The sequence below is a fragment of the Homalodisca vitripennis genome, chromosome 1, assembly GCF_021130785.1.
Source record: "Homalodisca vitripennis isolate AUS2020 chromosome 1, UT_GWSS_2.1, whole genome shotgun sequence".
In the NCBI taxonomy this organism is placed as follows: Eukaryota; Metazoa; Arthropoda; class Insecta; order Hemiptera; family Cicadellidae; genus Homalodisca; species Homalodisca vitripennis.
This window is the reverse complement of record NC_060207.1, coordinates 94,648,122-94,720,210: the sequence shown is the minus strand read 5'-3', so window position 1 is coordinate 94,720,210 and position 72,089 is coordinate 94,648,122. Positions and strand designations below refer to the sequence as shown.

The window sequence follows — 72,089 nt, the reverse complement described above, 5'->3', positions numbered from 1 at the left end:
AACAGAATATGAAGACCCTGAAGGAAGTGATGATGACGATGAACTGTATCTTGGGCTGGACCCCCTGGAAAACCTTGGAAAACATTAAGGAAGATGCGAAACTGGTTTAAGCTGCCACAGATTGTAAAGATGGTAGAGAAAAGCTATGCCTCCAAGTTTGAGGAGTACATGGATGAAGTCCAGGGGCAGATTGTATTGGCGAGGGAAGAAAGAGCAGTCTTAGGGGCTAGGGTGGAGGAAGAAGGTGGTAGGATGGTGCAGATCCTGAGGACAGCAGTCAGGGAAGAATTGAGAGTGGGGCAAGAAGGGAACGAAGCAAGGAATCAGGCTACCTTTGCACAGGCCCTGGGAAGAAAGGAAGTGCCTAAGATCACGGGGGTGAAGGGCCCAGTGCTGCCAGTGCCAAGGTTGGTTGTAGTAAAGCAGGAAAATAAGGAAAGCGAGGAGATAAAAAGGAAGTTGAAGGAGCTTGTGAAGCCTTCAGAAATAGGGCTTAAGGTTAGAAGAAGAGAATGATCAGAAACGGAGTCATAATAGAGTCAGAATCTGAGGAAGGGGAGGAAAACCTCCTGAAAAATGATGCGCTGAAAAGTGCAGGTATGACAGTAGAAAAGTTGACAAAGAAAAATCCCATGGTAATGGTGTACGATATTAATCCGGCTTTAAGTAATGAGGCAGTTAAGGCAGAGATCTATAAGCGGAATATGCAGGGAAGTGAGATTGAGGAAGAGGACTTCAACACAGAATTCACTGTGAAGTACAAATACCAGGAAAAAGCTGAAAGGAGGAACGAAGTTAAAAGGAACTATATGGTAGCCGAATGCTCAGTGAGGGTGAGGAACTGGCTGAGGAGGAAGGGTAGGGTATACGTTGAGTGGGAAAGCTGCAGGATTAAAGATTATGTGGATTTAGCACGGTGCTACAAGTATCAAAGGTTTGGGCATGTGGCAAAGTTTTGCACAAATGACAAGCCATGTTGTTCGCACTGCGCGAAGGAGCATGTCTTCAAAGACTGTAAGAATACAAAAACGGAGGGAGCCAGGTGTGCAAATTGCAGCAGAGAAGACAGGCTAGATGCGAGACACCCTGCAAGCTGGAGAGGGTGCCCAGCGTATGAGAAAGCAGTAAAGAGGTACAATGGACAGATCGACTATGGAATATAAACTGGGACAGATTAATGTGGGAAGAGGAAGAATAACTATGGAGGAAATGGTGAGAGTTAGCCGGCAGGAGAGTGTTGCTCGTAGAGGAGCCTTATGTGAAAGATGGACAGATTAGTGGATGCGGAGGGAGGTGGTTTTTTGAAAGGAGATCAGGAGTTGAGGTTGGAAGTGCTATTGTGGTATTGGAAGATTCGATCGATGCCATGCTAGTCGCCCGAGAATCTGATAATACTTGCTTGAGTGTGATGCTGGAAAGAGGAGGGAAGTCACTGAAGATTGTCAGCTTATACTGTTGGCCGTCAGAGGGGATTGACGGTCATCTGAGAAAAATAGTGGAGATTATCCGGAAGAGTAGGGGAAAAGGAGTCATCGGTGGGGACTTAAACGCAAGATCTAGGTTGTGGTGGAGTGATAGGACGGATAGGAGAGGGGAGAAGGTAGAGGAAATGGTGGAAGCCTGTGAGTTTGAGATAGGAAACCGGTGGAGCCGTTGGACAACATTCGAGAACACCTAAGGAGGATCTTCAAACATCGATGTTACTCTAGGAACGAGGGACGTAACGAGGAAAATTGTCAGCTGGGAAGTTGTTGAAGAATCACTGAGCGACCATCGACTTATAATGTTTGAAGTGAAGGAAAGGGAGGTAGGAAGAACTTACAGAAATGAGATGGCTGAAGGATCGTGGAACCTAAGAGAGGTTGACTGGGTGAGATTTGACGGAGTTCTGGTTGAGGAGGTTGAGGGGCTGCAGTGGGAAGGAAAAGAAGCAGAAATATGTGCTCAGGAGCTTCAAGATGTGATCAAAAGGGTGATGGAAAGGACGGTGCCCAAGTCGAGGAAAGGCCAAAAGAAGGTACATTGGTGGACAGAAACAATAAGTGAGGTGAGGCTAAGGATGAGAAGATATGGTAAAAGATGGAGAAGGACACGGACTCAGGAAGACAGAAGAGCTTATGTCACAGTGAGGACAGCTTATGTATGGGAAATCAGGAAGGAAAAGAGGAATGTGTGGCAGAAGCTTCTGGATGAAGACGGTGAAAAGGACCCTTGGGGGAAGGCCTACAGGATCATTATGGAGAGATCAAAGAAGGAAACAACATTGGTCAGTATGAAGAAGGAGGATGGAAGTTTCACGACGACGATAGAGGAGACGCTGAGAGTAATACTGCAAGGTCTGTTGCCAGATGACAATCAGGACGAGGGTACTAATGATCAAAGAACTGTAAGAGCACAAATGGAACTAGTTAGCGGGGGGTTGGAGGAACCAGAATTTTCAGAAGAGGAGTTGGATGCGGCAGTAAAGCAAATGAAGAACGGAAAGGCTCCTGAGCACGATGGTGTGAAGATAGAGGTAGTAAAGAGGATGTACGGAAGGATAAAAGGGCATCTGCTCATCCTAGACAATAGGATGTTGGCAGAAGGAAGATTCCCATCAGTGTGGAAAAAAGGAGTGGTAAAAATATTCTTAAATAATAAGGACAAGAATCCCAGTGAGGTGAAATCGTACAGACCAGTGACACTGCTTTCAGTCTTGGGAAAGTTAGGCGAAAAGTTGATTGTAACAAGAATGAAAAGATGGCTCAGCGAAGAAGACTTATTAAGTGATAGGCAGTTTGGATTTAGGGAGGGAAGAGGAACAGTGGATGCTTTGATGAAAGTAATGAGGCATGTGGAGGAGACCGTAGAGAAATACGTGCTGGCCGTCTCCCTGGACATAGCGGGTGCATTCGACTCGGGATGGTGGTCAGAAATCTTAAGGGTACTAAGGATGTGGAGGATGTGGAGTGTTCGAGGAGCTTGTATTGCCTAATTAGAGATTACTTCCAAGGTAGAGATGTGTTACTCAGGGTAGGAAATGGAGAAGCAGGGAAGAGGATGACTCGAGGGTGCCCACAGGGATAAGTTGTTGGACCACTCCTGTGGAATGTGATGTTCGACAGCCTACTGAGATTGGATCTAAGGAAAGGAGTAACAATCACTGCATATGCTGACGAAGCACTGCTGATAGTCAGAGGACAGAGTACACAACAGTTGGCTGATAGAGGTAGTAGGACCTTAGAAAAGGTAATAGAATGGGGACAACAAAGGAAGCTGAAGTTTTCAAAAGCAAAGACAGTGATAGTGATGTTGAAAGGAAAGTTGGTAAGACCACCTAGGCTGTTAGTGGAAGGAGAATATATACGTTGCAAAAAGGAAATGAAGTACTTAGGAGTGGTAGTAGGACAGAGGATGAGTTTTGAGAAACATGTGGAGGAGGTGTGCGAGAAAATGAAAGGGGTCTACGCCAAACTGGCAGGACAGGCAAGAGCCAATAGGGGTATGACAGGGAGGCACCTTATGACGATATACAAAGGTTGCGTGGAGCCGGCGATGTTGTACAGTTGTGAGTTCTGGGGGAAAATGCCCGAAAGATTGCACTGAAGAGGAAATTGCTGAGCATGCAAAGAAGAGTTCTACTGAAGGTAGCAAAGGCATACAACACGGTCTCGCATGACGCAATCAGAGTGCTGGCAGGAGTGACACCGATTGACCTGCAAATAGAAGAGAAGGTGAAGAGGTGGGAGGATAAGGAAGAAGGAAGGGACGCCGCTGAGAGTAATGCAGCGAGACGGGAAGAGACTCTGGAAGAATGGTAGAGGCGTTGGCAGAATACCGAAAAAGGCAGGGAGACCTTCGAATACATGCCGGACATCAGAAGGAGACTGCAGCAGAAGTGGGAGATGGACCATTACCTGACACAGTTCGTCACTGGTCACGGAAATTTCAAGGCGAACCTCAAGAGATTTAACCTGGTGGAGGAGGAGAGGTGTGGGTGTGGAGAGCTGGAGACCGCAAACCATGTGCTCATGGAGTGTAAACTGTTTGAGGAGGAAAGAAGAGACCTCAGGCAGGTGATGACATCGAAGCATCTACAATGGAGAAGAGGCAATTTTGACTTCGATGAAGAGACTATTAAAGAGCTCAGAACTACAACAAGAAGGATTGGAAATAAAAAGAGAGGGAAACAGAGTTTAATACCTTGGAAGAGAGATATTAGTATCCCGATGATTCTCATCCGAAAGGGGCGGTGAGATGAGGGGAGACGTGCTGTTAGGCTAGACACAAGCAAGAGTGTCGAGAAGAGAATTAAGTGGCCGAAGCCCGAAGAGAAGAAAGAAGAGGAGAAGGCAAGAGGCCTGGCAAATAAGTCACAGACTTGTGTCAGGGGTGGAAGTGGGAACGAGGGGCTTTGGCCCCAGCACGTCTCTGTCTAAAGTCTCAGTTCCCACTAGTTTGCTATAAGACTTATCACAACCTTGCCTGACATGTCTAAGATAGTGGAAAATATTGCAATCAAACAAATCGTGGGATACATTGAAGCGAGAAGATTATTTCCATAACTACAATCAGGATTTAGAAAAAAATCATAGCACCTGTACAGCCCTCAAAAATTTATTTGTGATATCATTGAAGTAGAAGATAATGGCAAATGTTGTATTTTGGTGATGCTTGATTATTCCTAACCATTCGACTCAATCAATCATGATATGCTGCTAGCGAAAATATACATTCATTGTTTTTGGTGAGGAGGCAGTAATGTGGATCAGATCTTATCTAGGCGATAGAAAACAGATCACCAAGCTTGGCAATGATACTTTCCGGTGACTCCCTAAACTGCTTGGTGTCCTGCAAAGTAGTTGTCTTGGCCCAATTTTATATAATTTATACACATCTGATTTTCCAAACTGCACAAAGTTGTGCTGCACATAGGTATGCAGATGACTGTCAATTTGGCGTTTGAGCCTGCAACATTGGAGTCAGCCATTGGAAAGTAAATTCTGACATAAAAACATTTCCACTTGGTCAGTTAAAATGGTCTGAAACTCAACGCGATCTGATGCGGACCCTTGACGAGAGTGGGATTGCGGTTGTGCTCGATGGCGAGGGCTTGACTTTTGTGATAAAGTGAAGACTCTCTGTGTCGTGCTTGAGCGTGATCTTGACCATGTCGCCCACGTTTCCCAACATGCCCTTGGCAGGTAAATGGTCTATAGAAATTCAGAACGCTGCTGCTTGAGACTGAAAAGCTTCAGCTCATGCATTTCTTATTCATGTCTGTTATTTGCTATTGCTGTCCTACATATACAGCATCTCAAGGGAGGATATAAATAGACTTCAAAGACTTCAAAACTTAGTAATAAGGTTCATTTTCAATTTAAAACGCTTTGACCATGTATCCTCCTTTCGAGAGACTGCCAAAATGCTATCAATGGAAGTGGTGTGCAGAATGCTGATATGCTGCATGATTCACAAAGCTTTTATTCTTAAGGAGCCACAGTACTTAAGCGAGAATCTCTTTTACCCGGAGGAGGTCTCTGAACGCCTAACCCGACATAACTGTTATTTCCATTTTCCCAAAGTAAAGCTTGAGATCGGGAGAAGAAGCTTTCGTACTTCGGCCCCAAATTGTTCAATGATCTCCCCTTGCAAGTCAAAAGTTTAGTTTCTTGTGAAAACTTAAAACGTAAGTTGAGAGATGCACTCGCAAGTAATTACACTCCATAAGTAAAAATAATTTGTAATTAGTGTTTTCACTTTATAATACCACAAGAATTTATCTTTTAGGTTAAGTTCGGATTTATTTATGTGTATTTATTTCTAATTTACTGGACAACAGTTGTTTTCAAGAGCAATTGTAAGTTGAAATACGCTGACTAAATAAAGGTATTTTTATTTATTTAAACTTCTCTGATCTGTGTTATATTTTCTTGATCGGGAAACAAAACATACAAAGAACGAAATTACAATGGCGATAATTATAAACCTTTTGATGTATTTTCTTGATCGTGGCAACAAACATTGGCGTCGTAAACATAATTCACTCGAACCAGTAGTAGTCATAAACATGGAACACCTACTATTGTGTGCAATTTAGTATCTGGTAACTGCTAGCAGTGCAGATATGAGACAATGTAGTCTAACTTTTACTATATATTTCAAGACTGTTATAAATCCTATCTAAGTTGTCTTTTTTTAAAGTAGGCTTCTCAGAGCGGTGTATGTATAAATATTATCTTGATCGAGAAGAAAGCAAAATCTTTCAATGCTTCGTTTGTAACCGATTTGGTCATCCAGGTTTGGGGCGGTTTTTAACAGTGCCTGTTTCCTGGAAACGTTGTATTGTTTTTTAACTTTTGATTTAGATAGAGGGTTTCGAATGGGATCTGTCATTAAATAAATTCCTTACTATTCATCATAAGGTCTCATCTGTCTTCATAGTCTCACATCATCAGGATCATAATAAGCTATTATTCACTTACAAAATCCATTTCAACGTAAATTATCACAGAAACACGTTTTAACTTTGTTAATTCCAACCAGAAACTGAACATGATACTGGACTTCTTAAAAACTGATAAGATAAAGGAGGCCTGCCCTGCAGCAGGTAATAACTGTAAAACAGGTTTGAGTTTGTAAGGTAAGCATAAGTGTTGTAAGTCTATTGAAGTTATTTACCTTCTGAATATGGATATTCATTTTTAATTAATTTCAATGAACTGCCATTTTGTACTGGGTTGAGATAGAAAGCTCTAGTTGACTCTGTTCTTCTTATTTGATCAGACCTGTCACTTAATGGGTCTTTACATTTAAAAATGTTGAGCCCTCCCCAAATCCCATTTTGGGGAAATGGGCAAAGTTGTAACAGTGACTAAAAAGTTCACTTCTATTTCCTAAACAGGTGTCCCGATTTGCATCCTTCAATCTTTATCCATAAAAACCTAAACTGTATCCATACTTAACTCACACTGTATATATTAAAAAAATATTTATAGTTTGTAGTAGCATCAACGATGTCGATGTCGTATAGTGGTCAGTGATGTATGTCTCCACCACCACTGCTCCTGTCCTTACAGGACATCCTCAATTAGACATGATCAATACATGAACATGTCCTCTCTGTTATTCTTATTGGTTAGTTTATTCAAGATTCAAATCCAAACTTAGCTGTCATTAATTTATATTCGTCAACATCATATATATATACATCATATATATATCATAAATTTTCAAAGGATTCACATTAATATCGGCCATTATAATTACATTCTTTAAGGTTTTTATTATTTATTAAGTACTGCTTAAATTCATTGATAAACACCTGAATGGTACAAAAATCCAATCTATGTATAGCAAAAATAATAAAATTATTTTCAAAAATATTTACATACAATCTAGAACAATCTGTTGATTCAAAATTTAACTGTTTTGGTAAGTCGTGGAGAAGATATTATCAGCTTTTGTTGCTACACCTCCAGCACAAAATCTTTCATTTGTATATGCAATTAATTTAAAATTAGGTGGCTGATGAAACATAAGTTATTATATAGCGTACTATTCCCACAACAATGGAATCACTCAATTGCTTCTACTGGGAGTGAAATTGCATGTTCTGTGGAATCCTGCAGCAGTTCGTCAGTTGTCCTTTTTAAATCTAGTTTATCTAGATTCTTAAAATGGATTATTAATTGTATTTATAATTTTTGTTGTTGTTTGCTATGTTTTTATTGTCATTTTATCATATTGTATTTAACAAAAAATTGTTTATTGTAAGCGTCTCATCTTGTTGTAAGATTATGTATTGATTTTTCCTTGTTATTATAGTAATTATACAATGGTTTAACTGTTGGAATGGTAATAAATAAATAACAAGGCTCGGACGTAATCAACTCTATTCTTTCTTGGACTGTGTCAGTGACTGAGAGCCGCAGGGATAGTTTCAAGTCCATCCATGTGAAATATCTTGTCATGCTTCATCATGATCCAATTCTGTGATCAATGACGTGATTGTGAGTTTGTAATGGAAATAAAATTATATTATGAAAAGAATTTCTACAATTATATTTTATATGTTTGTAAGTTACGTAAAAGTAGATTATGTATATAATGGACAGGAGTACAGAAAGGATTTCAGGAATTGACATGATCTCTTTCTAGATGTGTAGACAAAGAATCCATATTGCAGAGTGTATAAATATTTCTTGTTTCTGAATACTTGCTTACTTATACCAAATAAAATATGGTTTCCTATAAAATCAAATAGTTATCTCTGATTTAATTAAACTTATGTCCCATAAACTGAAATATATATATATATATATATATATATATATATATATATATATATATATATATATATATATATAGTATTAGATTAACAAATATTTTCTGTAAATGTAAATATGTTGCATTCAACATGTTTATAGATATTCATTTGTAACATCTCTAGTAAAAACCTTAATTTAATTTTAAAACAACATAATTATTTCATAACATTATATTTTTTGTTGAACACAAAACATTTCTGCTGAACCATGTTATTTATTTTCTAGCCAATAGCAGATATAATATTGGTTGATTTGTTTCTCTACATCTTCACTCTTTTTATCCCAAACATAGCCCAAAAATTACAGGGATTCAACTTGAACAATCCTAAAGTTTACTGGTTTTGGATCAGTCAAGAAGTGTAAACTAGAATCACTATAATCACCATCTCTAGAATTACTGTATAGCATCTTTAATGACTTCAGTTCTCTTCACTTAGTTTTAAATAAGTATAGATTCTGTTAAGATGATTTTGTTTAGTTATGTGTGTTCTGTAATTTTTATAGTTGATTTTTGTATTCCAAGAATAATCAGACAATCATCCGTTTAGACTCAGATGAAAGAGAGCAATATGAACATTGTAGTGTCGCTCTATACTTGTAGATTTTAATAATCAACTTTCTTATCATTTAATTTATACAAGTTATATTTAGAATGACTGCTTTATTGTAAATAATATTTATAGTTTTAATGTGTTTTAATGCTTTACCTCCACCGTTACAAGTAATTTCTAAATAAAACTATATACTGATTGAGGTTCATAATGATTCCAGTGATTTTGTTGGAAGCAAGTCAAATATATGCCATTAGTTAAGTTATCCATTCTTAAGGTTTTAGACACCCAAAATATTTTATAAATGACTTTAATAAGTAATAAGGAGAGCTCAAGAATTACATGTGATAATCATGTTGCATATTCCTCATCACTCCATTTCTGCATACCCCAAATCATTCGTAGTAACCCCTTAACATTCTTGGAACTCCCTTCCACCAACAAAAACACCAGAGGAAAGCCAATTATGGTTCCTTTGGCATTAAAAAAACATCTGCTGGAGTGAACTACATGGGGCACTGGTTTGTGAGTGAGCTTTTCTGTATATAGGGAGGTTGTAAGACTATAAGGGAGGTTATGTATGCAGGGAGGTTATGAATGATTATAAAAAAGTTTATTTTGATATAATTTTTAATGATAATAATAAAATACTATAGAAATATGTAGTACTTGACCATTAATTTATCCATATAGCCTATATATCCAAAATATTATGTTTTTTTAGTTTTAGATGGTTTAAAAACAATCAAATGTTACTCATAATGTTCATACAATTAGCATAAATTACTTTGTTATGTTTTTTTCATTCCAGTGATACAAATTACATTGATGAAATTTGTAAGGAAAAGACATTGTTGCTAATTATAGATATGTATAAATCTGAATGGGTGTACTCTATCAGAAACCAAAAGGAGAAGAGAGGTCAGTAAAATCAAATTATATGCACCAAAACCACCTAATTTCCACAATCATTGTAAAACATTAAAACATATCAGTTATTTAGTTTATACAGATTAATTTAATAGTTTATAGTTACTATTTTCCTTCTAGAGTGTTTTGTGATATTCTATGAAACATTAAAACAAAAAATCTCTAATAAAATAAAATATAAAAAGCTTGACCTTAACCTCATTACTAACACAAATAATTGAAGTTGTTGATTGGTCTAGGAACCTACATATAGGAAGGACTTCTTCTGTAGGTTAGAAGAAATGGGCATATTTAGTTAGAAAATGGATTCACTCTATTCCTTTTCTCTAAAAACACAACGTTTAATTACTAACAGTACTAAAGGAATATTACATTAAAGACTGCCTCTAGATGTCACTTGTTCAGAATTGGTTTTTAACTGATCCTTTAAACCTAGTTAGATACATTTAGTATTTTACGAAAATATATTAGTCAGTTTAACCCTTGACTATTTAACACAGCTTTGATTCAGTTCTGTAGACTATTATATGTGTGTCTTCTGTCTGGAACAGCTAGTACGCATTAAAAATAGAAAACTTTAATTTTTGAGATGAAAAGAATTGTGTTTTTCCTTATTTGTAATATCTTAAAACATTGTGTGGAATTTCCCTAAACAATTTTAAGACTATTTTTGTGTATACATTTATTATGATGAATACTTAGAATTAATACATGTACATAAAAAACATATCAATAAACATCTTTTACGACTCAATAAAAGCTAGATATTGCCGCACCATATGCGAAATACGAGAGTTGAAAACATCTCCATGAAGAACTTTAAGAATATCAGAGTTTGGTTTTCCAGCAACAAAGTCTTCTGCTGTGAACCCAAAAAAATTTGGTTCATCCTTTGTTTCAGCAGCACAAATGAGTGCTACTCCGAATACGGAGACACCAATAAACCAAGGAGTCACTGTTTTCATGTCTTCTTTGAACTGTTCAGGCGTCAACCGCTCAGGACAGTCAAGCTGCTCTAGGGTACTGTTCAGCACCTCCAGGTAGTGGCTGTAGAGTTCCTTCTGCCGGTGTTCCCTCACTTCATGTTGGGCACTGCTGTACACAAAGTACACTAAGTCCGTAGCAGGAAGAGAGTATCGAGACACTTGATAGTCTATAAACTTAACTTCCACCACACTTTCTTTATTGTATTTGAAAAATAAATTATTCACCCACAAGTCTCCGTGATTGAGAACATTCAAGCGACCTGCTTTTGGTTTCAAACAATCCACCAATTCATCCCAAATAGTGTCAACTCTACTAAGGAAAAAGTCTGCGTACCGCTCAAAACCTCCCATTTTCTGTAAGGCTTCACCCATTGTTCTCACCCCTAACTCCACCCATCCTCTCAGGGGTCCACCTTCAGGAAAGAATCCTTCTCTCCCCACAAACTCAATGAGGTCTCTGTTCTCATTGTACAACGCTACAGTACTTGCGTGATACTTAGCCATCGTAGCAACGACCAATTTGCAATGATCAAAGTCCAATTGTTCATGCTTATTAGCAATACGGTAGTCTGATCCTAAGTCTTCCATTACTATTACTTTATCTACTGTGCTATGATATGAAAGAGGAGCAAAGCTGAAATTTACTTTTTTCATCATTTTTGGCAGCAAAACATTATAGTACAGTACTTCCTTTTCCAATATGATTGGACCCACAACATTATAGATTAAGCCAGATACATCAGGCACTTTGATTACAAGGGACTTTGAGTGTTCTTGAGTAGAATTTTGTAGCTTGTAGCTTACTTTGACCCTGAAAATATCGCTTGAGAAACCTTCAAAACTGGTGGATGACGCTATCTTAAAACTGAGAATTGACACCTTCGGCTGTTGGTCTATTCCTCCCTGAAAAGCGGCTGCCAGGAAATCTTCATTCAACCACGAGGGAATTTTACTTTCCATAATTCTGAAACAACATAACACTTATGAAATCATATGTACATAATCGTTGTTACTGGTGTAATTCTTTGTTTAAATTTCATTATTTTGGTTGGTTAATATGAAAGGGTAACTAAATTATGGATTGTAAATGACTGTGCATGGTAAATGACCATATTTCTAGTACACCCTTAGAACCTAACCAATATGCTCATATTAGAATTATGATATTTTAGCCAATACAGTCTATTTATTCTATACTTTGTTATCAAGAAAAGTCAAGAATCACCATGACCAAAGTCCAAAAGTACACAGATTAAAATATCTTAAAACTTACAAAGAATAATCTGTACATGTAATACATTACCATATTTTGGTGCATATCACCATATAGACTCATACAGGTTATCCATTATTAATCTGTAGTGCAGGTGCCACGGGGAGCAGCCCCGCTGATATCTTTTAGAATCTGTAGACTGGACTCTGATAAGAAACCTGTTTTATTTTGTTGTTCACTGACTACACTAATTGCAAAAGTGATCAGTCAATTCAGAGTTATTATAATTTTGTATTGATGTACATTTGATGTTGGAATAAATTCATTATTCATTATTCATATTTGTCTTAAAATTTAATCTTGATATTTTTTTACCACAGACAAATGAATCTAGTCACACTTTTATCTAATAGCACGAACTAAGATATTTATATAAATACAATATTTTAAAAGAAACATTTTGTAAGAAGTGTTTATTAGCAAGCTGAAAATGTTTATTATACAGTATAACCTATACTTAGTAGAAAATAGTTTCATAACATATAATACGTGTTTTCAAAGGTCTTTATGCAAAATATAATGAATAATCAATTTTACCGTAGGTTAAAATGAGTGAAAATAGTTACTCTTAATTAGATTTAAAGAGATTTTCAAATATCCATAATTTTAATGTAATTCCCCGCATCCTTTCTCTTGGTTTTGTTGTAATGGTTATCAACCTTCATGGATTACAAGTTGTCCCCAATACACATTATGTCAGTGATGATTGTTGAGCAAACCCCTAACTCGATCCTAATTGAATAAATTCTTGCTGTGGATTTTCCGGTACTTTTGCCTTAGTGGTCCGATGTTCCTAGACATATAAGAGGACAGTAATAAATGTTGGGGAAATTTCCCATATCCTTCCCATCATGCTGCAACTTAATTGTGATTCGTCTCCAAGTTACCTGAAGTCAGTGACAGACAATTGAGCTTCTCTACAGCTCTATTTTATTGGGCTAGAAACGCATGGACTCCAACAGAAAGTGTATTATCAAGAATCTTTACCCAGATAGTGGTTGCTTGAACTTACACCACTAAGGAGTAAATGATTAATGCTTCTTAGGAGAGATTTCAATTTTATCTCAATGAATCAACTCAGAAGCTCAGAACCTCCAACAGACACCATCGGGCATCCTCACTGAGAAGCGTCACTAAATTTAATTGAGTCAGTTATAGTTCTTGGAAAGAATTACCATCCCTGCAACTCATTTTCTCTTGTTCCAATGGGCCTAGAAGCTTATACTTCAGAATAGAGTGGCATTAGGCACCTTCACTTTGAATTCGAGATACCCTTAGGCAAACACGAGAACAGTAATACATATTGGAAATCTCCACAGATTCCATTTTTCCAGCACTGAACAAGCAAACATGAAAAACATCTGCAAGTAAACATATTCTATGTCGTAACACAATGGAGGTATGTAAAGGTCACAATAACTGTGTTAAAGTGACCAAATTATGCAGCAAAATGTCTTCAAACAGCAGGGATGCATACTTTGCAGGTACAAAGGGCGGCAACGAACACAGGCAAGAAGGTGCATTTACAATGTAAGTAGAAAATAATATAATATGCGAAATAATAGTGGAATTACCGTACTTTTAACTTTTGTAAAAAACTTAATAATTTAGAATATAAAATATTTCATAAGCTCACGATTATGTATTTAATCTAAATTTATAATGGTTGATGTCATAGTAATTTCATAATCAGAACTGGTTGGTGCCCTGAGGAGGTCGCCGAGGCGAGTATGTAATAAGATCTTATGTTATAATATTTTATACCTGGCGAAGAGGTCAGATATCAACTCTCGATATGTCATGTTTCTATTCTAATATATAGGCCTAACAATGGCAAATATCCATTATCCTTTTATCTTTACAGATCATCATTATTATTATATATTATTGGACGATCTATAAACAAAGATAACGAATTTGTAAAAACTGAGGGGGCCTTTAGTCATAACCTTGGTAGAACAACGATAATTAATTAAGGTCTGGATGAGGTAACGCCCATTTATACACGCCATTATATATATAAATAAGAATATATATATATATATATAAATTTTAATATTTCACCATAATGGAAAAGCAAGAGATTTTTGTAATATTTAATCAAATCTGTTGCTAAATCTTAATATTTACAAAGAGACGTAAGTAATTCACTTGATGTGATAAACTCGTTTCTTTTAAAGTCTTAAATACGCGATGAACTATAGTGAAAATATCATGAAACATGAAAGATAAACACGTTCTGATTCAATCTTTCAAATAAAACTTATGTATGTCCCCTACAAATTGTGTGCTACAGTCATTTCATGATTTTAAAAATTCAAAGAATTCGTTTTCATTTAAAGCAAATAACGAATAGTGCATAACATTTTGTAACATATTCTGGAAGTTAATTAATTCATTATAATTGTTTTTTTATACAGATTTAATCGTACAAAACTATAAGGATTTTATGTTATAGAGTTCATTTATATAGGCCTAATTTGACTATCTAGTAAATAATGCTTTTTTAGAATTGCTTTTTATAAAGTTTTATAATATTCTTCAAGATTCGTAAGCTTTTCAAAAGAATTTATTTAAATTTGGACGATTTTTCATCGAGTTTTTGAAAATTGACTTTTAAAATTTCATTAAATCTTGTTACTATTTAGCGATTTTTTTTTTTCATTCTGTTATTTTAAGAAGAAAAGGCGAAGGGATTTCCTGTAAATCCTTATAGATTTATTTTTTGTACTTTAACAATAAATTTTGTATATTTTCAAATAATTATAAAACTTTTTCTGTTTGATTTTAAAAATATATTTCTGGTACATTATATATAGGGGTTTCATTCATTTTTTTATTATTAAAACTGAGATGTATAACTGAAATCTGAACACACACACACACACACTCAAATTTTTACAATTTTATATAAATTATACTTATATTACGTACAAATAAAAAGTATATTTGATATAAGTATAAATAATACTAAATTTATATATTAATACATCAAATAATATTAATCTTATACTTCTATAATCCCCTTATCAATTGCTGACGTTTTTGATTAGTTGTTAAATAGATATGTAATCAACATCTTGTGATTTGCTAAGTGCTCTTTATCACTATAATATTGAAAAAACGCACATCCCACTGTCCACTTTTTCAAACGTTATAAGTGGAAAACAAAAATAATATAATTGTTCAAATACTTCGTGTTTATGAATCAACAGTCGTGTTTTACTGGAAGCCAATACTTATTTATTTTTGACGTTTAACACTTCTAAATTAGCGTTACACACATCACCTAGTTTTAAAAATTCCCTTGTTTATAAGTGTGTATTGTAATGCAGGAGAAAAATTAAAAACAGAAAATCGTACTTAATAATACAGTAGTTATCAAAGCCGTTGTTATCGTTTCATTATGGCACTCACCTATTGTTGAACAGCCAGCTCGTCAAAACGCTAATGGATAACTAAACTAGGGAAGAAGGACGTAGTTGACAGTCATTAGTTAGTCAGCCGCCAGACGACTGAACGTATCCCCCCTTCCCACTCCGCCACCACCTTCAGCATAGTTGCATGCTAAAGTCAAGGCCTACTACTCTCTTGTTTTATTGTGAATGGGCTACTCCAGATAACCAGCCGATAACACTGTCTGTCTCGGCCTTGTCAGTAAACTGCCTTATCAACGTCTCGACACACAACACATTTGTGGTACAGTAGCCACAAACCGCGGGCCTTACTTCTCAGCAGCATACACTGGATTCACACACACACACACACACACACACACACACACACACACACACACACACACACACACACACACACACACACACACACACACACACACACACACACACACACACACACACACACACACACACACACACACACACACACACACACACACACACACACACACACACACACACACACACACACACACACACACACACACACACACACACACACACACACACACACACACACACACACACACACACACACACACACACACACACACACACACACACACACACACACACACACACACACACACACACACACACACACACACACACACACACACACACACACACACACACACACACACACACACACACACACACACACACACACACACACACACACACACACACACACACACACACACACACACACACACACACACACACACACACACACACACACACACACACACACACACACACACACACACACACACACACACACACACACACACACACACACACACACACACACACACACACACACACACACACACACACACACACACACACACACACACACACACACACACACACACACACACACACACACACACACACACACACACACACACACACACACACACACACACACACACACACACACACACACACACACACACACACACACACACACACACACACACACACACACACACACACACACACACACACACACACACACACACACACACACACACACACACACACACACACACACACACACACACACACACACACACACACACACACACACACACACACACACACACACACACACACACACACACACACACACACACACACACACACACACACACACTTTTGTGGGCGGGAATAATATCACCGCATCAGTGTTTGTTATCTCAAGTGTGAGAGTTCAACGATCTAGAAGAACACTATCAAGCGGTAGCCACTTGTCTATCTATAGCTGCCTCTTACGCCCCACTCTTTCATTTGTAGCTGGCAGCGGCTCCCGTTAGTTCCATACGGTGCTGTCGTGCCAAGTAGAGCACAATGGTGTCCCTTTACACCTATAACGTTATAAGGTTAGAAAATTGAGGTTATTGAGGTATTGGTTGGGATTTTTGGTACTAGAGCCTAAAAAACGAATAACTAAGAAATACGATTAGTTAGCCAAAGTCGTGAAAGTGAGTTGCGCGTGGAATTAGTATATATTTCAATAAAATTGGCTATAAACTTTAAATTATCTACTAACCTCAAACAGTTTTATACAGCCAAAATTTCCCTCCAACTGGCAGTCATTTTTTCCTGTAGTGGCGGCATGTTTTCGAGCCTCGTGCAAGGGTTTTAAAAAAAATTTATTAAAAATATAAATTAAAAGTAATATATATAGAAGTATATATTTTTGTGTTCAGAATTAAACATATAATAATATTAGTATTTAAATTTGGCCTTAAAAAAATGTTTACTAAAATTTTTTTTTCCATGAAATTCAAAATTTACATTTTTTTTTTTTTATTTGGGGAGGACCATACCTAGCAAACCAAGTTATAGTAAGAAAACTATAAAAGTGAGAGTACCATTGTGTGTCAAATTTATTCTAGTTTCAGAAACACATAAGCATTATACAAATTTATGAAACTATAATAACACTATATAACAAAAAGCAGCGATGCGCATAAATTGTGAAAATAGGGTGTATATGTAAGAGTTTGCTAATAAAAGTTTTACTAATACAGTTTTACTTCTATACATGTTATATTGCATATTTTATTACTCAGAATGAAGTAAACTATACAGCAGTAGTAAAATAAATTCCATAACTTTTTTTTTTGAAGAGTCGAAAAAAGTTTCATTTTGTCATTACTCAAAAATTTTGCGAAAAATTTTCGAGAAATTTATTTATTCTAAAATATATTTATTTGCACTACTGCAATATTTAACAATTCACCACACACTAAACACAACACTAAAACACAAATAAACCTACTAAAACTTACTAATAAACACGACTCGTCACATCAACAACTCAGACGGCATCGACAACATGGCGGTCACATCTTTTACGTTCCAAACTACAAAATTGGTACGTTGCAACTACAATATAAAGAAGAATAAAACTATAGTATTCCTTAGGCTTTTTTTCCCCGAATCCAATGGTGCATGAATCGAATCGATACGTTGCCAGGAATATACTGTTATGAGTGATTAAGCAAGGGAATGTTTGTTTGTTTATCAAAATTTTGACGAACAACAATCCGCTAAGGGTTATGTTTATCAAAATTTTGATAAACAACAGTTGGAGGGTTAATTATTTTGGACTAAGCAATGCCACTTCTTGGGTCATCGTGGGAGGCTTCACGATCGCCCCACAGCGGAAAAGATTCATGTCTGGAGAACGACTCCCAAATAGATATTAAAGATATCCTCTATTTAAATTCAAATGATTGTGGAAGATTTCTTCAGTCTAAATGGGGCTTTGCCTAGTTGATCAAAATAGGCAAACCGCAGCTTACAAAAACCGACACTCCAGTGCCAGCAGAGTTTAAAATGGTAGGTCTTATAAACTATGGCAGAAATCATACGGCCGATGATCAAAACGGTCTTCTTAGTTAATATAACTTTTTATTTATATAGTCCGTGTCCAGTGTTTTTGTTGTAAAGACTGCATGCGTAACACCATACAACTAATATGAGGTACATTTTAACGTTACGTTACGTTTCATGAACTATTTTATAGAGGATGCAAGCCTGTCGAAATGATATAAATACTTCAGATATAAATCATTGAAACATGCTCCCAAGAAAACCGAATGCTATACTGTACCAACATTTCAGCTGTCTAAGCCTACAACCATAGATTTACTGTAACTGGGAAAGAAGATCCCACCCTGGAAAGGTAAATCAACAGTTTCTATTTATTTGAAATTATCTGAAAATGTACCCCCTGCAAGTTCAAATGAATGTTTTTATCTATACGAATATATTATAAATTCACTGGAATCATGGAGGTGTTTGATGTTCATTCATCTCTAATGTTTGTCAGCGAAAAAAACCATTAGTAAGAAAATAGTTACAATGTCGCTTACCTGTCCTTAAGCTCTTTATGTTGTAGGATATAGTCGTGCAACATGACATACATAACTTGAGAGTATCCTCATAGGGATCATGGCGAGATGTCTCGTAACGGGAAGAATTCTTATAAATTCTGATTTTGACAAACTGGTTTTACAAAATGCTTTGTTTGAAATAACAAGTGCAATGTAGTAAGTCGATGTTTAAATGATTTCCACAACATTTTATTAAGGAGGAAAACACGTATCATACGAAAAGAACGAAAGCAATTTATTCCAAAGCCACATATTTTATGGTAAGCAATAACGCTATTTCAAAATTATCAAAACGCAATTACGGTCATAATTACTACGTAATGATATACTCCTAATAATCGGAATAGTTTTATGGATGTTGCAATTGGACAGTTATTAGTTATTTGGCTCGAGGTTAATGGATATGTTTGAGTTATGAATGATTATTGACGAGCACTGTAAAAATAGTTCAATATAATCTAGACGATATATCTTTGAAGTGAATTAGTTTTATAACGGTTTTTAAATGGGTTTTTAACAAAGACGATTGAATTTTAATACACACATTTTCTTGTTAATATTTGCAAATAACAATATTTATTGTTATATATGTATATAACAATAAATATTGTTATTACAGTAAATATATATACGGTATATATATATATATATATATATATATATATATATATATATATATATATGTATGTATGTATGTATATTATAACATAGCTTTCTTGATTTTACCATTAAGAATTGTGATATGGATACAATAGTGGCTATAGCTCAGTTCCTCTTAAGGAATTCTGATTTTACCGTAGGCTATCTCTAACCGTTACCTCAAATGTAATGGAATTCGTAGATAAGGACCGAGAGTTTTGACAACGACACATTCCGAAAGTATAAAATCAATAAGTTACTACTACCATTGGGTCTGTGCTATTTTTATATTTAACCTCTCAAAATTCTAAAGATTGGAATTTTATTTTACTAGTGCAGGACTTTTTTCGAAGTTTGGTAGCAGTCGTATTAGAGAATACAGATAAATTATGACTCCAGAATCAAATAACGCAATGAAATTTTCTCCATAATAGTTAAAACTTACTTTTTGATGTATCTCTAACGGTTAAGACACAAAATGCCCTGAAAGTCTAAAATTAATATCAAAATCTCCCCTAACTTTTAAATTTACCAGATTGGTCAAGTTATAAATTAAAAGGCTCACTTATTCATGTTACGGATTTCCTTGAATGAAACACTCGGCGAGTATTGAATCCACAAAATATTTATTAATCTTATAAATAAATCTAAATATAACATCCACTTAAAACTAGGCTAGCTTTAAATAAATTGCTTGTTTACAAAGCTTACTAACTGTCACTAATTCATTCTGTCACAATCCACTTAACTATCTAATTTACACACGAGTCTGTTTAACATTGACACAGTCAATAACACAAATACAGCTGCCACGAGTCTTATCACTAGTTCTGTCACTTCACAAGTTCTCTTCTGGAGCTCAACTCGCTGCGTCGCTACAGCTCCTTATAACGTCATTTGTGATTCAAGAACATTCAAGTGAAGAAGTCCAGAACTTACTAGACGAGTGGAGGGGGACGCTGCTTTAGCACTCCCTGGAATAAGCACCCCCTCGGCCTCGACGTCACGATAGGGGGGTGCTAATTCAGCGCATGGACATGGTCCAGTCACTGAATTAGCACCCCCTAGCATTCAACAAGCAACACAAGCAGATTTATCTATATTACAAATGTAGCCTCGAAAAGTGTTTGATATAAATACACAATAATAAACCTTTTAACACGTTTTATATATTTTATTGTATACTGTGTATTTCGAATTCAATGAACCTACAAGTACCTGATGATGAATTCATTGAATTCGCAATGTACATTGTACAATAAAATATATAAAAAGGTGTTAAAAGGTGAATTATTGTATATTCATATTTGTATCTTACAGATTTAATTTAATAGTATATATAATAGTTTTTAATCTGGATTTTTGTGACGCTGTAGCTTACAATCTACTATCTTCGATTGTAATTATGTTAATTTATGTACGATTGAAATTTCGGATAAACGATGAAATAATATGTTTATCAAATATGCCTACTTTATCTTCCAAATTACCATACGACTTAATATATAATAATGTTATATATATAATGTTTAATATTTATTATTTAACTTTATAATTAAATTTCAGAGTTTTGTATGGAATTAAACAAATAAAGCATGAATATGACAGTTTTTTAATTGTAATTTATTAAAAACATAAATATTTTTTCAGTACATCTGCTCCTAAAATGCAAAACAATTGTAATTTATGTTTCAGGCCTACCTATGGATAGCATAGAGTCATATATTTTATGTTTAATGAATTTCTTTTAATATTTATTGTTTTAGGGCATATTTACTTATTAAAATTGAGTCAAACGACAATCAGGTGTATTTCCAATAAAACAGCTTATCTATGATGTTGTCATCTATAAAATTGTCTGAAAACTACTGTACTGTACGATTGTGCTTGTTGTTTATTATTCTTAATATACAACAGTTAATCTAAAGTCTCTTTTATTTAGTTTTGTAACATATATTGTGAATATTTTAAGCCTTATGGTAAATAAAGCAGTTTATTACTGTTAACTAAGAATTTAATTTTTGTCTGTAATTATTCATAAAAGCGTTCATTGATGATGAATTTACAATACATCTATTAAGTTTTAATGTATTAGAGAAAAGAGTGACTTGGCAACATATATTAATGTATTTCATATTCTTTAAATGAAGGAACTGGGATCTGAGTGCAATTGGCATAAGATACTCTGAAGCTGCCATTTATACGATGTTTGTATTGTGAGCTGAGAAATTCAATGTCGACCGTGCATTGTCACAGTAAATCTGTGTGTATGTTATTTTACATAAGTTTGGTCATTAGATTTGTGATAGAATCCACTTAAAATGTAGTTCTTGCAATACCATAGTAAAATTGCAGATTTTAAGAATGCAAAAATAAAAAAAAAATGTAATAGCTACAATTTTGAAAGTATTAAAGATATTATCATAATATATTTTTGCAGCTAGCCTTTCCGCCATAAACATTTGACGAATACTCACGTCACTTTGAGCAATAATGCTTTTGAAAATATGGTAATATATTTATTGCTACGTGTTTTAACATGGTTTGTTACAGCATTTTTATTTTTTGTTGGTTATAGTTTAACTAACTGATGTGGGTGAATCCAGTGAACTTCACGAACATTATCGTCTTGCACAAACTACATTACAAACTAAAAACACGATGTAGATAGCAGATATTGATTCTTGTAAACGTTACAAAATTTTGCAATTTTTTGTCCAGTGTGTTTGAACCATACTATTTAAATTAGTCTGTCCCTAAAAATCATTGATCCTTAGCCTTTGGAAAATTACACTTTCACAGTACAAGGTTTTCCCGAGTTTGATTGGTCTTCGCAAAATTCAAAACAAATAATACAGATAATGGTTTTTAAAAAGGTTAAGAGGTTGATAGAATCTCTGACCATGTATATTTATTACACATACAGGATGTAAGCAATATCAAGCACTCTGCGTGGTTTTTACCACGGATTAAAATTAAATTTACTATAAAATAAAGTTGTATTTGAATGTCTAGATCCTAATTTTTAACGTAAGCATATTGGATGCATAGTATCTTTTACAGTAGGTAATTAATTATTTGTTTTTTTAATACTAAGATCAAATCATAGCAATTAACAAATCGCAATATGATTAGCGTTTTATTGTTTTATTCAGTTGGAGGTGCTTATTCTTCACATCAACAAGGTATAAGCGCTGATTCAAGGGGGGTGCTAAATCAGCATATGGAAACGGTCAAGGCGCTGAACTAGGACCAACCTACTCGAAGGGGGTGCTTATTCAGGGCATGGACGCGGCCACTGCGCTGATTTAGCACCCCCTTCCGTGACGTCAAAATGACGTCACTAGCGAGGGGGTGCTATGTCCAGGGGGTGCTAATTCCGAGTGGAGAAGGGTCACGGTGCCTCATCCACCGCTCAGATGAGAACGTGCGGAGACAGCTGATCCATCCTACTTTTGACCGCTCTCTTCTCAAAGGTGCTATTCACCTATTATCCCTTAGTATCGGAAGTTGACCCGTTTATCTGGAACATTCTCGTAACATTCACCTCTTTTGGGTAACTGTCCAATCCGGAAAATACTTGAATTTTTAATACCTATATTAAGAAGCTGGGTTTGCTTTATGAATTTTACTTATAAGTAGTCTTACTCGTTCGTAAGAACGAATTTCACACACTATTTATAGCGTAATTCTCAAATCAACTTAATCCACATATATTTATCATATATTTTATGCAATGAAATATATAATAATAACAAAATAATGAATGCACGAGGCTGTGAATTCCAGCCTTCAACTCAACAAGATTTGTTACATAACAGTTTTATTTTCAAGCATCATAAATATAAGACAAGGAGATTAACGTCCAAGGTTCTTTTTTATAATCTCTGATTTGCGACTAATCACACTAATCTACAAGAAAGTTGCTTTGTTAACAATTAACTCCCTCTTGAAGTATTTACTGCTAAGTTGGAGCTACTAGCCTCTTTGACATTATTATAACTCTAGGTGCCTCTGTGTTCTCAATCTAATTTTTGTTATAACTCAGTATTGAGAAGCTCCCTAACTCTATTAATTGACTTCCTCCATCTGTAAACTCCCGGCATTATTCCCGATGTCTTGCAGTTTCCGGGCTCAAAGACTTCTAGACCAATGGAATTTGGTGGCCTCCGGAAGATTCCGACTCCTGGCATCGGTTAGCTTCTAAAAGCTTTCGACTTCTTTAGGAGATCCAAATCCTACGTGATAAGATCCAATGAAAGCAGCAGCACATTGGAACTTTATATCTTTAGTAGGATTCTGGATTCACGAAACTCACTTCAAGCTTTAACCATCATACCTATTCGCTAGGTGCCCCTTGCATTTAATAATAAATAATAGCTAATAAATATCCTCGGAAATCATTAGTTCCTGCTAATAATAGGCTGCCATGCTAAGACTGTTGAAATCAATGTCTATAACAAATCGATCTATTTCAGCTTTGATGAAAATTGTAAATTCTTCAAGACTCCATTCCTTTTCATCCAAAGTCAAACATTCACTTTTCTTGATTCAGATTTGTGCCGCTGAACGTACTTCTAATTTTAGTTCAATCCATGGAAGTATAAAATGGCTTAGGCTGTTGAAAAGTTGAAAAAAAAAACTCTAAGAAATTGAGAATTATTGAAGAAAGTGAAAAAGAGGCTAATGGTTATAAGGAATTTGAAAAGTTCTATGGGTATTAAGTGAGCAAAATCAAATCTTTTGAACCCGAATCGATCTTGAATTTGCTCTTAATATAGTATATCCTATCAACGCGTACTGTCCACTAAGTATAATATGTCTTCAAAACGTTTATAAACTTTGTCCCTTCTTTTAATTATATTGGATTTCTGTATTATTTCAAAACATACAGTAAAACCAACGTAGGCGAGAGACACGAATAACAAATATAGACATTCATTGCTGTATAGGTACAGTAGAACTTTAAATATGTATTCCTTTTCTCTTATAATTTCTCAATCTATGTTTAAAACCAAAATTTTAAAAATTTAATTGAAAAAAATAAAGACTAAAAAGAAGATTATGAATCATATAAACACCAGACAGTATCCTTTTTTAGCTCCATCTGTACACCATTATATTTATTATATGTACTAAAGTAGTTCGCCGCGTAGTGCACATAAAAGAGAGAAATAGGCTAATTTATCCGATGATGCCATTTTTGGATTAAGTGTATAAGTAGAACCTAAAATTGCCTCTTGACCGACTTTTTAAATTTCATAATTTGCTTTCTCTGTTGTAGAGTAGACCAAATCACTAAATCCATAGTTTTCATCAATTCGATCCGCGTCTGTAGCAGTTATCGTTCACCTACGTCAAAACAAAACTTAACCATGATGTGCCATCAGGTTTTCCGCGTCTTTAATTTACATCATAATTGGACCGCGTTAATAAATTAGCGTCATTAAGAACAGAACGTGACAACGCGTACTAGCTCCACTGAGTATATTGTCCCCAGAACGTTCATAGACTTTGTCTCTTTTAAAGTAACGTTGGATTTCTATATATTTTTTTTAAATCCAAACATTTAGACGAATCAGCATAAAAAGCCTCAACTGTGTTTGCAAATGTTACACCACACAACTTAGTCTCCACAAAATCCCGGAGTGAATTAATTTGAGTCGAACTCGACGTGACTTGAATCGGCTTACACCCAAAAAGCGTGATCATCACATACAAAAGCTTGCGTAACACTATATTTGATTCACCCTTTTATCCTCCTATTGTTAAACACAGTTTGAGTAAAAATAGGCCTACTAATCCTTCCTTTAACACAATCACGAATGAGCTGGATTACTAAACTGAGCTCAATTTAAGCACTAACTAACAATTAACCCAACCAAGTAATTATTTGTTTAGGTCTTACACAACAGTCTAGCGAATGCAAGTACACTGTCATAACGATAAATATTTTAAGCACATTTTGTTTCCGAAATAATGGTGGAATCTAAAGCTTTTTTGGGTTAGAAAATATTGCTAAATTAAATGGATACGCAGTTATATTAAACAATCACGATTTCTTTCATTTCGTTTCAACGCAACCATAATATACTCTAATCAACTTGGATAAATCAGTCATACATTTCAATCGCAAGTCATGCTGAACTAAATTTATATTACTACTCAAATCGTCCGATTCCAACATCAGTTATTATATCAATAATCTTCTAAATAAAAATTAATCGCAACATCTGCTCCTAAGCGCTAATCTCAAGAACAGCTGAACCGATTCGACTATTATTTTTCCTTTTTTTTAATATTCGTTGAAATCTGAGGAAGGTTTATACGAAGAGAGAGATTGAAAAATTTACCTGGAACATTTTGGAATTCTGAAAAATACAGTATTTATGTTTCATATCTAAATTTAGCTGACACTTTCAACTGAAGGTTATCAAATTCAGAATTGTTTACGTTTAAATTTTACTAAATATTAAGTATACAGTGCTTGATCAGTAGTGTAATGCAAGTAGCAAAGACAAAGTTAATATCTAAAGTTTACTCCAGACTGCGCCAGTGACGAATTTTGAACATTGCATGCATTGTAAATACTATTTAAACACTTTTATAAAACCAATCTTAAAGAAAAAAGCTGTGAATGTTTACACATAAGGTACTCTAAGCTTAAGGGCTTCCTTAACATGGTAATATGGCATTTTAACAGTGGATTAAGGAAAACTGTGAAATGAACAACATGCCTCAACGATCCATTCTTCCTAGACTACAGTCCGAAAAACAAGACTTCTATAACGCTAAACCTTATAAAAGATTATTTTGAAATGTCACTTGAACTTAATAAATGTTTTCCCATTATACATAAGATAGATTGCAGTTAGGTAGGATTTCCCCTAGACCTTAATAGACTTCTTAGTCCTACGTACGTATGTATATATTCTTCATCGGGATAACAAGGCAAACTAAAATATCTTAAACAGAAAGTAAATTACAAGAGCCGGAAATAGACGCTTTTTGGCCGAAGTAGATTTCTCAGAGCTATATACATAGGCTATATAGATTTTGACCGCGACAATAAGGCACCGACCAAAACAACTGTGGCACCTTAGGTGAATTGGAATGGCCTGAAGTAAACACCTTTTAACCGAAGTAGGCTTCTTAGTCCTAAGTATATATTTTCTTCGTCAGGATAAAATGGCAACCTCCACAATTGCGCTGGAAATATCTTAGACCGGAAATATATGACAAGGGCTAGAAGTACACGTTTTTTTTTAACGAAGTAGGTTTCCGAGACCTGTGTATTTGTATTCTCTTGCAGACTCAGCTATGAGGACAAAAATATAATTAATGTGAACCAGAAATGCTCCTACATGTAAAAAACATTTTGTACGGGTCAGGTTAAACTATGATTCTCTTAAACACGATTAATAAAATATTATGTATCTGTTGTATACCTTACCTTCTTACGTTTAATAAATGTCATAGGACTCTATTTTCACTAAGTTGTATAAGGATTTCGAATATAAAAATTGCGTGCAAAGCCGCTGATACCAGCTAATGTATCAATAAACACTATGTACAATGAGTACAGTGAATGCTCGGCATTATGAAAATAATAAATAATTGACGATCTTTATGTACCACGGTAGAACTTAACACTGAGAAGACGTTTACATTTACATCTACAATTTAAATAAACTTATGTCGCAACAAATATATAAATATCCAGTGAGCATTAATAATTACCGAATTGGTATCTATCATGATTGGACACGATTTCAGCAACTCAGCCCAGATGAACTTAAATCAAACCAAGTTAACTGAAATGACTTGCCTCACCTGAAAGATTGAAACGGAAGAATTTCATTCTATTTACTGGAGACAAAGAAACAAAAGGATTTAAGAGCCCACTGTTCTGTCGGCTATTTGAATCTTAACCCAATTTGACTAATGAAATTTCAATACTTTACGCTCTTATTTTTAGTCGTAAAATTATGGGATGTGTCTCATTTTAAAGGTATGATTGATATCCATACAAACCCTTTTTAGTTTTTTCGATATTTTTATTGATTACTTAGTACATAGAAAATCTCAAACCTTTTTGTATCACTTAAATTATATTTAAAAGGTACAAACTGACAATAAAAACTAATGCAGTCAATAAAATAGTCATGATTGTTAGGAATAACTGCATCAAAATCCTTGAACGTCCACGAATTATTTTTAAAATGACAGCTTATGGGTATTCGCATTAGCTTTTTATTAAAGCGTATGATGTAATTCTATTTAGAACACTTATCACATTCCAACCCTGTTAAACAAATCAGAAGATTAGTTTACAAAAAATGGAAAACGATTTCTCCAAAAACAGCAACTCCAATACGGATATCACCAGGAAATCCAGCGTTAACACAAGAATTACTGCCATCTTTGAGATATGTGATGGCCATTGTAAGAAAATTATATCCCTACAAATGTGTCCCTCTCAATGTATCACGTCATATTTCTAAGGCATCCAGAGCCTTTCCCCTAGAAGGAACCTTAGTATAAATGAGAAAAACCTTCACTACTATTTCTGTAGTTATGGAAATTTCATCTAGTGTAGAAGCATTTGATCAAATTACAATCTGTGCACATATTCTTTCCCGATGTCCCAGGACTTTTCATACGTCATCTCGAAACAAAACCAAACACTATTCTTTTCTTAGCATAATTGAAGTAAATTATAATAAAAGGTTAAGAGAATAGGATTTAATCCTTTAGAGAAGGACTTTGTGCAAACAAAGTTGTGGTGCATGGAAAAACTCAGTATGTACCAATTAAAGTTGTTTGGTTACTAAAAATATTGAAGTTGTTTTGTACAACTGCATGCTATTTTACACTACAATATTCAGTATCGACAGTAAAACCTCAACACTTTTTATTAGTTCTAGTTGAGGTTACAGATGGTGACTTTAAATACACTTTTACGTAACTAGTTCAAAGACAGTTTTGTCTATTTAAGTGAAAAAATACAGACATTTCACAAAAGTAAGCACAGTTAAAGATCTGTTTAAGACAGTAACTATGTGTTTGTATAAGTACTTAAACATAGATACATATTCAATTCATTAGTACTTTTTGCGAATCAATCAATATTTATTGAGAATAAACAAGTTATGAGGACACACAATTTTGGTTTATGGCTCATTTCATTCTTGAAATGTCCTGCGAATAGACAGACACGTAATGACTTGTAGGCTTTAATAACGCTCAGCCAAATCCAATGGACAGACATGCACCATCATAAAAATCATTCTTGTCTATGTAAAGATAAAGTTTCATGCAAAATTTTAGAAATGAACTCTTTCTTGAGATATCATACAAATAGTTACAGTGGCTACATTTGTTACTATGTCACATGTTAAAATGTCATATTATGGTGAACGCAGTTTTTTACAAATGTATTTATTATGCGATTTCTCTTTGCCACCGTAGTTACCCATAAGACCAATGTAAAGGTTTTCGCTAACTCAGCCAAATCCTCCGGAATGACGTGCACCATCATCATCGAACTCGATGTTGCTTATGTGGAAATGATGCAACATTTCATCATTTCGTTCTCTAGATAACGTTGGGACGGAAAATCTTCGCTAACGCTCAGCCAATTTAGGTATTCCCTGTTATACAAATGTATTATATGTTAAATGTTGTATAATTTCTGTAATACCTTTGCTCATTGATAGGATTTGGTAAAACATGTGATGTAGAAACCCGAACTGTAGAACGATACATACGTTTACTTAATTGTTGCCATACAGATCCCTGCAAGAAAATATAAAATGGCCGGCGAAGATAGAATACAAGCAAATCCCTGGTAATCTGTTGTGAGGGATTTCATTAAGGCAATTTTCTACGAAATCTATGTAAATGTAGAAATCTAGAAGACATCTCCCAAAACTATCTCATGAAGTTCTTGGACTTTTTTATAGCCAAAGTACAATTTGCTACATAAAATACATACCTCAAATGTTGCCATTTTTGTTAATTTTAGCATCAAAACACAATTCTGTGAATCAGTATTTCTAAATAAGACAATTGTGGAATATACCAATGTAAAGGTAAAGTACAGAAAATTTTGACTCCTGAATTACGCTCCATATAGGTGTTATACAGGTAATTGTTCAGAAACATCACGTATAAAGACTACAGAAACGAGTACACTTTTGTATTAATTCGATCAAAAATTCTTTATGCTACAGAAGTAAAACTAAACCGTACATTCTAGACACAATACACTATTAAACTATATTTGTGAAAACATTTATTTATTAATATTATGGACTAATATTGTTTTAAATAGCATGAGACTACAGTATGGTACGTAGAAACAAGCGCCAACATGCCAAGACGGTTATACGGATAAATGACCATTTCATTGATGAAGGAATATCTCTAAAACTTGCGTCAGTGTGCGGTACGCTATTACCAGAAAGACAGACCAAGGAACCTCTCGTCACGGATTTCTACAAATTAAAATCAAGTGTTTCGCGGAACCCTTTCACACATATTCTACGAAGAGTTGTATCAGTGACGCCGGAAAGTTCCAGTTTCATTCTCATTTTTCTAACTACCAAGATGAAATATTTGAACATTAATTGTGCAGAGTAGTATATGCACTAGATACTAATGGGTTTAGAGACCCAAACTCGCCATCTGATTTTTCAAGGTATGTGAAGGGGAGGTAGACTTTTTTCTTCTATAGATGTATATTTTAAATAGTGTTTACAAAATAGGTGTTAATAGAATTATAAACTAAGGTCGAAAAAATATGTAAATGAATTCGATTCCACAAAATAGTTTCTCTAACAATTTTATATCCTTCTCGCCATTAACTTCATAACATATGTATGCATTACACACTATCTCGGTTTGAGGTGTTTATTTACAGTAGTTAGACCTACTTTTATAAGAATACATCTTTATGTTAAACGAATCTCAAATAAAAGAAAATGAATATTACATTTTGTCTTTTTATCATAAACAATCTACCACTACATTCATATAGCTCTCGTACTATTCTCTGAATTATCTTGAACTACTGTTCAGTATTTGGGCCTACATTTTTTTCTACTTTATATATTTTTTTAATTTTTAGTCACTAGGAATACTTTTTAGGTAATTTTATAAGTATGTACATGTTACAAGTACTTCCATAACTATTTATAGTATACTATAATCCGCCGCACCAGTGTCAGTGTGTTGCATCAGCTCTGTCACAGACTGATTTAATAGTCATTCATAATATTTATTATTAAATTATTAATTTACCTTGCCATTACCTTTTATTATACTTCTGAGGAGAAATTGCACCCAATGTTAAAATCTGAGGTCTCTTGAAATGTTGTTGTCGAACACCAACTAGTGGCAAACGAAGGAACCATGGATCATAGATATATTACAGATAACAAACATAATTATGGTATATTGAAAAAACTGTATAATAATACAAAAAACTCAGCATTTTAAATTTAATTCATGAAAAGTATGAAATAACTATAATATTTAAAAGGATTAAAACTTGGATCAAAAGACAGAATAGTTGCCCTATCTATGCTAGAACAGAACTAGCTCTACCGAACAAAATGTCTGCGACACAATCCCCTTAGTAAGCCATTCATTACAAAAGGTCATAATTGCAAAAGGTCAAAGCCATTACTATACCTCAACATTATTTGAACATGGTAATAAATGAAATTTCATGTCTTTATTGTCTTGTGTGTTTTGGTATATCTGTTAACCTGATGACTAATCATCAGTCATTCGCATAAACAAAAACAAATAGAAATAACTCGATATTTATGATATGTTTGTCGAAGTCCTTGTGTCGATGTCTCATTAATTTATTATTGTTTCAGATATTATTTAGTCATGAAACAGTCATAATAATGTTTATTGTATGTAGATGCCCTACTTAACAATACAAATAAGAAAATATAGTAATTTATTAACATGTGGTGGGTGTCATTATTAGACGATAATCTCTATTGCGGTAATTTCCAACTCTGTGAACCATAATCTTCACGTGGTGTTCATTATATAATTCATAACATACCTATCTAAATAACTAAGTAATTACGTTTACAATATTCTGATTATAAATTCTTTTTTAATTTTTGTCAAACTGGAAACTTTTATAGCGAAAGAAGCTCTATAGCTCATACCAAACAAGCAGAATTGACTTCTAATTTAGGCAAACATCTGCTTGTTGTTAAAAACCAATTTTGTCACAAGCATTTCGTCACAAATACGATCGGTTTTCCTTATTGTGTCGTAGAATTCTTTCGTGTAATCTTTTAAGAGAAAATAAACATAGACTTCGTACCCACATGTATAACAACGTTATAAATGCTCCTAACAAATATTTATTATTAGGTTTCATTATACGCTACTTAAATTATTAATACATATTGGATGCATATAGTAAAATGATAAACTGCTATACTATTACAAGGTTAATAAAAAAACTTCTTCTTAGGTACCAAAACGTCTAACATTACTGATTGTGTTAGAAATCCAGCAATCTGACACAAATTCAGCGATTCTGTGTCACTAAAAACAAGCAGCCTGAAACAAAAACCACATTTCATAAATCGATTGTCCTAATGGTCAAAGTGTTTGGAAATATTTTCTCAAATTCAGAGGCGACTTTCACCACTAGTACTCTAAGATACTAGTACTCGGGACTGTACAGTCACACAACCCACTTTACTCTAGTGTAGTGATTTCCGTTAAGAAAGAAAACAGTCGTCAGACGCTCTAGATTTGGTGGGAATTGGAAATAAAGGTTATCAAATTGATTAAAAGTTCAAAACACTATTTTTTCACAGGTCATATTGTTTTGACCTGACTCATTTAAATTATCAGTCACAGACACGTGGGCAATAAATATGTTAAGACAACAAATATGACCAATAAAAATATTACATTTCGTTGCGTCAAGGCGGATATTGCTCTCAAGCATGGTTGTGTAACCCATATAGAAGTGAAGAAGCTCTGGGCAATATAGTCTTTACAAAAGGTATTTTCCTAAAATTTACTAGGATTGATCGTCATGACCATCACAACTACAGGGATTTTAACTCGAAAGAATATTCATAAATATTCTGAAGCAACTCAAATTAAAAATAAAATCAGGACAGAACTTATTTTTTAATGCAAACACTTTATTTTTGTATTGCACTAGTATTACAAATACAAAATTGAAGGAGTTTATTTTAGATCAGTGTAGGACATGATTCCACTCTGTAGTTTAGGCCGAGAAGTCTACGAAACTTCATATCGTGATTCAGTTTTTAATGCGGATACTTGTTTTTAATGTTTAATAATACTCTAGAGTATACTGTAGAGCATAACTAGTTGGTGAACACATCATGCACACGAAACGTCAGGATATGAGAAAATATATCATAACGGAACACAGTTCCACATTCAAACGTGTAACAGAATTGGACAAAACAAAATTCTCCTAGCTAGATATCTAAATTTGTATACTATACAAAGATGAGGTACTTGCGTAAGTTTCATAGTATTATCACAGCATATTTAGAAAGAAGATAACTTTAACAGGCAGCGTCAGTTATCGAAAAGCTGGCAGCTTGTTGGTCATATTGGTTACAGATTTACAATATGTCTAATGCGCCGCCCTTCAACTCAACACCTGATCAGATATGTATTATTGGCAATTTCGGTTTGATATTTGTTGACTGAAGAAGGCTCGCCACAGCGATGCCGAAATACATAAAACAATTGAATTGTGAGATAAATGTTTTGATGCGGTGTGAATCGGGAAAATTCCATGTTAGTTATGACACCGACCAAATAAGTATAAAAACTAAAATAGATAAAAACTTTAATAAATTGCACACATTAGCACAAATATACAATTTCTAGACATTTTGAAGCGTGGTTTTTGTCTAAAAAGTCCCAAGACTCTAATTTAACACTGTTTGTAAAATAATTTAATGTCTGACTATTAAAATATTATTTAAAACGAGGCAAAGTTGGTTTTAGTAATTCATTACTATGCTGTTCTGCTATTTTATTTAGTCATTTAATTTATTCTGATGAAATAAATCATGTAGAGTAATTTATGGCCAGTTTAAACTTCTAAAAATATATGTAGGAAAAGAATGGGTTTGGTTTAGTATTTTATTACATTATCTGTAAGAGTAATATATATTAATGAAAACACATTTTGATGTAGGCTACACTACATATTGTATGACTTTACCAGCATATAAAATATTTCTCTAAGAATCGTCAATTTAATTCGCCACATCCCAATAATGTTTAGTGATAGTTTATAAACAAAATACCCAACAAATTTATAGTTGTTAAAACAAGCTAATGTTATGTAGTTAGATAGGAAGATTCGAGTCTTTTTTACCCTAAATATTGAACTATTGATAGGTTACATTATCTTTAGTTCAGTCATGGGAAAATGTCATGATCGCCATAAACTTTGCAACATTAATTGGAAACAAAAATAAATATTTTCATATTGTTTTCATACTTCATATCATATTAAAGTCCAGCAGCCTAGATATATAGATATTTCAGATATTTATTTAATGTTTCAAAAATAAAACACTGAGTTTCTAGGATTGTAGCATTCCTCAGTAATAAACTTTAAACAAAGAACCGATATTTCGTCCACTTACTTACTAAGTCAAAGAGGTTAAAGTTTTTATCAACGTTACCAAATTTATATTCTACGAGGGTGGTTTGATAAGTCTAGTAAAAGTACAATAAAATATTGTTTTAAGAACAAAAACTCACTATATTTATCGACTTATCTCCTTGCGAGGCTATACACTTGGTCCAGCGAGTTTTTAACTTTTTCAACCCATCGTCAAATTAGGCTTTCTCAAACTCTGACAAATAGCCTCACAGAGACGAACACTTCCTTATTCAATGAAAACTTCTTCCCACAAAGCAAAATTATGATGTTTTTGAGAAGAATTCACTTGGAGCCAAGTCTGGTAATAGGGTGGGTGAGGAACCAATTCGAATCCCAAATCGAGCACTTTGCCATTGCGATAGCTGCTGTGTGGGCTGGAGCATTGTCCTGGTGAACAGCACCTTCTTCCGTGCCAATCTTGGACGTTTTTCAATGCGTTCCTGTTTCAAACGATCCAGCAGATCAGCATAATAGGGCCCAATTATGGATATACCTTTTTCCTATCAAGCTATCAAGATTATACCCTTGGAATCCCAAAATATAGTGCCAATTACCTTCCCAGCTGACAAAACAGTCTTCATCTTCTTTGGTGCACTCTCCCCACTTTTCATCCACTGTTGTTTGATCTTCCACTGCCATATCATGCACCTTACCAATGGTTTCCTGTGTGGTGACTTCAACGGGCCGACCGAAGTGTCCTTCATCTTCCGTGCTTCTTCGACCATGTTTAAACTCATTGACCCAAAAGTAAATGGCCTTCAATGTTGGTACAGAACCCACATGGACTTCATGCAACTCGGATTTGATTTGTGCAACTATTCTTTTATTTGTGCAACTTCAAATGATAATGTTATGTAATAACCGCACGAAATTCATTTTTCTCCATCCTAAGGAACTAACGCAGTTACCACTTCAGCTGGCTGCCAACAGTCAACTAATAACAGCTACCATTCGAAACTTGCTGTAATATCCGTAGGAATATCGGGTTTACTAGAAACAGTGTAGGTTCCGAAAACTTCAAGGTTTTTCATACAAATTTACTATACTTATCTAACCGTCCTTGTATTTCTGGAATTATATGTATTTAAATTAAATAACTGTATTACTCTTACTGATTAAGTAAATTGTATTTTTTTAGTTTTTCAATTAGGTACCTTGAGCCGTTATATCTCTTTATTTCATATTTAGGTTTAATTATATTGATTTATGTTTTATAAAATTAATTAAAATATTAATTCTTATCTGTAAATATTTAACTAATAAAACGAGTTCATTGTCACAATAATGTTTAGCTGCACATGCGTTTTAATATCGAAAATCATACAAATCAAAAATGTAAAATTAGGTAGATACGAAAGTAATCCTTTAGATAGCTTGCAAGCAACTTTAAAACTGTATAATTATTTGCATGTTAAAAGGAACATGTAAAATATAAACTATTTTGCCAAGCAAGGTTCAGCTGTTGGGTGTTCTATTGCCTAAAATGCCTTATAAGGATATAAATAAATTCTATATTACTGTCAACATTGTAAGCATTTGATAGGAACGACCAATTAAACTATATTATAGTTAATGTGTTATTTTAGATAAAATCAGGTATTGTAAAGGGGGAGCAGCCTCTCGTGTTCATGAAGTTGATGTCATGGAGATATTGATTCGTGACAATCAATTCAAAAAATAAAATAATGTTCGTTGATAAGAATCGACTGGCCAATATGGCTATAGTTAAATAATTTTAAAATACTTTCCAGGCAGCTTTAAAATTAATCTTTTTGTGGAGAAAAATGAAAAATATATGTAGATCTCAAAATATCCAAGGGAATATGTGTAGAAAAGGGAAATTCCAATCATTTCGAAACATAGTAGTGTACTGTGATGAAAATATTATATTATCTGATTTTTAGTATATATGGTGCTATTTAGTGTATTATGGATATTATTTTAATATTGCTATAAAATTCAATTTAATAAACAAAATTGTGAATACATGCAATATAAGGTACCCATGGTCGGGATTCCTGGACACTGTGAAACGGAATATTTTCAGTTGCTAAAGGAATTAAAAACTGACCAGAGACTAACATGATCCAATGAGCCACTTGACTGTGACTACAATATTTGGGGAATAAGCGAGCGCAGTGTGCCCGTGACCATTGCATATAAAATCGAGGGGATACTAAATCAGGACATGGACACGGTTAAGGGTTTTTCATTTTAGGCGGGTAGATGTTGGCAGCCTGTGGCGGCCATGTTGTTTAGGTGTCAGCTGTTTCATTAGTGTATTGTTGTTCAGTGAGTGCTGCCATTTCATGACACTAAATTCATTCAAAAGTTACACGATTGAGCAGCACGTTCAGATGATTAAACTTTATCATAAAAATGAGTGTTCAGTAGTTAAAACGTTACGTGCGTTGCGACCATTTTACGGCAGACGCGGATGCCCTTCAATGTCAACTCTTCAACGTTTGATAGCTAATTTCGATAATACCGGTTCGGTAAACAAGCAGCCTACACCCAGACGTTAAAGGAACAGCAGATCTATTGACAACGTAGCCGCTATCCGTGAAAGTATGCAGAGGAACCCGAGGCAGTCAATTCCTCGCCGTACACAAGAACTTGGACTTTCGCAAACTTCAACTTGGCGAATTTTGCGTTGGATTTAGGACTGCATCCGTACAAAATCCAACTGACCAAGGAGCTCAAAGTTTATGACCATTGACAACGCCGTTTGTTCACCGAGTGAGCTTTGGAGCGTTTGGAAGAGGACCCTAATTTCGGTCGATAAATTATCTTCAGCGCCGAAGCACATTAATTTCTGGATGAATGGCTATGTTAACAAGCATAATTGCCACATATGGGACAACGCCAACCCACACGAGGTTCACTGGGTAGCGATGTATCCGTTAAACAAAAAGTTACTGTTTGGTACTGATTTTGGGCTGGTGGTGTGATTGGTCCGTATTTTTTTGAAAACAACGTCGGTGAGGCCATCACTGTCAACGGCGAACGCTACAAAACGATGATAACGGATTTCTTTTGACTCAAATTGAACGATATGGACGTAAACGACATGTGGTTTCAGCAGGATGGCGCTACGTGCCACACAGCGAACGACACCATAATTTTGCATGAACGATTTGAGGGTATGGTTATCTCTCGCAGAAGTGACGTGATTTGGCCACCAAGATCGTGCGATTTGACGCCCCTAGACTTTTTATGGGGTTTTCTGAAGTCGCAGGTCTATGCCAATAGGCCTCAATTAACCGATGAACTTAAGATTAATATAACCCAGGCCATCGCTCAAATTCAACCGGATTTATGCGGCAGAGTAATTTAAAATTGGACTACTCGAATCCGTACCATTGTGAGAAACCACGGTGGACATTTTGAACGATGTCATATTCCATACATAATGGCATACATGGGCCTTTAATATGAAAAATAAATTTCGTTAATAAATCATACATAGCTTGTTTTATTTCATCTCAACATCTACCCGCCCAAAATGAAAAACCCCATATGTAGTATATATGCTATAATTATAATAGATATTATTTCATTTCAAATAGTCCTTTTAAAATCAATTTTGGAGTCAGTACTTTGAAGAGAGCAATTCTTCAATGTTAAACATAGGATTCCTTACAGCGTTTAGTATATGGCCAGTACTACTATCATTACACGTTTTGATTGTGCAACTGAGCACATTTCTGTACAGACTTCTTTCTTCTTATTCACTTCCTTCTTTGTTATTAATCAGTAAACTTTCAAGAATTCAGTTCTACAATCATGTTATGTTAGGTTTAAGAGATTTGCAGTTATATTAAAAAACAAAAAACACATATTTACTATCAGGTTATTCTGTGGCCAAAATACTTGCATTATAACTGGGAATGTTTTAAATCGAAAAAATATTTTTTTTAAATATAACAACTTTTTAGTTAATGGTTGGATCTTAAATTATAATGTATTTCAAACTTGTATAAATGCATACAGAGGTAGATCTGATATGTTATATACGATTTGTCTGTAATATTTTAACATGGACACAAATCCTTTCCTAGCTGTGTATATTATTTTCATATAATTCTTGTATCTCAGGTAGGCAACTTGTGAAAATCACCAGTGGAGTGTAGGAGGAGGTGAAGAAGTTGTAGGGATGGGTATTTTTCATCCTCTTATCAAACATCAGGTGTTCACTCCCTGGTTGAAGACATAAGAGTGTTAGAATTTTACATAGTTGAGGCTAATCTGAAGGAGAATTCAACTGATAGAATAAGTAAGCTGGAAAGGGAGGGCTTAATCTCCTAATGAAGTAACAGATGACAGAGCTTTTTTTTCCTAAACCTGTGAAAGCTCCAATGTATAAAAATAAGCATTGCTATTCTTAATAAAGAACATCAGTCAACATTTTAGCACTCACTGGCTTGTATTATTTCTAGTTTTCAGTGACTACAAAATAAACAAATAATACTGAATATGCGTTCAAAGACTTCTAATATGATGGTTTGTATCGGCCAAAAAATAAACAAGTTTGGTGATTTCAAGTATGAAAACAGAACGTTTAGTTTAAAAAGTTGATAATTTTTCATTCAGGTCTTTCAAATTATTTTTTATAATAAAAACACTTTATAATTTTCAAATTGGTGAAACAGTTTTTCCTTAGTGCAAAATTTCATAGAAAGAAGCACAAAAAGCTATGGATTCATGTAGAGTAATTTATCATTGATTTAAATAATGTACAATTAATAAATAATATTCTATGGAATGAGGGTGAGAACTAGAAGCCTACTGAACAGAGCAGCTGGAGTGTTGGCTCAGGCCTGGTTTCTCTGGAGTAACATTCGTCTGTCGATTTGCTATCACCAGTTGTCTCTCTGGGGACGGCCTATCCAACAGTTTCATTTTGTCCTTTGATCGTTTGCCTTTCACTTTGCTCTCTTCCTTGTTATGCTCAGACTTGCATAGGCTCATTTCTGTGTTGTTGGTGGATGGAGTAGCTTGAGGAGTACTACTGTTACCCAACACCCAGTTGACATAACAAGTCTTTTCACAGCTGATTGTCCAAGGGAGGCAGCCCTGCTGGTTGGTTCTAATCTCTCCCAGAGTCCACCCCTCTTCCCACCACAGTAGCAATTTGGTAAACCCCAACTTCCAGCTGATCTGATTATCTCTCCTTGCATCCCACAGTAATTGGTACCCAAAATCGCGTATGTGTTGACTACCAATGAAATCCAAAAGCCAGTCAGTCATCAAGCTAGTCCAAGCAACGTATTTGATATTTTCCAAGGCACTCACTGTAAGTCGGCTTGTCCAGTGAAGGGAATCATATATTTGGACTTGGTTATTGCCGAAGTCCCAACCATCAGGGAATCTCCACTGGTAACTACACCAAACTTGAAATTCATCAATCATTTTCACGAGTTTGTGAGTCTTACTGCTGGTCATTCCTTCTCTGCTGACAAGTATCAGACGATAGCTACGTTCTCCGCTGGCCATATGAACGCAGGAATACCTTGAGTGTGACAGTGTGTCATAGGCAGGCATAGTTAACTTCCATGTAAGGTCACCTGTAATCACAAAACTTTGTTGTGGTATCATACAGCTGATCAATCTTTTCAAGTTTTTCCCGGTTGATGCCTCTGAGAATAATTCCACTCTTTGACAACACTCGTCAAGAATTCCAAGATCTTCACACAAGTATAGCTCACATGAGAGCAGAGAAAAATGTGAACTAGTTCGAGATAACATGTTGTTTAACCGGTGATCAAACGGAATTGTCATTTTTATTTTAGAAAAATAAACAATATATTGATTTAAAAGATTCATCAGATCATATAAAGTATCAACAATGCTTCTACTAAGTTCGAGCCTCTTTTTATTACTTCTGTAATCTTGCTTCAACACAGCACTTGTTAAGATTTCTACAAACCAATTTAAACATTCGGTCACCATGTTCAAACATGCCTTAAATTGATTTGACACATCTTCGGCCAATAATGAATGTACTAACATCCATTCCCCTTTGGTGAATACTTTAAAGTGATTCTTTAATAGACAAAACTTATCTATCATCAGAATTTCAGTTTCAATGTATTTGTTGTTGTATTCTTTTTGAGGAAGTTTTTTCTTATTTTTTGAGCACTTCTTTTTCTTTTCTTGTTTCTTCTTTTTTTTCTTGATCCATATTGCCTGTTTTTTGGGACAACAGATATCTAAATTTTCTTCAATGCTGCTCCTCTTTGATCCCTGAAACCAATAAAGCAACAAATAAAAATACAAGCAATTAAAAAAAGCATTGGATGCAATGTAAGTTGTACTAAAAGTAAAGATTGAGTTACAGTCTATTAATTTAGTAAACAAAGAATATAATCTTACAAATGAAGGCGAATTGGAGTTTATAGATCGAGGGGAGTAACGGGGTGATTGGTCATCAAGCCTCACTCTACGTTTTGTCTCTGGAAATATATCTCAGAATGAAAATTTATTCTCAAAAGACCAATAACTCACCAAACAGAACATATCTAATCCCTCAAATTAAAATTGTAGACAGTGCCAGATAGATTACCCTTTATTGGAGGTCTGGGGTCCCAGAAACTGGGCTGCGGTCTAGTTTGAGTCTGTTGGTACTGGGCCACAGCTTCTTGCTCCAAGTCCTGCTGACATGCCACTTCAATAAAAAACACAGAACATGGAAATGATAAGAAAATTTTAAAATAAATGAAATATATAAATGAACTAACACCACCTGAATATGCAAACAAACATGGCATCCAACAATCTGGCTTAACTGTCAAAAAGCTAGCAGAAAATAAGACAAAATTTGATTGGTTTTTGTTGTGTTGTGGAATGTTTAAAATGTGTTGTGCACATAATTGCTCATCTACACATATGGGATCTCAGATTTGGCATAGATTATTAGTTAAAATTTTAGCCCATGGAAAATAAACATACAATTAAAATATTTAAAAACCTCTACTTTTTTCAAATGTTTTTTACCTTCACTTTTGTCTTTCAACACCAAAGCATATTTTTAGATTTCATAGGAAAATATCATCAATTTGATACTCACTCCAGATAAATTAGAACTTTTAACAATACTTTCAAAAATATGAGTATTTGTCTTTCAGGCCTCTGCTAACCATAGGTATTTTATTTTATTTTTTTTATTTTATGAAAAATGGTAATTTCAGATCTAGAAAAAATATCCAAGTTTGTACCCACATTTGTTATAAGAGGTAAATAATATAACTTTTCTGATGTTAGGTTCCAATACATCACATTTTTTACTATTTTATTTTCAATCTCAGCACCAAAAACAAAACAGTTTTGGAATTTTAACATATTACAAATTATCAACTGGATAACACAATTTGTATACAAACTTATTACTCAAAAACGTTTTAACTGCTCTTTGTACTTTTGTAACAATTTATGCTAGTAAAATGTTTGAAATTTATTATGTTTTCAATTAAGAGTAGATAAGATTTCCCTACCTTTGCCTGCTTAACAAAGTGCTTATACAACAAATACCTAGATTGAACCTAACTCTGTCTAAACATTGTACATTTATTTCAATCAAATTCTGTACTCTCCTCGAATTAATAAAAAAAAGAGACTCTGATAACATCTTATTGGTTTTTATCATAAATTGTCATATCAAATCATATCTTTTTTTAAATGTTATGTTTAATTTTTTTTTCTTTACAATTGCAAATAATACTATTTATTTTTAAATTCCAGTTTATAACCAGTATTCATTGTCTATATAACTATACAAGCAGTGTTTTAATCATCTGCAACCACAAATTTTAACATATGCAAAGTTTGTGACTATTGTTTTAATCGGGTAGCTGCACAAGAAATTCTAGCAGCTAACCAGTAAATAAACCATACTAAGATCTAGTAAAACAAATCACATTGTTTTATCAGAATTTGAACTAAGTATGAGAATTTCACCACCCACTCTTCATCTCAGATTATAAACTACATACAACTTAACTACACATTATTTATGGGGTGGGTTTGCTCAGTAACGGGTGGGGAGCGCTCTACGAGTTAATATGAGCTCAGAAAACATATCCAAACCATAAAAAATAATCCCTGAAACATTGAGAGACCTGGTAGAGCTTGTCCCGTAGGATGGTGTCTGAACCTGAATACTGCTCCAGAGCTTCTTGCTCCAACTGGTCGAACTTGCTGTCACTTGCCGTCACACTAGCTTCATTCTGCAGACAAATAGAGAAGTATTTTATATGCAACTCTGCAGACACATCATTGAGATCAGTGAGAGAATAAGTCCTATGGCAGTTGTGGTTGTACGTAAAGATTGCAGAGCAATTCAATTTACATCAGCATTTTGATGGTGCCTCTTAAGGCTTTTTTTAAAAGTATTTCTTTGTTCCTTTCTTATTTGGAACTTCTTATCTCCAATATAATTATATAATCCAATAATCATTACATGCTCAAGGCTCTGTATTGGGTCCTTTCCTGTTTTTAATTGCTGTAAATGATTTTGTGTTCAATATGCCATGTAAATCAGTGTTATATGCCTTACACATGTAGATAGTAGATTAAACTGGGAAACTCAAATAAATCAATTGTGTGTAAAACTGTTTAGAGTAACTTATTTATTAAGAAAGTTAAAAAAGCTATGTTAGTCCCTCAATGTTAATTGCAGCTTATTAGGCCTTCTTCAATTCTCATTTATTATATGGCATAACACTTTTGGATAATAGCTCCCATTCACAAAAAGTATTCATAATGCAGAGAAAAGCTATTAGCTTAATGGCAAATATCCCATATAGAGAGTCATGTTTTCCACGTTTTAAAAGACTTAAAATAATGACTCTCCTGTGTATGTACATATATTTTATCTTAATTAGTGATAAAGAAAACTTAAATAACTTTAAAATTAGAAATGAAATTCACACATATCATACCAGAAGAAGCTATATCATTGATTGTATTTCTATAAAGCTAGAAAAATTTAAAAAAAAACATCTGTTTAGGCAAATATAACTTATGAATAAGCTACCAAAAATGGCCTGATCGGTAAACCTCAGAAGATTCAAACTCATTCTTTCAAACTGATTGAAAGTAAATGTATTTTATTCTGTTATTGCTGTTTTGGCCTGTGATATTAGTGCATTAAGATTTTAATTATATTGTTTTACATGAATTTTTAATCTATGTGTACATGTGTTTATTTATGTATATTTGTGTTATAGTTATGTTTATAATTATGTTGTGTGTTAAATAAACATGCTCATATTATATCAAATCTTATTTTATTATTTACTGCCACACAAACAAATAAAGTTAAAAATATCAGGTGACGCTCAGCTCAGTTAAGACAAACTGACTGGACTAGACCAAACAATAATTGGGCGAGTAATAAGGAAGGGTACACAAAGTGATGGGAAGTTGTATACCATGAAAATATAGATTAATATTAATAGTTCACATAATGAAGCCATAATGCCACCAGCTCCAAGGGAGGAAGTGGCTGGAACTTCCCCGGATGGGCTTCACCAGGCACAAGGAATATAGAGCTGTCCTTGGACCCAGTTCAGCTAATGACCGATGTCATGGAGAAAAAAGCACAATATAGTTTGTCTTTCAATAACTGAGTCTTGAGTTGTGGTACAGTCAACCATAATGGCATAAAATGACTTAGGTATGGAAAGTTCAGAAATGATAAAAAACCCACTGTACAAGTTTTATACCACAAATAAGAGAAAGAAGAACACCAAAATATGAATGAGTTAAGAGAATGAATAAAAAAAAACATTACATAGGAAATATCCATATAACACAACCACATTCACAATTGAAAACAAAATACAAAAACCTGTGGTTCTTGACAATTAACAATAAATGCAATCGAACACATAAAAGTAATGGTTACATGCATTAAATATCTCAGAATTGGTTTAACAGATTTTCTGTTTGATTAAGGTAGCGTTAACCTTTCAATATATTCATGTTTGGAGAAAGCACTGCTTTTTCAACTTAATTTGAAGTAAAATTATGTATGAAATCGAAATATTATGGAAACTAATAGATTGATTATATTAACAGCTTCCTAATAACACCAATCAGAATTTGATTTATTATATTAGATACTAAAGGCTTCCATAAACAGGAGATTTGTAAACTTTAACACCATCTCTGTCAGAGTAAGTCTTTCTACTGTCCAATAGGAAATATAAAACTATTACCCTAGTAATTTTTTTTTTCATTTGAACAGGAACTCCTATCAAATCTCTTTGCAACTTGTGTGGAAACACACTGGCCAAAAGGGGAGTCCAAGATACTCAAGTGAACCAAAATCAGCCTGTGGTAGAAGTTGTTTGGAGATAAGGGACACAGTCAGATATTTTTCAAGGATAGAAAATTGCAAACTACAGCAACACTTCCTGGCCAATGCTTTGAAAATATTTTTTCATTATATTTTATTATTTTATATAATTTAAATCCCTCTCGTCACTGAGCATTGGAAACCACTAAGAAGTTTAGGTTGTATTGGTCATGGCAATTTCTAGAAAACTTTGCACTTAATGATTCGTCTGAATGATAATCCTGAATGTTGTCATTGCAGCCAAACGGAAGAAGCAGCTGAACATATTGTATCATACTGGAAAGATCTTTGAGTAAGGAGATTCCCTCCAATCTAATGCAGTTCAAAATAAAACCGAGTTAATGGTACAAGTTATCACTAACAGCTGAGTATTTAGCATCTCAGCTTATTACTCCAGGCCTCTGATTCTGATACTGATTCTGACCTGGGGTTGAATTCCAGTTTGGGAACAACACTTTGACAAGCCAACAAATTATTATCAGAGTCTATCCTGAAGAAGGTTTTAATGGTTTTAAGCTAAAGCTGATCATCCACAAGAGACTAAGGCTGATGTATAAGTAAAGCACTGAACAGAACAGAGTGAAAGTCTTACCAATCAATTCAGTGAAGAAACTCTAAATTGTAATTACATTTTATTTAAACATACAACAAATTTTGAAATACTTAAAAAATAGCTAAATAAAAATTATTGAAAAGACAAAAAAATGTTTGGGTATAATGTTATATTTTTATAATGGGAAATCTTCCAAAACTTTCAAAAGGCTATGACCGCAGGTAAAGATGTAAAAATTTTTGAGGTATAAGATTGTTCTAATGGGCTAATAACAAGATTTTCACCATCCAAATCAAGTAAAAATGGCTCTTAAGGGCTGTCTCCATGAAATTTCAAAAAGTTAATCCAATTGAAAACTGAATGCACCGCCTTAGGTTGTCTCTAATCTGTTTGGGATTTGTGTCAAACTAAACAATAGTTTAAATAAGTATCATACAGAAAAATGGTATTTGGTGTTTTATGTGGCACAGCGTCTTACCATTAGCACATCACTGTATAGAGGTCTCTGTGGGCTGAGCATCACATTTGGTGGTGGAACTTCCTGGAACATTGGAACACTTCAGTAAACTTGTTTGTGTTTTAAACAACTTAAACTTTCAGTATATATTTATTTCTAGTCACTAGGATGAACATAATATGATATACTTTATACTGCAGCACATGGTACCAATTTGATTGGAAAGTTGGAATGATAACTACATACCTCCACCTAGCTACTGCGGTACTATCACAATTAGGAATCCTTTGGGTGTTATCATTCCCAACGGAATTTCAGACACTATTGTTCTGTGTTCTTCATATTAAACAAGTATTTAAACAATATTTTTCCAAATCGCTGGATAGGCAGAAGAGGACGTGTCGAGTGGCAAACAAGATCATGAGATCTATCTCCACTTGACTATTTTGTGTGGGGTCACTTAAAAAACGTATATGAAACAAAACCACAGTTCATTAATGACCTTAGGGACAGAATAGCAGAGGAAATAAAAAAATCCCTTGTGAATCAATACAGCTTGCCGTTTTAAGTTTCTGCAGTAGGCTTGGACATTGTTTGTTTGTTTGAACATTTGATATAAAAAAACACAGGTAGTGAGTTTTAGCCGTTTTAGTGCTTAATGTGATTGTAATTACTAGTGCTACTGTAACTTTACATTTAAACATTTTAAACTGCCCCCCCAAAAAGCCCATTTTGGAGAAATTGTTCACTTTTGTTTCCTAGAGAAAACAGCTGTTGATATTGAAAAGACCAAATGGGACATAAGAGTCTACTTCCAACATCTAAGAAAACAAACACTATCAACTAAAATTGATGTAATTATTTTATTTCTCAACCGATTAAGATACATTTGGTCTCATTAGCTTTGTAAGTAAATTTGCAATAAATAATTATCCTTGCAATATTTACGTAGGATTAATAGTTTTTAGGATATTAAAGTTTTTAAACTTTTAAATACCGCCATATTGAAATGGAAAAGCGAAAATAGGTATTTGAATTTTTGTATTGTCCCTTTATTTAACTTAACGTAATTGCCAGACAGACAGACACTAAACGAACCCGAGATTGGACATATCTTCACATGAACTTTTTGCTTATTTTTGTGTGTACTATTACATCCTGAAGTTGTGCCAACCTCTCAAGAAACACCCTATATATAAATGAAATAACTTGTAACGAGTCCAAAATGATCATGAGGCCTGGGTAATAGTCCACAAATTAAGATCCAACACCCAAAAAAAAGCTGAATAGTAAAATAAGTGATTCAAAGTATTTTTGCTCATTTTCTCTAATTACCTCAGGCAACTCAATAGGCCATACAAAAATTATTTCTTCTGCATATCCTCAACTGCTCAAACAAAATGGCATAATCAAAATGACTTTAGACCAGGGATTATAAAATCATTTGATAATAATCTATATCCTCTTAAACTTAATACATTTCTTCTTGTTTGTGAAACAGTAATTTAAGTGGAACGTTCAAAGGACATGAAACAGTAATATGAGAATAACAGTTATATTTTAGTTCCATAATCAAAATAATCAAAAAATAATTTGCTAGTGATAATCATATAAAATTATATGAGGCCTAAAAGGATAATTTGAATTCCTCACATCCCCTCAGAATGTCTTAGATCTCATGCTTACAAACTTAAAGGACTTCTGTCTTGGTAGTGTTGCTTGATCAGTAAAGACTTTTAGCTATCATCCTCTTGAAACTTCTATCTATAATGTTGGTTGGTTAAAAGATTATTTCCTTGAGCCAAATCCTTTCATGATCCATTGATTGTTTAATTTAATTTAAATTGTCACATGATAATTAGAGCTCAGCTTATTCCAGCATTCATTATCAAAAATACAATTTCTATGTAATTTCCTTTAATTGTTACCTTTGTTCAGATGGAATTTGTTAACAGATGATTTTTCTTCTGTATGGAAGACAGCTGTAGTCAGGTCAATTAATAAAAATGTCTTCTGAACACTCACCTCACCCTTTAATTTTAGATTGATTTATGTTGATATGATTGATATCATAGTAAAGCTGTTCAAAAGGATGTGCACTGTTTTGTGTATAACACTTCAGCACAGTTTTATGAGAGGTAATTTGATTGTTGTCAGCCTTAGAGCCTATAATATTTGTTGATACTCAGAAAAAAATCTTATCAGAATTTAATTTAATGTTTGTTCAACTTCCAGTAAATACCTGCATTAAAGTGTAGTGTTGGTGAACATTCTGAAATATCTGGTCTATGCGGCATGATGTAGACGACAAGGTTGAGAAGTCACTTGCCCTCCTCTTGTAGATTTTGTTGACCCACTTTTCCAAGGCGGCCAATATTTGTTCAGTGTTGGGCATTTTTTGAGCTGAATAATCATCTATAAAGGTATTGGAGAAGAAAAATTTCACATTGTTAACAAAATTTCATACAATTAATTGACTAATTTGGGACTCATCATTTAAGTTTTAATTTTATTATCAATTTTATACGAAACTTCTGAGAATTGATATTGAAGTAAAACTAGTAATTAATTATTCCCTAAGGTTTCTATCTGAATCTTGAATCATGGGCTGTTGTGCCTTCTAGCAAAGAAAAGAGTAAAAAAATGTTACCTCATGAAGTAATAAACCAATGCAACGATGTAATTCTTAGAAAGTACATGTAATTGAAGGGACACTATACCATAAGCATAACAAATTCTTTTATTAACTAATGGGTACAAGAACCAATGCTGAGCGTATGCTTAAAAACTCTCAGAAGATTATTGACAGTGATACTTTAAGGTGAAAATTATTTTAAATTTATAACCTGTGACAACATTATCATGTTTCTTGGATCCCAACTAAAACATATTAGTCATTTAAACGTCTAAGTATAATGAGATATGTATGTAGGCTTTGCAATTTCACAGAAAACGATTTATTTCAATACGTTTTTACACTGTTTTTTTTGTGTAGCCCAAGTGGTACCAAAAAATTAATTTACCTTAAAAATCAAGCAATCGTGCGCTCAACGGGGTAGACGATAGTCTAAGGCATTTATTTAAGCACAGGATTACATTTAAAAAACCACAAAGACAGGCAAACAATAATAACATTCATAGCAACGTGTACTCCATCGGGTACACGACACGCTTTACGGAAGCTCGGTGTGTACGCTATGGGGTACACGTTGTTGTGAACATGTACATGTACAGGAACGTTTACATTGGACAAGTTCCTTTATTCAAATTTACTTTTACAGAGGAATAATGATTTCCTGTCCTCTAACAAATTGAATATACAAATATTTATCTCTATGAGTATTTCTCAAACATCAATGTAGGAAAAGTAGTCCCTCCCCTCAAAATCTGCTGAAAATCTATATTCTATATCATAATTTTTCCAAGTTGCACATTTTTTCTAAGCTGTCCAAAATATTTACATTCTTTAATTTTTCAATCTAACATATAAATTTTTGTTTGTTTTATTACTCTCTCCAAAACTGTGTCGCCGTACGAGAAAAATGAACAATATCTAATTCAGATGATAGAACAAACAGAGGATCATTTTATGAAAATAAAATTGCCACAAGCCTGGTTTTAAATGCAAATAGGTACAATTATACCCTATATATGTAGTAACATTATATAGTTAAATGGAAATGAACGTGTAGCATAATTATTTCAAAACTAAAGGCCATACAAATAGAATAAGCAGAACATCTTACATTAATGAATCAGCAATCTAAAAACAATAAATACGTTGTGGAGAACAGACACCTCTAAAGGATTTAAATGAATATTGTTATTTAGACATTAATGGGCACTCCCAATTTGAAGAGTCTTTCAACAAGGCATGGTAATAAATCTTACGCTATACTGTTATTAAATAGTTTATTAAACAAATCTGAAAACCTAGGAAAATTTTGAACCAATGACCTCTCTTTTCATGCAAGCAAATAGTTTTTAGATAAATATCAGACTTTTATGAATATTTCATTGAATATCTGCTCAGGACAAAATCAAATCGATCATCCATCTTTCTAAAATTAAAAAAACATCTGCCAGTAATGATCTCAAAACCTTGAATCGCTCTCAAATCAAAAATTTAGATTTACTGTAATATGAAAATGTTCACCAGACTAACATTTTAGGATATGACGACTTATTTAATCAACAAACTACTACTTATCTCATGAAATACAAAGAAGAGCCACTTTTTGAAGAGCAGCCAGAGATTTTTCAGCAGATTTGGAAAGAAGGATACCCTTGCACATTAGCAGGGTAATACTCACGAGTGTCAGTGCTTCCGATTGTGGCCAAAAGAGAACAGGAGTCAGAACTCTCTGGTCTATCTACAAGATTAGATTGGTCTGCAACATTATTTAACTTTAATATAAATAATTTAATTGTATAACTTGAACAAGCATTGCTGAAAAACTATTCAAGATAAATAAACTATTTAGGTAAGCCCAAACATCAACCACAAGAAAATATAATCAAGTTTTGTTTTCAATGTAGAAAGGTGTACTGTGTGTGTAATGTACACTATGATATGAACCAAGTAATTAATTATGCACTTGCATGCCAATATTCTAGATCTGCCGAATTTACAGATTGTTTAGGCCCTATGCCAATTTTTGTGTGTGGCCCTCTCTCCTCCTTGTGACATGTGAATTTAAAATTGTGATGATTAACTATATAATTTACTTCTAATGACACACTATTAGATTAACTCCAATTAAAACTTATAGAATGAAAATCATAATGTTTTGAAAGATATCTAAAATATAATTTTAACCTAAAAACAGAAATAGTTACTTTCTATGTATTTATATTTATAGATAGTATATCTCTAGCTGATATTGTTACACAATTGTATGTGACAATGATAAAAGAATTTCAAATTTTAAACTTTAAAATTTTATATCTCCAGTTCTATATACTACTTTTGTTTAAGAAATTGTTTTATAGTTTTAGGAACTATAATAATTATAAATGTAACATTAATCATTACCGGTATGTAAGAATAAATATAATAAACTGTCCTACATAGAACCTTTTGAAAAAACACAATACGTTATAATTCATTTGATAAGAGCCATAGGGTTGTATATGACTTTTTTGTGTGTGTTTAATTAAAGCCTGATAACTGAAAACTTAATTTAATTTGACACATATAACAAACAAAATCTGTATGTAAATTTTGATTAGATGTTGACATGACCAAGTTAAAATTTGTTTACTACCTTCTACCACTCCAAAGTCAATCCACCAAAATCATAACCATGTTTCTCTCAGCAATTAATATGTATACTGATTTATACGTAGTTCAATAACGACTCTTGGATCAAAAAGTAGAGATACTTGAGTTTGGAAGTTAACCACAAACTAACCAGAGAGCTATAATAATTGGAATCATATTACAATTTAGCTTATTTATTTCTTTGTTTAAAAATAAATATAAGGCAAATTACTTGCAAGCAATAACTTCCAGTTTTTATGTTGATAACAACAAAGAAGGATACTATTTTTTAGTGCAACTTTCAAATTGATAACTAGGAAACTTTTGATCCAATTCAGACCACATTTTTATACAAGCTAGGTACAAGTATACTTTTTTGAGTTTGTAATTTCGGAATTACATGAAAAAAGTTTTTATTAAATTTCAATCTTTTATTCTTGACTGGGAGGTTCAACAAATTTGTCACGATATGGAGCCAAGGGGGCTCAAAAGCCCATCTGAAATTTTGATAGACAAACATGAATATTACACCTAATAGATTGTTATAAGCTATAACATATTTATGAGGTCCTAAAACTCAACAATTTACCGGCGGAAGATTCCCAAGGCCCGATATTTGGAGGGTATTTTACACTTCATAAACCAATCAGTGTGTCAGCCTCCAAAGTAATTTTCTATATAATATGCTACTGTATGGAGCTCTTAGTCATTACCTTGGCCATATCATTTTGTCACTAGACACATTTAATTTGTAACTCAGATTTAATTGAACAGGATTTGTTAATTTGCTGAGGTCTGTTCATTTGAATGTGCAGACTGCCCAGATCGGTGTAGCCGTTGGAGAGCCATTGTATCCTGACCATTAAATTTTTAACGATTATTGACTTTCCTACAGAAAGACATCTTCAATATTCTCGAGTTTCAGAATTGAATAACAAATCAACTATACAAATTTATTTGACGATGAAAAATATCTGGTAGTCGGTGGCCCAGTTCTATACTCTTACATTTGAGCTACAAGACCATTAAATTTTCAATGTCAAATACTTTTTTAAAGAATTTAATGCCAAATTACAACGTGACATGTAGAGAGTAGTGGAAGAAGCGTCTTTATTGCTGCGTAGTAGACAAAGATATTTGATTTTCAAACACATGTAATACTTTGTGCGCTCCCTTAGCCAAAGTCCTAGATCAAGGCTTAGTTAGCCTAGTGGTATATCCAGCACTGATTCTAGCTCAATGCAGTGTTGAAAGTGCAACATGAGGGACAGTTTGTTCTGTGGTAAGTTGAATTAGAATCAATGTTAAAGTGCAACCTTTCGTCAATAAATTTATCCAGGGAAATTTTTGACTGATTCAGCATAATGTAATGAAGATATCTTTATGGAATCCTTTTAGCCCATTCTTCGACAATATTTAATAACAAATACATGGAAGTAATAGTGACACTTTTAAACTTTTTATAGCATGTTTAAAAAATTGAAAAATAATTTTAAAACTAAAATTAATAACTGAGTAAATGTAATTACATGCTGAATTTGGTAAAAATAGGTTTGTGTGAGAAGACTATTACTATATACAAATTTACAGTATGCCATTTATAAAAATCACTTCTTAACTTATGACAGGAGTTCCATTTTAATACTTGGGCTAATTTTTGCAAATTATAACCTGTTGGTTGATTGAGCTGCACCAGGTTTGACATAACAGGTTTTCTCCAACCTGGTGTGATAGCTTCCACATTAAAGTAAGACTGTAATGGTTTAGGTACGTCTTGTATTGTCTGATGCTCATCTGGATATACCTGGGACAGAACATATTCACATAATTATTATTGGTTGTTAAACAAAAGTTTTGAAATTTGTTTTTATTACAATGTGTTTGGCTTGGTTTATCATTTCTCTTCCTGGACAGTAGCATTACCACCTTACAAGTAGTTATATTAGTCTGATATCAATTATTGTAATGTACTCAGCAATAACTAACTGTAATCAGATTGGTTTTTGTTTACAACTAAATTTGATAATAAAGTGAATTATTATTAAATTATTCCAAAATCATATGCCTGAAGATTTTAAAAAATGTGTTTGTACTTTAGGCATATTTTTAGACATAAAATGGTAAGGATATGTCCTAATGGTTTTAGGATTCTTTGTTTAGGCTTGAGTATAGGATAGAATTCAAATATAGGGAAATGATCTCATAAATATTAATCCAGACAATGTATGATGAAATAATTACAATTAAAAAAAATCACATTCTTTTTTAAATATCAGAGTCAAGTAAAATAAACATTTTAAAATAAAATGTATAGTGTTGTACTGAACGTTATCTAGAGAGATAAAAAAAAGATTGATTTTTGTTTGCACATGTAATATACAAGGGAGGGCTCCCACACTAACTGAGAAAAATAATAAAACCCTCTGGCAAGGTAACATTTTGATTAATTTCTTTAGTACTAAATAAAACTGTACACTTCACAATTTATAGTTTTAAAAATTCTAGAATTCTAGAACACCTCATTCTGATTTGACCATCTATCATTTACATAGACCTTTTATCTGCGGTTTTCTGAATACAACTCAATAAAATGTAAACCTCTGAGAGTCTATAGTGTATTAATTTTGATACCACTGTCCAAAGAGTTGCATGATTTTCCAAGTACCTGGCATATCTGTAATATAAAAGCAATAAAATTAAGTGGTTTAATAATATTTGAATATTTTCCTCAGTCAAGAGAAAAGGTTCTGGAGCTCCTGCCCCTAAACCTTTTTACAAATGTGTACAAAATTACGAGTCACTTAAATTTAAACTTTTAACTGTGTCCCACAATTCACAAGCAAATTATAACAAGTTCTTTATATCAGGCTTTGTATTAGAATATTTCTTATGTTTTGCTCAGTGAAACAATTAAAATGCGATTTTGAGATGAGTAAAGACATTTCACAGAGGTGCACAGAAAAAAAATTTAGGTAGTAATTATACCTTTCCTCATAAACCAGCTTCTTTATTTTTCTCTCAAATAAAGCCATTAATTATTTAATTTTTAACAATGGAAAGTTTTGGAAGAAAAATTTTAGTTGTATATAAGTGATTTGAATATAAATATCATAGAGAGAAAAATGTTATACCAAAGACCATCATCACACATACACCTGAGTGAGAAAAGATAACATGACAGAATTACATTACTACAACAGATTTTGAGTACAACCTATTATTATCTAATATAATCAAATGTGTAACTAATGTTATATTTTACAATAGATAAAAATGTACTCTCTATGCTTTTATCTATGATTTTACCTAATACAGGTGATTAGATAAATAGCTGCATGACAAGAACATTTAACATGTATATTATTTCAGCTAACGATTTTACACTAAACACCATATTATGTTGATAATGTCAATTACCTACTTTGAAATGTACATCTAGAAAGCACTATTTTCTAATATGATTGGTTGTTCAAACAGATCCTTTATTTAAGATAAATTTTAGGATTTTCATACTGCCAAACAAATGTAAAAAGGAGTTTAGCATAGTTTTAAAACAATTAATTATATATCGAAAAAATGAAATAAATATTTTAAACCATACCATGTTCTATAAATTAATCTTTGGTCCTTTTCTCAGCAAAATTCCTGACCTCCATTATGCTGGCAATCATATTCCAGCCCTTTCATTTGATTTCTATTTCTGTATAAACTTAGACTATAAAATTTGGCTCTCCTTTTCAAATTAAATCAGAACATGATTACAAACATGTAATAATTGTGTTTTAAAAACTAAATAAAGTAAATACTCTGCCTTTCTGCTTCGGGTGGTATCCAGTAACTCTAAAATTTAGGAGCAAACTCAAGAGTGGGGATGTAGAAGATCACTTCCCTAAAATTCCATTTTACTTTACAAATATCTCAATCAAATACTATTAAAACAATTCAAAATACTTACATTACATTAACATACATATGTATATATATATTCTTAACTTGTATTTTTTTGTAGTTTATTTTATACATACACTCTTACCACTCCACAAATAAATTCCTGGGTGCGCCGTGTTCAGATGCTATTCTGGATAGTTGGGTTGCTTCCAAAATTTAAAGCTTTATATGCCATTAATTTCTTGCATGCTGCTACATATATTTCACAAATATATATGTATTTCTATATATTTATATATTTCTGTATGGTACATTAATTAAAACAGCTCAATTTAGTACTGAAACAATGTTGTGTATGTATTTTGATACTGCTGTTACCTATTTGTATATAGTGGAGCATTATCCTTTAATTTTTGTATTTGCTATGGATTTCATTTTTAGTGATGAAGTACACTTTGTATTGTGGACTTACCACAGAGGGTTCTGGCACTGGCTGTATATAACCGCAAGAGTAGGGGAACACTTCCGCCTGGTAGCTCTCGTCGAACACAGGTGGGTATGGTGGCGGCAGCTGTCTGCCATCACACAACCTTGGTTATTTGTAATGTCTTATGACACCAGTGTCCATCATGTGAATAATCAATGTCCATAATAAAAACTGATAACTTGTGAGTTTTTCTTTTGAAATAAAATCTTTAAATTGGTATGATTGCTTGAAAAAGACTAATGTGACTTAATGCTAATTATCTTAGTGATTTCTTTTCTTTGAATATTACCTTTTCCAGAAATATTCATTGAATATTATTTGAATATTGTTTTTGTTAATCGATTTTAAATTACAGATTGAGAGACAAATTTGTCTTTTTGTCACTCAATTTGAGCAACCCTTATTTTCCCAAAGTAGTATATATGAATTAATATGTAATGTCTTATATACTTCTGAAAGTCTTAGTTCAACAGTGAACATCCTAAACTTATTTTTTAAATATTGTGTTTCTATTCTTGATAAGATCCTTGTTATTAAATACTTTACTGTATAAAAGAAAGGCTTTATCAATACAGTAGACTCCCACTCATTCGGCCACCTCGGGACCGGACCCTCAACTGGATTAAACAAACAGAACAAACAATAAACGGCAGTATTTTTTTAATAATCCATAGAACCAATAATATGAACTCTAAGACGGTTTTAATAATCAAGTACAGCACACTCACCCAGTAAGCCTCAGTAGTCAGTCCTCAGTAGTGTTATTGTAATGTCATTAACATTTACCTACATTGAACTCTCTACAAATGCTTTGCGCAATTCACCTTTATTTAGGCACTTAAAAATATTGTCTATCCTGAATTTTTACCGTTGTATGATTAACTTTATTATTTATTTTTGAAAACTTGTTTTCATACACAATTAAACACAAAAAATAGACACATAACAAAACAAATTGATCGTCCTAAACTGAGATGATGTGTGTACGTTTTGTTCAGAAACATAATAAACAAGATGAATCCTGTCGATTTCTGCCATGGGAAACTAAATCGTGGGCTTTTTATCATTTCCAAGAAGATGATAAAAACCGTATATAATTTCAACTGGTTTTATTAGTATGGAGAAGAAAAATTCAGATAAAAAAAATCAGAGAAGAAATATATATATATATATATATATATATATATATATGAGGCGGAAAGGAAAAAGGGACCTCTTGTCGACAATTTCCGATTTTTGAGTTAATGACATTTTTTAAAAGAGCTATAAAATATGAGCAATTTGATACAAAATTCATGTTCTACGATTTTTTTAAACAAAGTTATGGAAAATTGAACTTTGTATACTAGAAATGGGCATATTTGGGAATACACAAACAAAAAGTTTAAAGTAATACAAAATCTTTATTTTTAACATTTAAGAGATGAAACACTTATCAATATTTTGCTTTTATTGTCCGTCTTTCCAATGGAATACAAAGGTTTTGGTTAAACAGAGCGCTTACGGCGCTTTTTGGATGGTCCAGGAACTGCTTCGCGGCCCGTCATCATCCGGATCGACAGCACCAGTGCTCTCCTCTGCATTTGGTTCAGGACATGGACACAGAACATCTTTGAACTCATCTTTGCAGTACTGGCGAATATTCTTGTATAGATATTCTTTCCGTGCTCTAGTCATCCCTTCAGGTGTGATTTCTTGTGGAAATCCATGTGGGTCCATCTTCTGTCGGGAACATCTTGTGGATGAATTCATTTCCATCAATGTCAATCTTGCAGTGTACTTTTCCCTTGTATATTGAATTAAATTCAAAAATGGTTTGTACTGTGTTACATGGGGCACTTTGTTTGCACCACTCTTTTGTAGGAAACTTAGCCAATCAATGAACTGGAACTGCAACTTCACCTTTTTCATTCCCCACCACCACACCAGAATTGACATGTGTTGTGGGAGTTGATTTTTGACGCAATCCACTAAATCAGACATTGAAGAAACATAAGTGTTTTCTGAATGTTTTTTTAAAAAGTCCAAAGGCCCAATCGCAAGGCAAACTTGGTATGGCCTACTGGCATGAACGATAAACAAATTTTTTTGTTGTTGTTGTGACATATCCTCCATGCCAAATATCCCATTAGGATGTTGTTCTTGTTTTGGCCAACACAATTGTCAGCGTGAATGAACATAGTGTCTTCTCTCCGAAACTGTTGTTTTCGAGGTGGTGGTGAAAAAGACTTACAATCAGGTTTGATCCTTTTTGTAGTGCTAACACTTTCTGGAATAAAGTAATTAGTTTGCTTATTTGTGGTCTCGCACATCACGCCAAATATGCCTACTTTAAATGGGACTAGAAAATAAATAGGCCCAGGCTGCAGAGGGTTACTTGGTAATGTGAACCTGCTGAGCCATATCAAAACTATAGTGCACAGCAGACTTGTCTTGGTTAAACTTTATTCTTGTTTCTTGGATAGTTTCATTATAAAACTTTCGTTCTTTGGAAACAGTCTGCAGGTGGGTTCTCATCATCTCAATCGTTTCTATTTTTTTTTCTTCCGGCACCAAGGCCATTTCTGCTCCAGAAGAATAATGTTTTTGGCATATGGCACATAGTCCTTGGTTTCATGACTACAATATCAGGACATATGTCCCTCCATATATTACTAAAAACTCTAGAGTGGATAGGTTTCTGGGTTATCTCATTGGTACATGAAGCTTTATAAGTTTCATAGATTTTAACTTTTCGAGTCACTAGAAGGGAGTAATTTTAGTGTGGTGTTATACACTGTGCTGCTTCTGCCTGGCAACATGATTGCATGCTGCTCAGCATAATTCTGCAAAAACTTGACAACAAACTCTGTGTCAGAAAAAGATGTAACCTTGTGTTTTATTTTTCCTGTGTTTCCATGGTTTTTAGAGATTAATCCAGTATTATTGTACATTTTGGTGAGACGTTTCAGCCTTTTAATTTTGATCTGATGACCAAACATGTATGTATTTTTACAAACTGCTCTACCCTTTAGAAGATAATTGGTGCGTGCATTTTTTCTTTCAGTCTGTATTTTTTGGAGCGGGAAGTTAATTCAGAATCTGATGTTAAACAGCGAAGTTGGCCTAATATGATTTGGTCCAACGTGTTAACATTGTCATGATAATGAATCTAACTCTGCGCATTCATAGCGCATTTGCAATAATTCATCAGAAGAAAATAAATCAGAACATTTATTTTTACAGCCACAGCCAGTTTGTAGAAAATTCAAAACGATTTCACGGTCATTGTCAGCATCAAAACTATCAATTAAATCAACACTATTATCAATTGTGACTAGGTATTGCCCACCATCATCCTCGTCCACTACTTCTTGGTTATTACCAGATTCTTCTATTTCAATTATTACATCGTCAATGTTAATAAGATGGTCAAGATTACCTTCAGAAAGTTCATCCAGGTTTGGTATGTTTTTTAACAATGAATTGTCTGAAACATTTACTATGTTGTCCTCCTCAGGTGTCTTCTCAACTTCACTTTCACTATCACTGCTTAAAAGTCTGTCTTCAAAATAATCTGCATACACACTATAGTCTTCATCACTAATACTAACGATTATTACTAAGACCTATACTAATTTAATATATTTACAACTTTTTTCTTCACTCATTTTAATTAGTTAAACACGTCCTAAAAACACAAAACGAAATACAACAGCTTACTATAGTGTAACAACAACAAAATGTTTTGGCGCAAATCGGCAAGACAGCTGTTTGTTTAGTGCCAATCGGTAAATCAGCTGTCTGCATGGCTACCAACAAACGGGCTAAAAATACTTGCTACTCTGTTGTCATTCTGTACCATCAGTAGTTCGTTAATAAATAGATAAAAATGTCTATCTATATGCAAACTTTCATTGTCACAGTCAGAATATGAATTACCAAAGTTTATTGGTCATAAAACTACGAAAGGAAAGCAATCTGATGTTGGGGAAGGCTTTATTACATTGAGAAAATCTTCTTTTGTTAGGACAATTTCGTCGTAGTTCTCTCAAACGACGCTAGAATTCAAGAGAGTTTAGTTTTTAAAGTACGCCGTAGCAGCCTAGCGCACTTTAGAAAAGGGACCTCTTGTCGGCCATGTTATTTCTCCATTAGCGACAAGGGTCCCTTTTCCTAGGCTGGACATTGTTCGCTTTAATGATTCTTTCGAGAGTTTTTATCTATTGAAAACTGTTTCAACTATCGATTGTAAGCATGTAAAAGCATAAAGTAAAGTTCGATAATCAAACATAAAGTGAATATCGATGATTTTGACCGAAACCACTTTATTTCGGTTTGTACTGAAAAACTCACGTTGCCGACAAGAGGTCCCTTTTTTCCTTTCCGCCTCACATATATAATATTTGTTATACAAATTTTATTGGATTTCAAAGATTTCACAATAGAAGCATCATTACAAACTATTTTACGTCAGGAGAGAAGAAAGGCATTGTGACTTAAAAGATCTATTCATGAGCTGTTACAGACATACCTTCTCAATACTATATACTAGTACATTAGAGATTACTAAGTTTTATCAATTAAGTGATTTAAAATGTAATTTACAAAGGAGCACTTTCCACTTTTTTTCTATATATACTGAGTATAAAAAAGTTCTAGGTTAAGAGCTGGATGTACGGACAACCAACTTGATTTTAATAAGGACAATGTTAACCTCAAATACTTTTACACACGTATTTTTATAGTGGTATTATTGGAAATGTGTCATTTATTTAAATATTTTTATTAGCTGTTCAGAAAAAGATCCCAAAATTGTTTATAGTGCTTTGTTTGAATATTTAAAAAGTATAAACTGTGAAAGAAAACTAAAGTTTGGATGTTTATTAATAATAATAATATCTTTAAAATGATACATTTCATGAATTCTAAGGCCAAAAAAAGTGTTCAAGTGTCTGAAATATAACATTGATGTTTTAGAGTAAAACTTAAAGTTGTTCCACTGCTGCCAGCTCTTTTCTTAAGGAAGTCAATATTTGCAAATCAATAAAACAATACTTGTATTATAACTTACTTATACCATTAATTTTATCATAATTTGTGGCATCACTTATAAAATCGCTTGTACATCAATTGCACTATCAGTATTACCTCACATGTAACACCAGGGATTCTTTAACTCTTCAGGGGATTATTCCACGAATAGAAGGTGGGGAATCTTGATTGTAAACACACAGGTTAATTATTATATAATTTTAATGATCTCTCATAGCTTAAGCTTAAATATTACTGTGGGGATAATAAACAAATTTAACACTTTGGCTCTCAAGCAGCACAATGTCTAGTCTTGGGCAGAATTTTACGTAAACTTTAGGAGCAAATATGCTAAAATACCCTCTAAAAACACTTTGTTTATTATAAATTTACATTTGAGGAATGTTTAAATTTAAATGTTTTAGTTTATGCAGAATAAATGAGAGATAGGAGAAAATAGATTTTAAAATAAAAAACCACGACTTGCCTGACAATGACAGGTTGAAACTCTGGAACCTCTGCATTTAGAGCGACCCCCAGATCAAAGTCATCATCTGAAACCAACCATTCATGATAAAGTTAATAAACTTTATCAAAGTGATAATTCAAGATAAATTTTGAATCTTCTTGAAATTGTTATCCATCCAAAGATAGCTTAAACATTAGGGTATACTCATATTTGGTATTTTTTGTCTTAAGTTATTTTTTATTTCACTCTGATAATACTATAATTCCTATGCTGTTTTAAGACATCTACATCTAAAAAATATATCATGAATTAAATGCTACATCTAGAGATTAAGATTTTAATAGTAGAAAATCAATTTAAGGCCATCAAAGATATTTTTATTAAAAGAATAAAAGAATATGTAATTCGAATCAATTAAAACAATTTTTAATCAAATATTTTAAGACAAATTAAGATTGAGAAATTAAAAACCTAGACCTTCATAAATTTTAAGTCTTGATATTTAGTTATTCATAGCAATAAAAATACATTACGGTGAACATTCTGTGATTAATAATGAATTAGTTTTGTTACGGTGTTGAACAGTCATTTGGAATAAAATTGCAGACATTTTAAGAAATGAAGAAGTTTTCTTGATGTGTTTGCAATCATCTTATGAAAAGATCGTTACTAGTCTTCTCTTTGCAACACAAAAACTGCAAGAAAGGAACAGAACAAAATTTATTTATTTTTTTTATTTAGATCAATAACTCATGATTTTATCCACCTATCCCATGTTTATGATAATCTATTCTTAGATATGAAAAATGAAACACAAGTATTTCATTTTCTTAATTTCTTTTAGATATTTTTTTATTTCTTTATGTATTTCTCTTATTCTCATTATGTGTAGAAATTTTCATTTCTGAATGTTTAAACAACTAATTGAAATTAACTATTCAAAATAAAACAACAGTTAAACTAGAAATAATTATTTTCTATGAAATAAACATGAACATGGAATAACATTGTTGAAATAGAACCCATTGAAGTTGTGATACTGACAGCAGAGAGTCCAGAGGTTGCGGATGGCTTCTGTGTCTATACGTGTGTGTAGCTCCAAATCTGCATTAGTCTCAATTAGATAACGAGGGCATGGGAACTCCTCCAACTTCTCCTCTACTTCAGATATGTCACAAGTCCCCAGTACGTCTGCCACAAGATACACAATTTAATAGCATTTTTATTGACATAAGTACCTGCAATTGGATTTCTTCCTCAAAAATGACTAAGTATACACATCAAACCAAAATGTTGTGGCTCACAAGTCAGGAACATTTTAATTATACAGATAGAATCTTACCTAGATCACATACAATTTATAAGACATGCCATGGTACAGGTATGTGCATTGATTCACATGTCCCAAGATTCATGTCATTAACGTAACTAATAAGTTATCAATGGAATGTGGTGACTAGCTGTAAAAGACAAAATAATCTTTACAAGAGGACATTTAAGCCAATCTAGAAGATGTGGAAAACACTAATCATTAATTCTATATTCATAGTGGACATAACAGATACATTAATACCCATCTCATTTCATTCGATAACCATTATATTTAATCCACTTTCACCAACTCACTAATGCAAATAAAATTACAAAACAAACATTTTTTAATAGACTTCAAAGTAAGGATCTGCTTTGCCTACCTTGCCAGTAGAATGAGAGTGAACGGGAGTCTTGAAGGGTACGAGGAAGATCTGGGTAGCGGGAGAGGAGTTGTGCAGGCCATGCAGTTTGGGAGAGCCACTGGAGCGGACATGTTGCCATTATACTGCAAGCAGGAGTCAAGCTCATGTGGTGTCGAGGACTAGTAGAGTTCCATCTGCAAACACACCTCCATTAGCTTGTTGTCATGACAAGGCTCATTATCAGAACAAATAAGTATATGCCTGTAGGTGAAGATTAGGGAATATGTAGGAAGCACTGTGCCCTTAAAGTTAGTAGCAGTTCAAAAAGCTGAAAGAGAAGAAAAATTAAATAAAAAAAACATATACAGTGAAATATGCATGTGCACTATTGAGAAATATATTTAACACAACAAACATCTTTAAGATGTATTTAGATGTATTAAGATGTATTTCTCAATAGTGCACATGCATATTTCACTGTATATGTTTTTTTTATTTAATTTTTCTTCTCTTTCAGCTTTTTGAACTGCTACTAACTTTAAGGGCACAGTGCTTCCTACATATTCCCTAATCTTCACCTACAGGCATATACTTATTTGTTCTGATAATGAGCCTAATCATAAGGTCATATCTGAGATAGCATCTTTACATAGTGTCTATTTTTAGAGATAGTCCAATATGTGGACTATGCAATGAGTAAAGGAAAACTCTGAACACTTGATACTAAACTGTATTGTGTTGGCTAGAAATTGTGGCACTTTGGATAAGAACTGTGAGTTTTCTCAAGAAGATCTAAACAATTTTTTTTAGAGTTTCATGGAACTGTTAAAATTTTAAGCTATTAGGGTCTCAGTTCTCACTCTTTGTGTGTGCAAAAGACCCTTGAGGCTTGAATACTTGGCAATAACACACTCTTAGAAGAAAAAGGACTTCATGTTGGTTTTTTTTCAGGAGAAATCACAGACCAAGAATTTTATGGTGCATATTTAGCTGACAATGTATATTTGTAGTAATTTTTATTAGGTAATTCGAGACAATATCATCACAAACAGTAGTGATAATCAGATTTTTTAATAATGCCTGGACATGATATGGATGTAATTATTAATTTTTACTCAACTTGTATTTTAAAGACGTTAACAAACCTCTTGAACCCCAACTTTTCCAAGTCCAATATGTCCTCTCATCCCAAGTATTTTTTACAAATCACTTTATGTAGCTCCTTATTTTGTATTAGATTTTAAACTCAACTCTGATACAGTTTTATTAGATTTTTTGTTACCATATACTTTTTTATATTTTCATGTACATGCATGTGTTTTTTGTTATTTTTATGTAATACAGTGTGTTTCACAAAAGGTTGGCAGTCACAATAAAAAGCAAAAAGTATGTTTAATGTTCTATTTTAATTCAAAACAGCTGTTAATGACGCTAAAACCAATTTTCTAAAATCAGCACTTGAACCTAAGAAAGCCTTTTCAATCTGTAAGAAAGTATAAACACCCAACCATTATTATTACGAACAACGATAATTAAACACAATTGTGCAACAGTTGGCAGGTTTCATAAATGATTGCTGTATTTTATCTACGTAGCACAAGAGAGCACATCTTGTTACCATGAGCACAAAACAAAATATACCACATGAGAGAGCAGTTTATTCTGAACAAAATGGTACAAAATAATAACTATTATTTTTCTTCAATCAATCTAGAAAGTGCACCAAATGTAATCTGTATTTACTGCAATACTGACTTGTAGGATGTTGTAGGTTAAAAGTCTCAGAACAACACTTATTCTCATATTGGACACAGAGCGCAATGAGTGCCTTAAGTGCTGTTTTGGATATTGCAGGGACACTATAAATTTTATGCCAGATTTATATTTGGTAAAAAATGGTGTAACTAGTTAAACAAAAATTAAAATTGAATGAATAAAAATGAATATGATTATTGTTGTTTTTTAATATTTACACAGATCAATTGCTTTTAGAGTTAAATGAAACTATACTACACCAGTGTTGGCTAATGGTCTTGCTGATGGATTCTCTGTTATTCCTCATTTATGTCAATGACATAATTAAAAACATTTCAAATGAGCATTTGATTGCTTGTGCCGATAGTTGTGTGCAGATCTATTCTTCAACTGTCACCATTTTATTAAAATCAATTGATGATCCAAATTTTAAATTGTTGTTATTCAGAGTTATCACTAGCTTATTAATTTCATCATATTTGCAAACTATTTAAACACAAAATCTAAATTAATTCCCTTCCCTTCATAAAATATATTGCAATGCGAGATAAAGCCTTATAAATCAGTGATTATTTTGTCTAGCAAGTGCCAACTTCCTGTCTCAAAGTTGAAGCTAACTAATTAGAATTGGTTTCCTGTTGAATTGTAAAGAAAACACTCTCAACTCAGTCTTAAGAAAGACAGTCTTTTATTGGGTACTTTTCCAAATTACATTCCTGGTAAAGGTATATTTTGAGCATCACGTCCTTGATTTTCATAGCTAAATAAGTGTGAACAAAGACTTTAAATGACTTTGAATCTTCGAGACATCAACTGTTATCAAAGAGAACTTCATTTTGGTATCCTCCCTACAGTGGCGTAGCGAAGGGGGGGGTCCAGGGGGTCCGGACCCCCCCCCGAAATGTTAATATATATTAAAAAATAAAGTATAGAGCAGGAGAAAAAAGGAGAGTTATCATTAATCTTGTCTACAAACATTCAGTTGATTGATTTAATTGATTAAAGTGACCATTGTTAAAACTATAATTGTCCTTTCGTTGAAATCATAAAGTATCAAACGATACTTTTGGGCTCTGCCTTTCGGAAAGTGTAGTGTAATCACGGTATTTGTATATGCGCGGTCACGTGATGTCGCAAAGTAACCTGAACCGTAACATGGTGAACAGTTTAAATTACCGACCACTTCGTTCAAATTCGTCTTGGGGACGTAAAATGACTGCTTAGAATTAAGTTACGACGTTGATTTTAGGTGTCACTAAACTGTAGATGTGTATATAATTATCGAAAAAATATAGAAAATCACTTTCGGTTGAAAAACTCTACTGATTAGAACTTCAACTAATTTGGACTTCAGTGATTGAGGTAGACGTGGTGTTTTCGATTGAGTTAGGACGACGATTTTTGTTATTATTAAACTGTACACTGTACTTATATAATTATCAAGAAAAAAATCACTTTCGGTCGGTAAATACCGAAGAAAAGCTCTGTACAGATTTGACGATTTTAGATTTAACTGGTTGAGTATTAGAGGTAAAAGTGGTACTTAGAATTATGTTAGGACGTTGATTTTAGGTATTAATTCAACACCGACTAATACATATATAATTATTGAGAAAAAACAATAAAATCACTTCCGTTTGGAAAATACCGAGGAAAAGCTGTACAGATTCAGATTTTGACGATTTTGGATTTCAGTGGTTCAGTCGTTGAGATAAAAGTGGTACTTATAATTATGTTAGAACATTGATTTTAGGTATTAATTGAACGCTGACTGATACCTATAAAATTATCGAAGAAAAATTGAAAAAAATCACTTCCGGTCGGATAATACACCGGAAAAACTGTACTGATAAGACGTTCCGACTACTTTGGATTTCACTGACTGAGGTATTATTTCATTTTCCTTAGTATATTCCAATCGGAAGTAATTATTTTTATTTTTTTCTCGATAATTCTATATCTATTATTCGGCGTTGAATTTACCTAAAATCAATGTCCTAACATAATTATAAGTACCACTTTTACCTCAACCACTCAACCAGTGAAATCCAAATCGTCAAAACTTGAATCTGTAGAGAGCGTTTTATCGGTATTTACCGACCGGAAGTGATTTTTTTCTCGAAAATTATATAGGTAGTCGAGTACACTTTAATGATAATAAAAAACGTCGTCCTAACTCAATCAAAAATACCTCGTTTACCTCAATAACTGAAGTCCGAAGTAGTTGAAGTTCTAATCATTAGAGTTTTTCAGGTGCATTTTATTTCCGACCGAAAGTGATTTTTTGATATTTTTCCCGATAATTATATACTCGTCTATAGTGTAATGATACAAAAAATCGCCATTATAACTCATTCATAAATACCTCAATCAATGAAATCCAAAGTAGCCGAACTTCTAATCAGTAGAGTTTTTCCGGTGCATTTTCCGACCGTTAGTTTGATCTGTACCCGAGCAACGCTCGAAAATTGCCCTCCTTTTCTAAAGGGTTTTCGGCCGTCAGTGGCCCAATGTCCCCGAAGGGGTATTTCATTTTCTCCACAGAATATAGTTGGGTCAATTATATGCTTGAGTGAAAGCTCTGTTTTATTCTTTTTCTTTCATATCCAGTGAATCCAACACCATTTTGGTGCCTTCTACTCGGCCAGAATCGAACTTCGTAAAGATTCTGTAGGTATACAAGAAAATTTGTAGTACTAGAGTTACTGTGATAGTTGAATTTGCTTATTACATCTTTCCACTTTCTATACGGCGTACTGTAGTTACTAAAGCTCCATATTTTTGGTATTTACCTTTTACCAGTGAATTCACTGGCAAATAACACACAAAACGTCCCCCGGATCCCCCGGTTTCGGACCCCCCCCCCCGAACGAAATTTCTGGCTACGCCACTGCCTCCCTAGTTACCACTATCTTGGATAACAGAACTTATTTAATTTGAAGATTAGTACAAATTTATATAGGTACCTAAAAGTACCTGAACTATAAAAAACATTTTCTAAATTAAAAATAGAACTTCTTTAACTGTGAACATTTAAATTTATTAACTGTTATAAACTGCTACCAACAACTTTATTGAACTTGAGATGTCCTATTATTAAATTTTATGAACATATATACTCCTTTATATTTGATAACATGACTTAAAAAACTTGAACTCAGTTTTATTATTCCTTATTAACTATTTTTTGAACTCATTTAAAACACTTGGATTTTTATTTGATGTTCATGCTGTTTACTTAATAGACTACTTATCAACAGGCAGCACTACCAACTATCTCTGAAATCTTCTTTACTACAAATTTTAAATTTCAATTCCTCAATTTATCATCCTTGGTCACTTAAACGGTTTAATATCTCCTTTTGTATTAGCATCTTTTTCACACTTTAATTCATTATATTTCATCAGTAAATATTCAATTTCATAATTTATAAACATATCTCAGGTACTTTTTTAAATTTAATTATTTGTATTTAGTTTATACATATTTAAGCAATAATATATAACGTGTTGTTTGCAGTGCTAAAAATATTAAAGTGCACTTTTTTAACTATTTTTTATAAATGTATTATTTAAAATTTATCTTTCTATTTTGATTCTTTAGTCTTATAATAAAGTAGAATAAATAATATTTTCATAAAATAAAATTGTTAAAATCTTTATACAATCTAACAATAGATACATACTTAATAAGAAACCAAAACTATTCATGTTTTTCAGTTTGAATGTTATAAATGATTGATTATATGTTTTGATTCAATATAATTTTAATTTAATATATGACAAAGAAAATCAGAAGTGATTTATTAATCTCATAAACCAATGTATAGTGATTCTATAAACAAAAGACTGCAACATTGGCTGAACTCACTTTAGCATTTCTCAAAGGTACAGCCCTTGAGATTAAAGTGTTGAAGAAGCATTTAATATTTTCATTCCCTATTAATTCGCATCCAGATAAAACTTGAATTTTTGTATGTACCTTTTTTGGGTTAAATTTTCAATGATTTTAAACCAAAATTTGTTTATCTTGTCCCTAAGTATGAATTGTTAATTATACAGTTTTTAAACTACAGTATTTCCCTTGAAAGTTGAGTCTAGTTTTGAAAACTATATGTTTTTTATTATACTGAGCTAAAATAAAAAAAATCACTTTTTATCAATACTTTAAATCATTACAATATTTATAGTTCTTTTACAAGCCTGTAGGCAGATTTCTGTTTTTAAGGACTTGTTAAATGCTTATGAACAAGTAAATCAGCAGAAATGTATCAGTAAATTATAATTTACTCTAACTCTCAACATTTGTTGGATCTTTTAAGGAACATATAGTACCTGTAATTCTGAAATTTATAATTTTATATTTTGATAATTCCAAACACTGGTTTATAATTTTAAAAAGATCAAATTTTAACTCATTCATTATATCTAATTGTGAACTTATTGAGATTTTGAGAAAATCATTAAAGAAAACTCCTTAAAGAGCTACCTGGAAGTGGAAACTTTTGTGAGCCATTTGAACTTTTCCTCGACCTCGGGGAGCATCCAAGCTTCCAAATACTCTTGTTCTGGATTAAAGGAACACTCCAAGTATTCAGCAGGTTCATAATTCTCATTGTACATCCTCTCCCTCTCCTCAGAGTAAGGATAATCATTGTAAGATGCAAGGCGAGAGTATGGCAAGATATCTCTTACCGTACGGACTTCGTCTGTAACCGAGGACAGAACATCATCACAATCATCTTCTACCAGACGTTTTTCTGTTTCATTGAATCTTATCCATAAATTTAAATTTGCCTTTTTATAGCCATCATCTACTTCCTGGAAATTCCAAACATCACTCGCTAGCAAACCCACATTGGAATAAGCCCGGTCTAGTTCCTCATTGACTGGGTTCATGCACATATCATGTCAGTCCAAGTGTTAAAATAAATTGGACAAATCAAATATTATAACCATCATTTTAAGTCAGTAAATAAAAATATTTATGATTCAAGGTGATTTACATGAAAACACATGATCTTTTGCATAATAATGGAGACTTCATTTGCTAAACTGTCTGGAAAATGTAGAACATAGCAATCGGTCTGGGGGGAAAATGTCGGTTTTAGAGTGTAATGAGTTTATTTAAAAAGCACTGTACAAGAGCAAACATTATTATAATGATAATTATAACCTCTTTATAGAGACTCGTATAATTACTCTCTAGGTCATAATTAGAACACAATTTTATCATAAATATTTTGCTTCTATTTCCATTTGTTGTGTGTGTTTTTTATCTAAAAGCTCATAACTAATGGATGGTTAAATATACAGCACTATGATTTTGCACATTATTTGTCTTATTAAAACCCAACTCAACATGAAAACTATCATACTATTTTTACTGATTTTATAGTAAGAACCGTTTAAAAACTTCTGTGTGACATTCACAAAAACCGGCAGATCACCATTAGTCTAAACATCCCACAAGGCCTAAAATTTTATGTTTATTAGGATTTAATTTTTTTTAATGAGACAATTAATCCTATCACTGTTGTACATCTTTATTTTGAATAATTAAAATTTATATACTCAATCAGTACAAATCTGTTATCTATAAAGTTACAGGAGATTTCTTAAACTTTATGAGTTAAAAACTATTTTCAAGAATCTTTACTAAGATATTGGTACACCTGAATTTTTTAAATTAATTAGACCTTTATTGTCATCAGGTACAATGTATAATACATACACTAGATTGTTAGTTTTTAAGTATTTAAAAGAGTTTCAAATGAAGATATTTTATTTTGATAAGTTAATATCCTTATGTTCATATATAATACCAACTATTTAAATACCAAATAATATGGTAACAATCTGAACAGTAACAAAATGTTGGAATAAATCCCACATAATTCATGGAAATTCCCATGATATCATGATGTGGTTACTACGTAATGGTTATTGATGATTATAAACAAGTAACTTACAGCATGCCAAAGTTTAGATAAACTAATATACCATTTATTTATTATTATTAATTGGTTGTCATTATTATTTGTTACTGTGTTATTTATGTACCAAAATATGATTCATGTAAGAATAAACCTCTTTTGTTTTATTTGAAATACCATTTACAATAACATAATTTTCACAGACACATCAACATATATATTTAAGTAGATAACATTGACTTATTAGGTTATTTTATTGCTGTTATTTTTAATAACTTCCTTCATATTTTGCAAATTGTTTAATCATATTATAAGTGCAAATTTACAGTAGTACATAAAATGACTGATACAATTTCATAACAATTTATTGAACATCTTAAATTTCACAAAAAAATAGCTGTTTTGTTTCGTTTAGTCTGTCTGAAGGTAAAACTAATAGTTTAGCATTTCTGGATGTCTGTCTTAATGGGTATTATGTCTACGTTTTCCTTAACATCTACAAGTATTAACGAACTGTAAATATTAAAGAAGACATTTAAAATAATATTTAAATCCTGTAAAACTTCAGAGCATAAAACTCTCTCAGAGGAATATGTTTAATGATTCATAGAATGTTTTTGTCTTAAAAATGCTTTTTCTACCCTATTGTTTTCATCAACATGTTATTCCATGATAGAAGGATAAGATTGGATGCAAGAAATCATAGCAAGCTGATATATAAACTACCTGTATTTACACATTGTTTACAACTACAGATAAAATATGGAACTCCAGCTAATTTTAAACACAAACTTTTAATACAGGTTTTAAAATAAGTTTATTATCAAAGTTTACTTTAAATTATTTCACATTGTCTTTATTTGCAAGTTACAAAGTATAAAATGAACCCTTCAGTTTTAGACCACTGTTGTTTCAGAAATTATTTGTAGTTATTAAGTTATAGAAAAATGAACACAATACTGATCCTCACTAGACATTTATTTCAACTGTTTCATGTTTAACGCTTTATTTTTTAATACATACTACATATGACGATAACATGTGAACAAACAGATTTATATCTTGACCCAAAATATCAGAAGATATAACAAAACTTCCAGCAGTGCAACATTGTGTGATATGATCAGTATATTGCATGGCCAGGTAATTTAAACTTTTGGTAACTTATATTAATAGCTATCTGGAAGTTATACCGATAAAAAAAACATTAACTAAATTTTTTAAGTTGGTTAATAGCAAGTGTTCCAACATAATTTAATAGACTGGTATTTAAATATTGAGAGAGCCTGTCTAAATTTTATTAGTAATAAACCAGTAATATCAAGAGTAATTTAGCATACATGTCATGGTGATGTGGACAAGTATGGGGATACAGAGAATTTGACGCAATTGAGGGAGTTCAAAGAATGTTTTTGAAAAAAACTTTTTAGACTCCTCTTTAACACACCAAATTACACACTTTTCGTTGAAACTAGCTCGGAAAAATTATACTACTTTACCCTTCAATTAAATCTAAATTATCTCGGAAGAATCTGGAGTATGACGCCAAATCGTTTACCTTACATATTAGCAAAGGAGATTGTATTAAAAAAATATATATATATTCTGGTTCAGGGAGTGGAAGAGCTTAGGAAGTAAGTGTGGAATTGAGGTAAATTTTAATGTTGACAACAGCATTGAGTTGGTGGGCCAATTGTCTAGAGTGGTTGAGGCGATGCGAACAGGTTGGCGAGTGGAACGTACAGGACGTGCTTGTACGTCTGTCTATCATCCACATTATTTAACAATAAAACTTGACCTTGGAGATAAGACATTCCTGAAAGATTGTTATGATGTGAATATTATGTCTTGGGCAATTAAGGCGCGGGCAGGCCTGGTTGATTTAAATTACAAAACTTGGTTTCCTGATAAAAATCATGTATGTTCTTTGTGTAACCGGAATGAGTTTGAGACGGTC

At 33.2% G+C, this 72,089-nt stretch overlaps 2 protein-coding genes across 5 annotated transcripts; both read right to left on the bottom strand.

The window, feature by feature from the left end:
- Nucleotides 1–9,472: 9,472 nt before the first annotated feature.
- Nucleotides 9,473–19,087, bottom strand: LOC124366919. Of its 2 annotated transcripts, none has more exons than XM_046823524.1 (2): nucleotides 18,900–19,087; nucleotides 9,473–11,740 (listed from the first exon to the last, which is right to left on the bottom strand). In XM_046823524.1, the coding sequence occupies exons 1-2, from the start codon at nucleotides 18,950–18,952 to the stop codon at nucleotides 10,534–10,536; spliced, it is 1,260 nt and encodes a 419-aa protein (XP_046679480.1). In that variant the 5' UTR covers nucleotides 18,953–19,087; the 3' UTR covers nucleotides 9,473–10,533. The 2 variants fall into 2 exon arrangements, with proteins under 2 accessions (XP_046679480.1, XP_046679489.1); XM_046823533.1 differs by lacking the exon at nucleotides 18,900–19,087 and adding an exon at nucleotides 15,467–15,623.
- A 19,594-nt stretch (nucleotides 19,088–38,681) lies between these two features.
- Nucleotides 38,682–69,171, bottom strand: LOC124366897. 3 transcript variants are annotated; one of them, XM_046823498.1, is made up of 13 exons: nucleotides 68,686–69,171; nucleotides 62,460–62,635; nucleotides 61,810–61,956; nucleotides 60,784–60,850; nucleotides 55,269–55,371; nucleotides 52,580–52,712; nucleotides 49,959–50,036; nucleotides 47,888–48,060; nucleotides 45,667–45,729; nucleotides 42,393–42,500; nucleotides 40,841–40,931; nucleotides 40,651–40,730; nucleotides 38,682–40,521 (listed from the first exon to the last, which is right to left on the bottom strand). In XM_046823498.1, exons 1-13 carry the CDS (start codon nucleotides 69,099–69,101, stop codon nucleotides 39,061–39,063), a joined length of 3,096 nt encoding a protein of 1,031 aa, XP_046679454.1. In that variant the 5' UTR covers nucleotides 69,102–69,171; the 3' UTR covers nucleotides 38,682–39,060. The 3 variants fall into 3 exon arrangements, with proteins under 3 accessions (XP_046679454.1, XP_046679461.1, XP_046679469.1); XM_046823505.1 differs by having other exon boundaries at nucleotides 40,841–40,928; XM_046823513.1 differs by lacking the exon at nucleotides 49,959–50,036.
- Nucleotides 69,172–72,089: the final 2,918 nt, after the last annotated feature.

Excerpts from the sequence above, each read along its gene's own strand:
- LOC124366919 (XM_046823524.1), bottom strand. The coding sequence starts at position 18,952 with ATGTATGTCATGTTGCACGACTATATCCTACAACATAAAGAGCTTAAG. Across the intron at positions 11,741-18,899 it reads CATAAAGAGCTTAAGGACAG|AATTATGGAAAGTAAAATTC; the intron begins GTAAGCGACATT and ends ATGTTGTTTCAG.
- LOC124366897 (XM_046823498.1), bottom strand. The coding sequence starts at position 69,101 with ATGTGCATGAACCCAGTCAATGAGGAACTAGACCGGGCTTATTCCAAT. Across the intron at positions 61,957-62,459 it reads ACTCTCATTCTACTGGCAAG|ACGTACTGGGGACTTGTGAC; the intron begins GTAGGCAAAGCA and ends ATCTTGTGGCAG. Across the intron at positions 40,731-40,840 it reads CCCCAGACCTCCAATAAAGG|AGACAAAACGTAGAGTGAGG; the intron begins GTAATCTATCTG and ends ATATATTTCCAG.